The sequence below is a fragment of the Triticum aestivum genome, chromosome 5B, assembly GCF_018294505.1.
Source record: "Triticum aestivum cultivar Chinese Spring chromosome 5B, IWGSC CS RefSeq v2.1, whole genome shotgun sequence".
Lineage (NCBI taxonomy): Eukaryota > Viridiplantae > Streptophyta > Magnoliopsida > Poales > Poaceae > Triticum > Triticum aestivum.
The window spans coordinates 558,253,039-558,325,127 of NC_057807.1; the positions used below are offsets into that span (position 1 = coordinate 558,253,039).

General features: G+C 44.3%; 6 non-coding genes across 6 annotated transcripts; all 6 read left to right on the top strand.

Moving 5' to 3' along the window:
• Positions 1 to 25,377: 25,377 nt before the first annotated feature.
• Positions 25,378 to 25,460, top strand: LOC123118074 (small nucleolar RNA Z195/SNORD33/SNORD32 family). Its single transcript, XR_006457696.1, has one exon. It is a non-coding gene; the product is annotated as a small nucleolar RNA Z195/SNORD33/SNORD32 family (small nucleolar RNA).
• Positions 25,461 to 25,684: 224 nt separating this feature from the next.
• On the top strand, positions 25,685 to 25,770 carry LOC123118076 (small nucleolar RNA Z196/R39/R59 family). The gene has a single exon (XR_006457698.1). It is a non-coding gene; the product is annotated as a small nucleolar RNA Z196/R39/R59 family (small nucleolar RNA).
• Positions 25,771 to 25,860: 90 nt separating this feature from the next.
• LOC123118255 (small nucleolar RNA F1/F2/snoR5a) lies at positions 25,861 to 26,007 on the top strand. The gene has a single exon (XR_006457805.1). It is a non-coding gene; the product is annotated as a small nucleolar RNA F1/F2/snoR5a (small nucleolar RNA).
• Positions 26,008 to 26,037: 30 nt separating this feature from the next.
• On the top strand, positions 26,038 to 26,124 carry LOC123118338 (small nucleolar RNA SNOR75). Its single transcript, XR_006457883.1, has one exon. It is a non-coding gene; the product is annotated as a small nucleolar RNA SNOR75 (small nucleolar RNA).
• A 74-nt stretch (positions 26,125 to 26,198) lies between these two features.
• Positions 26,199 to 26,285, top strand: LOC123118332 (small nucleolar RNA SNOR75). Its single transcript, XR_006457876.1, has one exon. It is a non-coding gene; the product is annotated as a small nucleolar RNA SNOR75 (small nucleolar RNA).
• Positions 26,286 to 26,343: 58 nt separating this feature from the next.
• Positions 26,344 to 26,410, top strand: LOC123118086 (small nucleolar RNA Z105). Its single transcript, XR_006457708.1, has one exon. It is a non-coding gene; the product is annotated as a small nucleolar RNA Z105 (small nucleolar RNA).
• The last annotated feature ends 45,679 nt before the right edge of the window (positions 26,411 to 72,089 follow it).

Genomic DNA, 72,089 nt, shown 5'->3' on the forward strand with positions numbered 1-72,089 from the left:
GGGAACGTGTGGCGGCACGTAAATGGTAGTAAATAGAATGCCCATGGTTTCAATAATACTTGTGTTTCCGATTGTAACATGACATCACTTGTTCCAAAATGACTTTGTTGATTGTTAATGTGTGCACCTTCGCAAATCGGACATGGCACCAAGCCAAGTTTCATTATTTTCATGCGTGTTTTGGATTTACAGGAATTAAAAAACTAAGTTTCTCAATGTTTCCAGCCCAGCCACGACGCCCAGAATTTTGAATTTCATTCCCATTTCTTGCATGGAACCTAGAAATTTACCCGAGGACACATATGTGATTTTTCAACCAACTTTGGTGCACTGGAACATGTGCTTGTATTTCAAATTTGAATTATGCACATAAAGGTGACATGTTCCCTCTCATAACCACGAGCGTTCTTGAGAGAAGCTCTGATTTGCAAGAAGCTTATACCCAAATTTGTTCCTATTCAGACAATTTTTTACCACGGCATGGTACTACCATGACATGATACCATGCCAAGTATCATGCTTTTAAAACCAAGTTTCTCAATGTTCTCGACCGAGCCACGATGCCCAGATGTTTGAATTTTATTCTCATTTTTTGCATGGGACCTAGAAATTCACCCGAGGACACAAATGTGATTTTTCAACCAACTTTGGTGCACGGGAGCATGTGCTTGTAGTCCAAATTTGAATTATGCACATTAAATGACCAAAAACTCAATTAATGTGTAAAAAAGGCCAAATGAAGCCAGAATGATTTCCAAAATTTAACAGGGCACTCATGTAGTTATATGTTGCCTTTGTAAATAAACTCAAGGGGGACAACGTATATCGTTTTGCACTCAAAGGTGGCACATTCCCTCTCAGAACCACGAGCCTTCTTGAGAGAAGCTTTGGTTTGCAAGAAGCTTATACCAAGATCTGTTCCTATTCGGCCAATTCTTTTACCACGGCATGGTAGTACCATGACATGACACCCATGCCAAGTTTCATGATTTTCAGACGTGTTTTGGATTTACAAGAATTTAAAAACCAAGTTTCTCAATGTTCTCGGTCGAGCCACGATGCCCAGATATTTGAATTTTATTCTCATTTCTTGCATGGGACCTAGAAATTCACCCGAGGACACAAATGTGATTTTTCAACCAACTTTGGTGCACGAGAGCATGTGCTTGTAGTTCAAATTTGACTTATGCACATTAATGACCAGAAACTCAATTAATGTATAAAAAAAGACAAACGAACCCGGAATAATTCCAAAATTTAACAGGGCACTCATGTAGTTCTATGTTGCCTTTGTTAAGAAATTCAAGGGTGGGGGCAGCGTATATCGTTTCACACTCAAAGGTGGCACGTTCCCTCTTAGAACCACGAGCTTCCAAATTGGCCCAATTTTTTACCACAACATGTTAGTGCCATGACATGACACCATGCCAAGTTTCTTGATTTCCAGACGAGTTTTGGATTTACATGAATTTAAAATCTAAGTTTCTCGATGTTCTCGGCCGAGTCACGACGCCCAGATGTTTGAATTTCATTCTCATTTCTTCCATGGGACCTAGAAATTCAACCAAGGACACACATATGATTTTTCAACCAACTTTGGTGCACCGGAGCATGTGCATGCAGTTCATATTTAGATTATGCACTTTAAAAGCCGAGAAACTCAATTAATGTATAAAAAGTCCAAACGAACCCAAAATAATTCCAAAGTTTAACAGGGTGCTCATATAGTTCTATGTTGCCTCTGTAAAGAAAATCAGGGGGGAGGCAGCGTATATTGTTTCGCACACAAAGGTGACATGTTCCCTCTCGGAACCACGAGGCTTGTTGAGAGAATCTCCGGTTTTGGAAGAAGCTTATACCAAAACTTGTCCCAATTCAGCCAAAAATTATACATATGAAAACAGGGTTTAGATTATCCCGAACATCTCGCTACCTAGACCAATAATGTACTATGATTTGAATTCAACATAAAATGGATACAAATATTTGAATTGGAGAGCATATGGTACATGTAGTTCATAGTGAAATATGATTACTGCTATATGCATGTTTTTTGTTATCAAGATAATATTTAAATTATTGTATAACTTGACAACAATCGTATTCAAATAAGGAAAATTGATTCAAATTTAGTCCATATGGTAGACGACAATATATATGTTCACATGGTGGAGTAAAATGTTCATATATGATGGAAGATCAAAATGTATGACTACATCAATTATAAACCGCAAGGTCACCTAACGATATATTCGAATTCAACATAACGTGGATTCAAAAATTGAAATTCGAGATCATGGCATCTATAATCATATAAAAAGGGACATTACTATTTCTTTGGTGGGAATTGATTTGTTTTTGTTGTTGTTGAGGGGAGTGGAATCGATTTGGTACTGTGCAGGGTAATCTTGTTCTCTCGATTTTTTTTACATTTTTCTTGTAGTTTTTTCAATGGCATCTATAGCAATATAGTAAAAGGGGACATGACTCTCTTGTGTATTGTATGAATTATTATTTTTTACACGTTAAGTTTGTTCTGCCGAACAAGGAATCCGCACCTTGTTATCCCGAAATTTTCAAGCTCGAGTATGTTTTGTCTCACCTGCTTTGAAACTCCCGCTTCTTCAACCCGCACCGCGCCTTGTTATCCCGAAATTTGGACGCGCGCGAGAACTCCATCCTCATCCGAAATCGCTCCCGCAGCCCAGACACGCGAAATCCCCCTCTACCCCTCAGCCGGAAATGGAGCTCCACATCGCGGTGTCAAACCGGTGGGGGTATGCTGGTAACTTACCCTACATTTCGGACAAGCGCGTCCCTAAGCTTGGCTCCCCCCTCCCCCTTCGCCCCCCATTCATACAGTGAGGCCGCCAAAACCCGCGAAACCCCACGCTCCTCTGTCGGCCTCCCGACCGCCGCCCAGCCGGAGACTCTTCCCCGACTACGTCGTCCCCCGCAACAGCTCGTTGTCCCTCATCCACCACACCAGATGAGGATCCGTTGTCGATCTCGTCGTCCTGCTGGATCAGCCGCCCCGTCCTCCACCTCCAAGGAGCTGCCCCGATGTTTGCCTCGTCTATCGCGCCACCTCAATCCCCACAGCACCGTCTTGACCTGCCCCACCGGAACCGCAGCACCCTCACCAATTCCTCTGATGAAGTCGAGGCCAACTCGGCGCCACCAAGGAGGTTCTGCACTCACCGCTGCATTTTATCTTTTATTCGATCTCACGGGGCTGCCAGTGCTCGATACCGAGCAGACATGGCGGGTCTCCATCCACGGCGCCGTTGCTGGCCACATCATCCACAACATCTCTCCCACATGTCATTGCATCCTCAGCAGCAACTTCCACAACGGCACTAGCTGCAGCTCCTCCGGCTCTCGCTTGCGCTGCGGCTCTGTTCTTGCTGTTGGTCGCGCTGCTGCACTGCTCTTGCTTTCGTCCGTGCTGCTGCTCTGCTCTTGCTCTCGCTTGCGCTGCTGCTGCTGTTGCACGACCTCCGGCAGCTATAGGAGTTGCTGCTTAGCACTTGCTCACAGTGCTACTGCATGACTTGCTCTCTGCTAGTGCGTTCCCTGCTCGAGCGTCCGCTGATTTAGATCACTGCTTCTCTGCTACGAGTGCTCGAACGCCCTAAACATCTATTGCAATGCTCTGTTACTAGTTCAATCAGTTTCGACAGTAAAATTTAGTTTCGACTGTGAAGTTCATTTTCTTCAGTTAAAATCAGAGTGAACGGTATTTACAGCATCTGTCGGAGCGACCGTGGCGCGGCTGATGCGTTTTACATCTAGCACTTTTTGGTGATGTATTTTACATCATCTATTGCAGATGATATTAGGGTCCCACTTCAAATTAATGTTGTCTGTCTTGTCATGCTTCGGTCTCATCACCGCACACCTTAGCGGAGCTGCTCCAACAACGAAACTGTCCATCACAACGGAGCAGTACCCTCGGCGCCATTTCCAGAGGCCTCGGATCTTCTTCCCCGCCTCCGACAGTCACACCAGCATCATCACCAGCCTCCATGTCCAACCCAATGATGTTGAGGTCCACAAGGCTATGCCAAAGAGGTTGTACACTCGTCGCATTACTTTGTTTCTCCATTCCTCTGTTCTTCCAATTCATGTGAGCCAAACACCCAGGTTGACTAAAATCCTATGTTTCCAAATGCTCTGTTTTGCACGTGCATTCCTATCCTATTCCCGTGTTTTTCCTGTCCCTGCGTTTATAGAATCCTCCAATTCTAAGGAGCCCTTACAGATTTACTTCATTTTCAGATAGGCGTCAAAGAAAACTCTGTGTGTTATGTCCTGCTCCTGCCGTGCTTCATCCACCCCACCTGAGGTGCACCATCGACAGAAGCGCTCACTTCAGCAGAGATCCCCCCTGCAGACTTTCTTTCGCCGCCTCAGATCATCTTCCCCATTGCCGGCAGCCACACCAACTACATTACCATCATCGACTAAGCAGATGAACCTAAGGACTACACAGTTCCGGAAGAGAGGTCGTAGTCTTTCGTGTTTGCTTACATTATACATCGGTTCTTATTACCTGCTACTTTATCGATCAATCTTGAGTTTTGAATTGCCCATGGGTCTCATATCGAGCCAGCATCGAATAGTATCTGTCGACTATCTGGTTCATCTGGGGTCTTCTATGTGGTTCATGTTGGGTGGGCAACAAACAATAGATGATCCATTGTCTATCTTTTTAAACCGAAGCTATAATCTACCTACTATCATTAGTTTTGGATCCATCCACTCGTTTGCTACCATCAGTCTTGATTTTTGCATGCACCCCTTAGGCCTTACAAAATCTAACTATTTTTTTATTATGTATGTCAGATATTGTACACAATCGTACTGAACATGTAGAGAAAAAGAGAAGACCATTGCGTGCGAATATAATGTCATGCAGACGCCGCTCCATGGTGGGCGAAGTGCCCCCCCCCCTCCTGCATTTCCAGATTGTATTCTAGAGGAAGATAACTGTTCAGATGGAGATTCAGAAGGAGCCGGCCATGCCTGTTTACCACCTGAGGTCATATCATGCATATGGCGCCTTGCATTGCTTACATTATACATCTTGTATGTCATCAGCTTAGTTTAGATTTTCTTTGTGTGGATGCCACCTTTTTAGTTTCTATATCATACTCCCACCATTCCTAAATATTTGTCTTTTTAGAGATTTCAACAAGTGACTACATACGGAACAAAATGAGTGAATCTACACTCTAAAATATGTCTATATACATCTGTATGTGGTAGTCCATTTGAAATCTCTAAAAAGACAAATATTTAGGAACGGAGGGAGTATATGGGAATTATGCAATGCCATCTTCTTTAGCTAGGCATCATATATGGGAATCATGCAATGCCATCATGTTTAGCAAGTCATCGTATATGTGAATTGTATCGTGCCATATTTTTTCCATAATGTATTACATTTGTCAACAATGATTATACATTCATCTACTCTTCCTGTGCATCAGCCATTTGAGTCGGTCATGGGAAAATCTGGAGTGAAAACAAGGTCTTCTGAGCAGTCAGTGCTACCTGTCGATGCAGATTTCTTGCTGGTTACAGATAGCTCCTCAGAGGAGGATTCTGAGAGAGATGACCAGTCATATCCCCCCCCCCCCGAGGTGCATGCTCTAACTTGGCTGGGTTATATTGCTCATATCATGCATATGGTGTCTTGCATTGCCATGCCATCTGCTTAGATTAGACATGCTTTGTGTGAATGCCTCCTGTTTGCTTTCTATATCAGATATGTGAATTATGCAATGCCATGTTTTTCAGCCAGTTATCATATATGTGAATTATGCACCGCCATGGAGCCAGGCATCATATATGTGAATTATCTCATGCCATTTTTTTTCATTACGTATTCCATTTGTCGACAATCTGTGTATATTGAACTACTCTTCATGTGTATCAGCCATTTGAGCCGGTTATGGAAAAATCTGGAGTGAAAACAAGGTCTTCAGAGCAGGTAATGGTACCTGTTGAAGCATATATCTCGATGGTTACAGGGAGCTCCTCAGAGGAGGATTCAGAGACAGATGACTAGTCCTATATCCCACCTGAGGTGTATGCTCTAAGTTGCAATGTTTATATTTCTCATATGATGCATATGGTGTCTTGCATTGCTTAGTTTAGACATCATATGCACAGTATTGAATTCTATATGCTTAGTTTAGAGATCATACATGCGAGTGCCAGCTTCTTAGTATATGAATCAATTATGTCAATTATATCATGCCATCCTGTATACTTAGACAACATGTATGTGAATTATTTCATCCCAACTTATTTTAGAAAGACATCATATAATTTTGTCATGTCATCATGTTTAGGTACTCATCATATGTTGAATTATGCCATTATATCCTGTTAAGTTATCCATCATATATCTGAAACTGTGTCATGCTATCTTGTTTAGTTAGGCATCATATATGTGAAATTGTGTCATGTTGTCCTTTTTGGTTAGACAACATATATGTGAATTACCACATCTGTCTATCATACAATGTCTGTACGTTCAATTTCTTTTCTTGTTTATCAGCCATTTGAATTGGAGGGGGTGATGGCAGTATCTAAGGGAGCAAAAACACGTTCTTCACAAAAGACAGTGCTACCCGTCGATGCAGATAGAACCATGGTTGTACTGGCCCACAAACTAGCCCCACCACACATAATCGAGACTCTTCCAGATTGCACACTTACACCGTTGGGCAGAGAACCAGCTACAACCCATCTAACCGCAACCCCAGCGGATAGTAACCCACTTATAGTTGACAAAGCACCATGTCCACCATAGAGTAAACCCACACGAGCAGTTTGTAAAGCTACTGCAGCGCCCAAAGCATGAAGACCACCACAGCTAACCCAAACTCCACGTTTAAAGCAGAAGAGCAACTGTTCTCAGGTCAGATTCCGAAGCTATGGTCCATACTCCTTTGCTGTTGCATCACTATATTTACTCATACTAATTACTTTCGAATTTGAAGGATCCAATTGAAACTCCAATGGCGCAACAGGTATGTTTTAAAACTATTTCTTTAACTGGATTGTTGTTCTAACTTCTTGCTCTATGTTGATTTCAGTTTAAGTTGTATAAACAGTTATGTTCTCATGTGATGCACATTACAAGTGCTGCCAATGCTGTGTAGTTTCTCACACTTATATTTTGTCTATGCTGCTATGTCTTAAAAATATATGAGTTGAACTGTGTCTCTATCTTGATTAGGGAACATAAACTAGAATGATATGGACAATACAGTGACCATAGTACATAGATATATGTTTGTTTCATGCTGTTATCCTGTCCACCTTACTACTGAACCGGTTTACCAAAATGAGTTTCGTATACTACAAGCTAAACTTGTGATGTGTCTGCTTGTTTCTCTTGTAGTATGCAAACAGAATTTTGGAGAAGAGCACCCCACTATGCAATGGTAGAGAAAGTAATGCAGATAAGGTTCAAGATAGTGAGACAACCCTGTTGGTCTCCAAGAAAGGTGATAAAAACGATCTTGTAGATAGTGAGAAAACCCCACAGTCCTGCGTTGATGTAGTGTTCGAGTTACTGGCCAGTACCGCGGGCACAAGCTCTTCGAACTCGCTGCCTGAATCACTTCGGCTTCTTCAGCCTCAGCTACAAGCTGAAAGGCATCAGTCAGCTGTGCTGCAGCAAGAAGCCGAAGGACTGAGGAAGTCCCTACAGAATTCAGATGCGTACTTTCTTGTGCAACAGCAAGCACTGGAGGATTTAAGCGCCAAACAAGAGAAAGTTAATAAGCTTGCTAAGCATCTTGGCAGCATTATGGGTACCCAGGATATTGATTCTTGAACTCTTCTGAAGTGGTTTTAGTTCTGGACTTGTTTTGCTGCGACGTTTATATGCTGCTTTGTTCCCTATATTTGCACTGGTGGCGAACTTTGATGCCCAGTGGATGTAATATGTGTAATAGCCGTGATAGCCTAGCATAAGTTGCTTGCTTATTTATTTCCTTATTGTCTTGTTTATTTGTTTGCTTGTAGTCAGTGCAGTTCTTTTTCCGCGGTTTGCTAGTGGCTGCAATAACCTATTTTTTAAAACTAGGCCACAATAACCATGGACTAATATTTACTGTAGTGACACCGGGCCTCCTACGGGTCGTAGAAACAGTGGGCCTTCTGTTGGGGAACGTAGCAGAAATTCAAAATTTTCTACGCTTCACCAAGATCAATCTATGGAGAGACTAGCAACGAGAGAGAGAGGGAGTGCATCTTCATACCCTTGAAGATCGCTAAGCGGAAGCGTTCAAGAGAACGCGGTTGAGGGAGTCGCACTCGTCGTGATCCAAAACACCGAAGATCCTAGTGCCGAACGGACGGCACCTCCGCGTTCAACACACGTGCAGCCCGGTGACGTCAACCACGCCTTGATCCAGCAAGGGGATAGGGAGAGGTTGGGGAAGACTCCGTCCAGCGGCAGCACAACGGCGTGGTGGTGGTGGAGGAGCGTGGCACTCCAGCAGGGCTTCGCCAAGCACTGCAAGAGACAAGGAGGGAGAGGGGTAGGGCTGCGCCAGGGAGGGGAAAATCATGTCCTTGGTAGCCCCAAAAACCCCACTATATATAGGGGAAGGGGAGATTGGGCTGGCCCCTCCAGATCCCATCTAGAGGGGAGGGGCGGCGGCCAGCAGGGGGAGACTTGCCCCCCAAGCAAGGTGGAGGCGCCCCCTCCCCTAGGGTTTTCAACCCTAGGCGCCTTGGGTCCTGGTGGGGGGCGCACCAGCCCACCTGGGGCTGGTCCCCTCCCACACTTGGCCCACACAGCCCTCTGGGGCCAGTGGCCCCACCTGGTGGACCCCCGGGACCCTCCCGGTGGTCCCGGTACGTTACCGATAGCACTCGAAACCTTTCTGGTGACCAAAATAGGACTTCCCATATATAAATCTTTACCTCCGGACCATTCTGGAACTCCTCATGATGTCTGAGATCTCATCCGGGACTCCGAACAACATTTGGTAACCACATATATCTATTCCCTATAACCCTAGCGTCATTAAACCTTAAGTCGGTAGACCCTATGGGTTTGGGAACCATGCAGACATGACCGAGACAACTCTCCGGACAATAACCAACAGCGGGATCTGGATACCCATGTTGGCTCCCGCATGTTCCACGATGATCTCATCGGATGAACCATGATGTCAAGGATTCAATCAATCCCGTATACAATTCCCTTTGTCTAGCGGTATAGTACTTACCCGAGATTCGATCATCGGTATCCCGATACCTTGTTCAATCTCGTTACTAGCAAGTCTCTTTACTCGTTCCGTAACACATCATCCCGTGATCAACTCCTTGATCACATTGTGCACATTATGGTGATGTCCTACCAAGTGGGCCCAGAGATACCTCTCAGTCATACGGAGTGACAAATCCCAGTTTCGATTCATGCCAACCCAATAGACACTTTCAGAGATACCTGTAGTGTACCTTTATAGCCACCCAGTTACATTGTGACGTTTGGTACACCCAAAGCACTCCTATGGTATCCGGGAGTTACACAATCTCATGGTCTAAGGAAATGATACTTAACATTAGAAAAGCTTTAGCAAACGAACTACACGATCTTGTGCTATGCTTAGGATTGGGTCTTGTCCATCACATCATTCTCCTAGTGATGTGATCCCGTTATCAATGACATCCAATGTCCATGGTCAGGAAACCATGACCATCTGTTGATCAACGAGCTAGTTAACTAGAGGCTCACTAGGGACATGTTGTGGTCTATGTATTCACACATGTATTGCGGTTTCCGGTCAATACAATTATAGCATGAATAATAGACAATTATCATGAACAAGGAAATACAATAATAACCATTTTATTATTGCCTCTAGGGGCATATTTCCAACAGTCTCCCACTTGCACTAGAGTCAATAATCTAGTTCACATCACTATGTGATTGTAATGAATCGACACCCATGGGGTTTGATCATATATCACTTGTGAGAGAGGTTATTAGTCAACGGATCTGAACCTTTCAGATCCATGTGTGCTTTTGCAAATCTCTATGTCGTCTCCTAGATGCAGCTACCACGCTCTATTTGGAGCTATTCCAAATAACTGTTCTACTATACGAATCCGGTTTACTACTTAGAATAATCCGGATTAGTGTCAAAGTTTGCATCGGCGTAACCCTTTACGACGAACTCTTTTACCACCTCCATAATCGAGAAAATTCCTTAGTCCACTAGTTACTAAGGATAAGTTTGACCGCTGTCCTGTGATCCATTCCTGGATCGCTCTTGTACCCCTTGACTGACTCATGGCAAGGCACACTTCCGGTGTGGTACATAGCATAGCATACTATAGAGCCTACGTCTGAAGCATAGGGGACGACCTTCGTCCTTTCTCTCTCTTCTGTCGTGGTCATGTCTTGAGTCTTACTCAATACTCACACCATATAACACAGCCAAGAACTCCTTCTTTGCTGATCTATTTTGAACTCCTTCAAAATCTTGTCACGGTATGTATTCATTTGAAAGTACTATTAAGCGTTTTGATCTATCCTTATAGATCTTGATGCTCAATGTTCAAGTAGCTTAATCCAGATTTTCCATTGAAAAACACTTTTCAAATAACCCTATATGCTTTCTAGAAATTCTACATCATTTCTGATCAACAATATGTCAACAACATATACTCATCAGAAATAATATAGTGCTCCCACTCACTTCTTTGGAAATACAAGTTTCTCATAAACTTTGTATAAACCCAAAATCTTTGATCCAGGGCCGGGCCGGCAAAATTCGGGGCCCTGTGCGAAACCAAAAAATGGGCCCTATCTAACTAAAAAAAGAACTAACGAGCAATTATAATGCATATGATATAATGTCTTACATAACAATTGGTTATATAAAAAATCATACCTATTCAACTCCTGGTTGTATAATATTTATTTGAACATCATTCTTTTAGTATTCCTTGAAGTGAAATCTTTAATGATATTCTTGTAATCAATCTTCTCCCCATGATGACTCAAATCTCCTTTGTTGAAAAAACAAGATACAAAAGATGAATACATTATGCGTCAATGTTTATCAATTAGACGAACCATCTAACTCACCTAGTCTCCTGTCCTGTCCGAATGAACTGCTATACTATGATCTTTAATCAAGGGGGCAAGAACTGATCTCCAACGAAGTAACCGTCCCTGCCAAAAGTTAATTAGGATCCAAAGTTAATCAGGAGGGCGAGCTAGATGCAGCCGGCAGGAGTAGTTAAACAACTTAAACTAGGGCCTGTACCATGCAAGTATTGATGAATTCTCTAACTCTTGCCGATATCAAATCAAGACGGGGAACCCTCCACGACCGATCCTACACATGCTGACACAAGCGAGAGTAGAGGAACATGTTTTGTTGATCTACCTATTTTGGCGATGGCGAGAGGAACATCTTCATCAGAGTTCAGACGAAGTTAATCGAAACTCGGAAGGCTCGTTGGCTCGCCTGTCGTCGTGTCACCCACCGCCTCCTCTGGATGCGATGCGATCAATTTTGATTTGGTCTAGATGCACCCTCTCGTCTGCCAATTTCCTCTGGATGGGATCGATCCCCTTCTGTTTTTTCTTTTGAGGGGGATCCTGTTCTGTTTCTGATCTTTTTTTTCTTTTTGAAGGAACCGCTGTTTCTGATCGAGGAATCGCATCGAGCAGCACGGAAGCGCCAGGCGCTAGCGGCCCAGTGCCAAGAGCGGCCCAGCACCCAGGAGAAAATATACATAGGCCTATATAAAAATTTTGGGGGCCCTAACAATTATGGGCCCTGTGCGGGCCGCACACTCTGTACACCTATGGGCCCGGCCCTGCTTTAATCATCTCATCAAAGCGTATATTCCAACTCCGAGATGCTTACTCCAGTCCCTAGAAGGATCGCTAGAGCTTTGCACACTTGTTAGCATCTTTCAGGATTGACAAAAACCTTCTGGTTGTATCATATACAACTTTTCCTCAAGAATATCATCGAGGAAACAATGTTTTTGACATCCTATCTGCAAGATTTCATAAATCATGCAGTAATTGCTAATATAATTCCAACAGACTCTTAGCATCGCTACGAATGAGAAAGTCTCGTCGCAGTCAACTCCTTGAACTTGTCGGAAAACATCTTGACGACAAGTCGAGCTTTCTTAATGGTGATACTTACCATCATTGTCCGTCTTTCTTTGAAAATCCATCTGTACCCAATAGCCTTACGACCATCAAGTAGTTCTTCCAAAGTCTACACTTTGTTTTCATACATGGATCCTCTCTCGGATTTTATGGCCTCGAGCCATTCATCGGAATCCGGGCCCACCACCGCTTCTCCATAGCTCGTAGGTTCATTGTTGTCTAGCAACATGACCTCCAAGACAGGATTACGTACCACTCTGAAGTAGTATGCATCCTTATCGACCTACGAGGTTTGGTAGTGACTTGATCCGAAGTTCCATGATCACTATCATAAGCTTCTACTTCAATTGGTGTAGGTGCCACAGGAACAACTTCCTATGCCCTGCTACACACTAGTTGAAGTGATGGTTCAACAACCTCATCAAGTCTCCACCATCCTCCCACTCAATTCTTTCGAGAGAAACTTTTCCTCGAGAAAGGACCCGCTTCTAGAAACAATCACTTTTGCTTCCGGGTCTGAATTAGGAGGTATACCCAACTGTTTTGGGTGTCCTATGAAGATGCATTTATCCGCTTGGGGATCGAGCTTATCAGCATGAAACTTTTTCACATAAGCATTGCAACCCCAAACTTTTAAGAAATGACAACTTAGGTTTCTCTACACCATAGTTCATACGCTGTCATCTCAACGGAATTACGTGGTGCCCTATTTAAAGTGAATGCGGTTGTCTCTAATGCCTAACCCATGAACGATAGTGGTAATTTGATGAGAGACATCATGGTATGCCCCATATCCAATAGGGTGCATCTATGATGTTCGGACACACCATCACACTATGGTGTTCCAGGCGGTGTTAGTTGTGAAACAATTTCCACAATGTCTTAATTGTGTACCAAACTCGCAACTCAGATATTCATTTCTATGATCATATCATAGACATTTTATCCTCTTGTCACGAAGATCTTCAACTTCACTATGAAATTACTTGAACCTTTCAATAATTCAGACTTGTGTTTCATCAAGTAAATATCCTCAGCATCTACTCAAATTATCTGTGAAGTAAGAACACAACGATATCCACTGCGTGCCTCGACACTCATTGGACAACACACATCAAAATGTATTACTTCCAACAAGTTTCTCTCTTGTTCCATCTTACTGAAAACGAGGCTTTTCAGTCATCTTGCCCATGTGGTATGATTTGCATGTCTCAAGTGATTCAAAATCAAGTGAGTCTAAAGGATCCATCTGCATGGAGTTTCTTCATGCGTACATACCAATAGACATGGTTCGCATGTCTCAAACTTTTCAAAAAACGAGTGAGTCCAAAGATCCATCAACATGGAGCTTCTTCATGCGTTTTATACCAATATGACTTACATGGCAGTGCCACAAGTAGGTGGTACTATCATTACTATCTTATATCTTTTGGCATGAAAATGTGTATCACTACGATCGAGATTCAATAAACCATTCATTTTAGGTGCAAGACCATTGAAGGTATTATTCAAATAAACAGAGTAACCATTATTCTCCTTAAATGAATAATCGTATTGCGATAGACATAATCCACTCATGTCTATGCTCAACACAAACACCAAATGACAATTATTTAGGTTTAACACCGATCCCGATGGTAGAGGGAGCGTGCGATGTTTTATCACATCAACCTTGGAAATACTTCCAACACATATCGTCACCTCGCTTTTAGCTAGTCTCCGTTTATTCCGTAGCCTTTTATTTCGAGTTACTAACACTTAGCAACCGAACCGGTATCTATTACCATGGTGCTACTAGGAGTACTAGTAGAGTACACATTAATATAATGTATATCCAATATACTTCTATCGACCTTGCCTGCCTTCTTATCTACCAAGTATCTAGGGTAATTCTGCTCCAGTGACTGTTCCCCTTATTACAGAAGCACTCAGTCTCGGGTTTGGGTTCAACCTTGGGTTTCTTCACTAGAGCAGCAACTGATTTGTCGTTTCATGAAGTATCCCTTCTTGCCCTTGCCCTCTTTGAAACTAGTGGTTTCCCTAACCATCAACAATTGATGCTCCTTCTTGATTTCTACTTTCGCGGTGTCAAACATCACGAATAGCTCAAGGATCATCATATCTATCCCTGATATGTTATAGTTCATCACGAAGCTCTAGTAGCTTGGTGGCAATGACTTTGGAGAAACATCACTATCTCATCTGGAAGATTAACTCCCACTCGATTCAAGTGATTGTAGTACCCAGGCAATCTGAGCACATGCTAAATGATTGAGCTTTTCTCCCTTAGTTTGTAGGCTAAGAAACTCGTCGGAGGTCTCATACCTCTTGACGTGGGCACGAGCCTGAAATCCCAATTTCAGCCATTGGAACATCTCATATGTTCCGCGACATTTCAAAAACGTCTTCGGCGCCACAATGCTAAACCGTTTAACATTACTGAACTATCATGTAGTCATCAAAACGTGTATGTCAGATGTTCGCAACATCCACAGACGACGTTCGAGGTTAAGCACACCGAGCGGTGCATTAAGGACATAAGGCTTCTACGCAGTAATGAGGACAATCCTCAGATTACGGACCCACTCCGCATAATTGCTACTATCAACTTTCAACTAAATTTTCTCTAGGAACATAAGTAAAATAGTAGAACTAAAGCGCGAGCTACGACATAATTTGCAAAAACCTTTTTGACTATGTTCAGGATAATTAAGTTCATCTAATGAACTCCCACTCAGATAGGCATCCCTCTGGTCATCTTAAGTGATACATGATCCGAGTCAACTAAGCCGTGTCCGATCATCACATGAGACGGACTAGTCATCATCGGTGAACATCTTCATGTTGATCGTATCTACTATACGACTCATGTTCGACCTTTCGGTCTCTCGTGTTCCGAGGCCATGTCTGTACATGCTAGGCTCGTCAAGTCAACCTAAGTGTTTTGCATGTGTAAATCTGTCTTACACCCGTTGTATGTGAACGTTAGAATCTATCACACCCGATCATCACGTGGTGCTTCGAAACAACGAACTTTCGCAACGGTGCACAGTTAGGGGGAACACTTTCTTGAAATTATTATTAGGGATCATCTTATTTACTACCATCGTTCTAAGCAAATAAGATGCATAAACATGATAAACATCACATGCAATCAAATAGTGACATGATATGGCCAATATCATTTTGCTCCTTTTGATCTCCATCTTCGGGGCTCCATGATCATCATCGTCACCGGCATGACACCATGATCTCCATCATCGTGTCTCCATGAAGTTGTCTCGCTATCTTATTACTTCTACTACTATGGCTAACGGTTTAGCAATGAAGTAAAGTAATTATATGGCGTTATTCAGTGACACGCAGGTCATACAATAAATAAAGACAACTCCTATGGCTCCTGCCGGTTGTCATACTCATCGACATGCAAGTCGTGATTCCTATTACAAGAATATGATCAATCTCATACATCACATATATTTCATTCATCACATCCTTCTTGGCCATATCACATCACATAGCATACCCTGCAAAAACAAGTTAGATGTCCTCTATTGTTGTTTGCATGTTTTACGTGGCTGCTATGGGTTTCTAGCAAGAACTTTTCTTACCTACGCAAAAGCCACAACGTGATATGCCAATTGATATTTACCCTTCATAAGGACCCTTTTCGTCGAATCCGATCCAACTAATGTGGGAGAGACTGGCACCCGCTAGCCACCTTATGCAACAAGTGCATGTCAGTCGGTGGAACCTGTCTCACGTAAGTGTACGTGTAAGGTCGGTCCAGGCTGCTTCATCCCACAATACCGTCGAAACAAGATAGGACTAGTAACGGTAAGCATATTGAACAAAATCAACGCCCACAACAACTTGTGTTCTACTCGTGCATAGAATCTACGCAATAGACCTAGCTCATGATGCCACTGTTGGGGAACGTAGCAAAAATTCAAATTTTTCTATGCATCACCAAGATCAATCTATGGAGAGACTAGCAACGAGAGAGAGAGGGAGTGCATCTTCATACCCTTGAAGATCGCTAAGCGGAAGCGTTCAAGAGAACGGGGTTGAGGGAGTCGCACTCATCATGATCCGAATCACCGAAGATCCTAGTGCCGAACGGACGACACCTCCGCGTTCAACACACGTGCAGCCCGGTGAAGTCTCCCACGCCTTGATCCAGCAAGGGGATAGGGAGAGGTTGGGGAAGACTCCGTCCAGCAGCAGCACAACGGCGTGGTGGTGGAGGAGGAGCATGGCACTCCAGCAGGGCTTCGCCAAGCACTGCGAGAGACAAGGAGGGAGAGGGGTAAGGCTACGCCAGGGAGAGGAAAACTCATGTCCTTGGCAGCCCCAAAAACCCCACTATATATAGGGGAAGGGGAGAGGGGGGCGGCCCCCTCTAGATCCCATCTAGTGGGGAGGGGCGGCGGCCAGGAGGGGGAGACTTGCCCCCCAAGCAAGGTGGAGGCGCCCCCTCCCCTAGGGTTTTCAACCCTAGGCGCCTTGGGCCCTAGTGGGGGGGGGGGGCGCACTGAAGGAAATATGCCCTAGAGGCAATAATAAAGTTATTATTTATTTCCTTATATCATGATAAATGTTTATTATTCATGCTAGAATTGTATTAACCGGAAACATAATACATGTGTGAATACATAGACAAACATAGTGTCACTAGTATGCCTCTACTTGACTAGCTCGTTTATCAAAGATGGTTATGTTTCCTAACCATGGACAAAAGAGTTGTCATTTGATTAACGGGATCACATCATTAGGAGAATGATGTGATTGACTTGACCCATTCCGTTAGCTTAGCACCTGATCGTTTAGTATGTTGTTGTTGCTTTCTTCATGACTTATACATGTTCCTGTAACTATGAGATTATGCAACTCCCGTTTACCGGAGGAACACTTTGGGTGCTACCAAACGTCACAAAGTAACTGGGTGATTATAAAAGAGTACTACAGGTGTCTCCAAAGGTACATGTTGGGTTGGCGTATTTCGAGATTAGGTTTTGTCACTCCGATTGTCGGAGAGGTATCTCTGGGCCCTCTGGGTAATGCACATCACTATAAGCCTTGCAAGCAATGTAACTAATGAGTTAGTTACGGAATGATGCATTACGTAACAAGTAAAGAGACTTGCCAGTAACGAGATTGAACTAGGTATTGGATACCGATGATCGAATCTCAGGCAAGTAACATACCGATGACAAAGGGAACAACGTATGTTGTTATGCGGTTTGACCGATAAAGATCTTCGTAGAATATGTAGGAACCAATATGGACATCCAGGTTCCGCTATTGGTTATTGACCGAGAATAGTTCTAGGTCATGTCTACATAGTTCTCGAACCCATAGGGTCCGCACGCTCAATGTTACGATGACAGTTATATTATGAGTTTATGAGTTTTGATGTACCAAAGGAGTTTGGAGTCCCGGATGAGATCGGGGACATGACGAGGAGTCTCGAAATGGTCGAGACGTAAAGATCGATATATTGGACGACTATATTCGGAGTTCGGAAAGGTTCCGAGTGATTCGGGTATTTTTCAGAGTACCGGGTAGTTACGGGAATACGGGGAAGAGTATTGGGCCTTAGTGGGAAGGAGCCAGGAGGTGGCACGCGCCCCTCCCAAGCCCAGTCCGAATTGGACAAAGGGTTTGGGGCGCGGCCCCCCTCTCCCTTCCTTCTCCACTCCCCTCCTTTCTCCCCTTCTCCTAGTTGGACTAGGAAAGAAGGAGTCCTACTCCTGGTGGGAGTAGGACTCCCCTTGGCGCGCCCTCCTTGGCCGGCCATCCCCTCCCCCTTGGCTCCTTTATATACGGGGGCAGGGGGGCATCCCATGACACACAAGTTGATCTATGGATTGTTCCTTAGCCGTGTGCGGTGCCCCCCTCCACCATATTCCACCTCGGTCATATTGTCGCGGAGTTTACGCGAAGCCCTGCGCCGGTAGAACATCATCATTGTCAACACGCCGTCGTGCTGACAGAACTCATCCCCGACGCTTTGCTGGATTCGAGCACAAGGAACGTCATCGAGCTGAACGTGTGCTGAACACGGAGGTGCCGTACGTTCGGTGCTTGGATCGGTCGGATCGTGAAGACGTACGACTACATCAACCGCGTTGTCATAACGCTTCCGCTTACGGTCTACGAGGGTACGTGGACAACACTCTCCCATCTCGTTGCTATGCCATCACCATGATCTTGCGTGTGCGTAGGAATTTTTTTGAAATTACTACGTTCCCCAACACGCACCAGCCCACCTGGGGCTGGTCCCCTCCCACACTTGGCCCACGCAGCCCTTTGGGGCCAGTGGCCCCACCTGGCGGACCCCCGAGACCCTCCCGATGGTCCCGGTACGTTACCGATAGCACCCGAAACCTTTCCGGTGACCAAAACAGGACTTCCCATATATAAATCTTTACCTCCGGACCATTCCCGAACTCCTCGTGACGTTCGGGATCTCATCCGGGACTCCGAACAACATTCGGTAACCACATATATCTATTCCCTATAACCCTAGCGTCATCGAACCTTAAGTGTGTAGACCCTACGGGTTCGGGAACCATGCAGACATGACCGAGACAACTCTCCGGCCAATAACCAACAACGTGATCTGGATACCCATGTTGGCTCCCACATGTTCCACGATGATCTCATCGGATGAACCACGATGTCAAGGATTCAATCAATCCCGTATACAATTCCCTTTGTCTAGCGGTATAGTACTTGCCCGAGATTCGGTCGTCGGTATCCTGATACCTTGTTCAATCTCGCTACTGGCAAGTCTCTTTACTCGTTCCATAACACATCATCCCGTGATCAACTCCTTGATCACATTGTGCACATTATGATGATGTCCTACCGAGTGAGCCTAGAGATACCTCTCCGTCATACGGAGTGACAAATCCCAATCTCGATTCATGCCAACCCAACATACACTTTCAGAGATACCTGTAGTGTACCTTTATAGCCACCCAGTTACGTTGTGACGTTTGGTACACCCAAAGCACTCCTACGGTATCCGGGAGTTACATAATTTCATGGTCTAAGGAAATGATACTTAACATTAGAAAACCTTTAGCAAAAGAACTACACGATCTTGTGCTATGCTTAGGATTGAGTCTTGTCCATCACATCATTCTCCTAATGATGTGATCCCGTTATCAATGGCATCCAATGTCCATGGTCAGGAAACCATGACCATCTGTTGATCAACGAGCTAGTCAACTAGAGGCTCACTAGGGACATGTTGTGGTCTATGTATTCACACATGTATTGCGGTTTCCGGTCAATACAATTATAGCATGAATAATAGACAATTATCATGAACAAGGAAATACAATAATAACCATTTTATTATTGCCTCTAGGGCATATTTCCAACACCTTCTACGGGTCGTAGAAATAGTAGGCCTTCTACGGGCCGTAGAAACAATGGGCCTTCTACGGGTCATAGAAACAATGGGCCTTCTACGGGTCGTATCATCAATGGGCCTTATACGGGTCGTATGATCGATTGGCCAAATATGGGCCAATAACAGGCCGCATTATGGGTGTAAATGGGCTAGAGTTGGAATCGTCCGTTCATGGGCCGACCATAACGGGCCATCGTTAATAGGCTGTATTTGATGATGCTATGAAAATGGCCCAACGTATTAACGGAGCACAAATGGGCCGACTGTAACCACGGGCTGAATTTGGCCCACAAGTAGAAAATGACAGTAACGGGCCGTAAGTAAATGAATGCTGGAAATGAGCCCAAGAATAAATGGGCTCTGAGAAGGCCGAAAGATAACATGGGCTGGAAACGGCCCAACGGAATAACGGGCCGTTAATGGGTGTAAAGTGATACACTATTCATTACGGGCCAGTTTCACCACGGGCCGTTAATGGGTGTAAAGTGATACACTGTTCATTACGGGCCAGTTTCACCACGGGTCGTTAATAGGCCAAGAGTTACATAGGGCCTCATATGGGCCGAAAGACGTCATGGGCCATACATGGGCCAGAAGTGAAAACGGTCTGGAATCATATTGGATGGCCTAGATGACGCTACTGGGCCTAATTCAGATAGGGCATAACGGGCCTTGGGTTAGCGGGTTGTAAATGGGCTATATGCCAACAGACCGTTAACAGGCTTTCCATGGGCCGGCCCGCCACCTTTTGACCAAGTCAAACGGGTCGGCCTTTTCACAGGAATGGGCCTCTGTTGGGTCGTGCCACGTGTCAACGTATCATAGGCGCCTTCTGTCCAATGAGTGGATGACATCTGTCCCAACGATGAGCCGACACGTGTTTCCTCCAGCCAATGATGATTTTACACGTGGAAAATCCCCTTGGTCGGGTCTGTTAACGGGTTATCGGATCCAAAATCCGACCCGATAGCTTAACGACATTCCATTACGGTGGATGCCACGTGTCGGTCATCCTTGAAGAAAGCATTTCTATGATGCGCGATTTATCGTCATGGAAGTGGACACTTCCGTGATGATAATTTTGGTAATGTCATGGAACACTCCTACGACAGCACAGCTATGACTATCTTGATTCTGTCATAATTTTGTCATGGATGTACATGCATGACAAAAAACGTGACCTACTGTGACAAACACGTATCATCACGGAAGTGTATTTTTTTGTAGTGACGCTCCCTTACCAGTAGCGCTTCCTGCTAAAAAGCGCTGCAAATATTAGCAGCAAAGCTCTGCACTAAAGCACGCTACTGCTAGCCATGTATAGCAGTAGCGTGGGATGACAGGCGCTACTGCTACACGTTAGCTGTAGCGCCTTATTAGTAGTGCGTCGTCCCGCGCTACTAATAGGCAAAATACCCGCGCTACTGCTAGGGTTTTCCCTAGTAGTGGGCAATTCTGTTTCTTAAGTCAAATTTCTCCATGATGTATTGCCTAATCTTGTCTAGAGGTCAACTATGTGAAGACTCTTGTATTTCCTGATTCTTGAGTTGAATGATTCAACAAGGTTGCTGTTCACATAGTCAACCTCGCACATCTCATTGAAATCAGCTCTTGCCCAAATATTCCTTCACTTTGGGTTTGCTTTTGAGCAGGTTTAGATGATAATTATGATTCTTGATACTGTAGGTTAGTGAACAGGCCATAAGTTATCATCAAAGAACTTCCCCTTAAATTTCTTACTGAAATTCTGAGCCAAGTGTCTCATACACTCTCTATGTTCCACTCCAGGGTACACATCATCAACAGCAGTTTCCAACCCCTTGCAAGCATTAGTATGTATCACTAAACCTTCTGGATGTCCTAGCATTTCCTTCAGGTTTGTGAAAAAACATGTCCAACTCTCAGTACTCTCCACTTCTAGAACACCATAAGCAACTGGAAACAACTAGTTGTGTCCATCCAGTGAACAAGCTGCTACAAGCTACCCTCTAAACCTACCATTCAATGTTGTAGCATCTACAACTAGGTATGGCCCGCACCCCTACAGAAAACCTTTCCGACAAGCTTTGAAGCAAACACACACCCTTCTAAAACACTCCTTGTAATACTTCTTGCCTTTAATCTGATACTCAACTGTGTGCCTGTCAATTTCAACAAGACTGTCTGTTGATGCCCTCTCCACTTCTTCTTTGAAAGAATAAATAAGTTGGAAACTTTCACTGTTATTGCCATATATTTTGTCAAGTGCCATCTCGTTACCATTGTAGCACCTGTCATATGGCACCTCCACACCATACTTCTCTAACAACTTCGTTTGAATTTCCTTAGGACCAATAGATGGATTTTGTCTAATCCAATGCATAGAAGCATCTGCAATCCACCTTCCTTTTGCAGCTCTCAATCTCTAAGATCTGTTGACACTATGACAAGTATGTTAGTGTTGGTTCACTTTAATCTGAAACAAGACAACACAACAAACAATAAGACAAATTGTAAGTACATATATCAGCAATCATAAGAACATTTGATTGCAAAAAATATAACAAACATTTAAGATATCACAACATTTAATACCTGAAACATTGTGCTCCTCCTTATTAAAGAGGCATGTAGCCTCCATTTGCACCTATCATAAGAACATTTGACAGTAAACCTAGTTGGATCACTTTTTAGCATAGAGAACTCAGTTTCAGCTTTGATTGAGTAGGTTGCAACTGCATTTCTGCAATCAACTGCAGAAGGGAAGACCACACCTTCCTCAATAGATGGATTTTCCCTGTCATACATCATGACAGGTCTGTCCTTGTCTGCATCTTCAAAAGCTCCCATTTCATGATCCTCTTGCATCTCATCAGCATCTGTATCAAAAAACTCTGCAAGGATATAGTCCTTGTCTGCTTTTTCTTTTTCATTATTGTATTGAACATATCCAGGATAAAGTATCTGATCCTCCAGACCTGGTGCATCAGGAAATGCCTCCTCCACAACTGGATCACCTGTTTTGTTTGGTTGTTCTTGACTTTCATTAACACATGGAGTTCCAAAAGCAGTAAAGGTGTCACTTGTTGCCCTACTTCTACTGCTAGCCCTAGTTCTAGCCCTTGTCCCTCCAGCGGTAGGATTAAAACTAGAGGGCCTAGATGCAGAGGGCCTAGAAGTAGATGGGTTTTGAAACCTTTGTGCTCTAGTTCTCTGTATCACTGTGATTTCGAAGTTGCATGACATAATTTGTGCATTTCTTGCAAACATCAAACCTAACTCTGAATCACACTGTACAGGGACCCAACAAAGGGTGTTACTATCCCAATGTCTCATCTCAACAGCATCAAACAATCCCCATGGATACTTAGCACAAATGGCAGCCCTGAAATCCTGGTACGAAGTAGTGTTGTCCACAAACAATGGAAAAGTGAAGCCACAATCTTTTCCTTTAGTACACGTAGAAACTAGAACAGTGGTCTCCATTCTAGTAGAAAGATGGAATGCGGTTGCTGGATTCATCCTACGATAAAAAATATGCCATCTCCTGTTAAAAAACGAACAAAACCGAGCCTAAATCATCGTTGAATCAATCCTACGGTAATAAACACGAGCAGATCTAAGTCTGATACTTACCCCGCAGGAATTTCCCGTGCAGATCCGCTGCCCTTGTTGCCGTGGGCGCCGCCACCGTCGCCTTGTATGCGCCCCCGTGCAGATCTGTTACCCTTGTCATCATGGGCGCCGCCACCGTCGCCTTGTACGCGCTCCCGTGCAGATCCGCTGCCCTCTCGCCGTGGGCGCCACCACCTTCGCCTTGTACGCGCTCCCCTGCAGATCCGCTGCCCTTGTCGCCATTGGCTCCACCAGCACCGCCGCCTTCTCCACGCTCAAGTGAAGATGTGGTGTCCCTGCGGCGACGGCCGCGGCCGCCGACGCTTTCTCCGGTCTCCCCCATCGCCTGGCAATGAATTTGGCGGTCCGGGTTTCGCCGCCGCCGAGCGAGCTAGGGTTGGTGAGAGAGAATGGGAGACAGTGGGGAACGAGAGAGTGTGAGCTGGTTAGGTCGACCGGGGGGCAAGGCTTGTCCAAAATCTAGCGCCGCTTACGGTCAAACAACGCTGACTGAACGGAGCCGTGCCGGAAGGGCAAAAGCACAAGCCAAGCTAGCTGAGTTGGGCAAGACCGCGTGTTATACAAAACTAGGGGTATTCCTGTCGAGGGTGACACAACTAAGGACACATATACAATTATCCCTATTAGATATTGTGGCATGGAGTATTTTTTGGCGTTATTTAAGTAAGTAATAACAGAAAAACAAGTGCATATGAAGGTGTCTTGGATAATTAATTATGGAGGGATCAGATGGGTGTTCATATGTTGACTAATAACATCTCTAAATCTATCATGAAAGCGGTGACACACGAATATAAGAATAAGCGCACTTCGGCCCAGAGCACAGCATCTTATATATATATGTAGTACATCCATAAATCCATTAGATTGTCACACACCAAACCTAGTGGCTCATATTCCATCCAAGGACTCGTAAGCACCATAAGCAATATTTTTAAACATAACATTACAACATATAATTTGAAAGCCATATTACTCTACCCGCAAAAAGTAAATATATTACTCTCACATCCCGTGTTACAGTGATAAAAGGTTAATAAAGAATTTTTTTTATAATAGTGAGGCAAACCCGTCAAATGTTTCTTTTCCTACTATCGCATGGGAAAACTTAAAAAACAAGGAACTATTCCATGTAATACACACCACTTTCATCGTTATTGTTTCACGTAGACATGCCAATAATTAGATTAATGAAACATGAGCAATATATATCTATCAATATCCATCCACCCATGATAATACGGATACAGATTAATCATTCATCACATGGTAAAAGATCCACCGCATGAATTACATATGGACGAACACAATCATGTAGGGTAGCTTGTGAGATCTTGGTACTACTACCCGTTCGTTCGTTTGGATGGAGTCAGATGAGCTCCTGCATGGATTCATGCGGTCTCCTTGAGGCGTGAGATTAGGGTTTCTTATCGTGCGTGCGTGATGACACTTCATATTGATTCAAGAGTTCAAAGGCGTCGGTCCTTAAGGGCAAGTGCACGAAGACTTTAGAAGGTTATCGACAAGGTTAGCCCGACTTTGGCAGGCAGCGATGAGAACGGCGCCTTGATAATTCGTTCTGGTAGCGGTAGTGATCTTCATTGTTCGAGGGACATTTGTGTAGTTTGGATTATGTTTGAGGCTTAGAAATTTAATAATATACCTTTTTTAGAAGACAAAAAAATGTTGGTCACTTGGCCATACAGCTAGGAGAATGAACCAGTAGATTCTTTTGTTAAAGAACAAAATGTTCATAGTTTTTTTTTCGAGTTCTGCAAAATGCACCAGTAGAGATTCTTTCTTAGGACACCAGTAGGTTTTTTGAGGGGTAAGACACCAGTAGATTTTTTTGAGGGGTAACCAAGTAGGCTGGTCATGGGGTAAGAAGACACCAGTAGATATTTAATCTTTGCAATGCACAACGCACTTCGGCCCATAGCACGGCATCTTAGCCCGGCCCAGTGTTGTACCCGTTCGGCGAGTCCTCCGTGCAAACCGAGCGAACCCTAGCCGCCACCGCCTATAAATGGAATCCTCCTGCACCTGCGATTGACACCCAAGCCAAGCCGCCTCTCTCCTGCAGCAGTCGATTCTTCTCCCCATTTCCTGTCCGTCTCTTTGTTGCTTTTTTCTTCCTCTTGGATGCATTTCTCCCGGGTTGAAATGAGGAAAATCAATCCATAACCAAATTTCTGCATCTACAGATGATGAGAAACAACATGCACTACCATCTGATCTCACCTGGGATTCTTCTCCCCATTTTCCTTCGCTCTTTTTTGCTGCTCTGTCTTTCTGTTTCGATGCAGTTCTCCGGGGGATTGAAATGAGGATAAACCAATCCATAACCAAATCTCTGCATCTACAGATGATGAGAAACAACATGCACTACCATCTGATCTCACCCCCTCCGCCTCCTCTGTTTTTTTGATTTCCTTTTGGTTCTTTTCTCATGTTTTTCGATTGGTTGCAATCGGTGATGTAATCGTTTAAGTATGCTGAGTTCCTCTGTGATTATCTCAACAACAATCACCATCTTTCGACTGAGATTGCACTGATTTTTTCCCTCAGATCTAGTTTTGGAAAACGCCCCATCTTTCGTTGATTGCTTATAGGATATGTGATTTGATTTGTACGGTGGGACGAATGCCATGAGGTATCTGATGCTTGGTCTATTTCAATGGCCTTGTTTCTCGTTAGATTGGCAGAGAGCGAGAAGGAAACGGGTTTTTTGCGACACTGGCTGCTCCCATACCAGGAGCTTCCTGTTACTATACCCCCGTTTACATTCACTCATTTTTGTAAATTGTTTGTCGTTTGTTCTCGGTGATGATCAACACTGATTAGATGTCCGATACAATCCATTCCTTAAACCATGGGGACAATACGAGGCATTTGTCTGAGAGAACATCCCTTGTTCATCGCTTTTTCTGTGAAGCTGACGTGTTTTTGCATCTTCCCCTGTTTTCCGTAGCTCTTGGTTCTCTGTGATGATGAAAACAGATGACGAGTCTGATGTAATCCATTCTATTAAACCGTGTGGACAATCGAGGCATTTGTCTGAGGGAACATTTGCTTAGTCAAATTCTTTGCTTGCGTTAAAGTTATTTTGGTAGGATTTGTGTTGCTGGCATGATGAGGAATACAATTGTTGTCGGATCTATTTGATGATAAAATCCTCCTACTCATTCTGAATGTCAAGTCGCAGCAAATATCGTTTTCTTTTATCAAACCATGCAAATATGGTTTTCTAATGAAACTCTTATCTTACACCTGTGGTTCTCTCTTTGTTGCACATGTGCTGAAGGTTTTGTGCCAACACATACGAAAGACATGGCGTGATCATAATTTTTGACTACTGAAGTAAAATGTTTAGTAAAATTTGCAGATATTATGTAACCTAAATGAACCAACGAAAGTGAAACCAAAACGCAGTTCTTGGTACCTTCCGCCCAGAAGTTGCAAGGAATGCAACGAAGACTCCACAGAGCAAAACACTAGTGGCCAGATTGTTGTAAAAAACAACATGACAGGCTTCTCCATGAATCAAGTTCTGAACATTTTGTTAATTTTTTTTGTTAACACCGAATTGGACTGTGAGGACCCGCGTTTATGCACATTGATGCTGGAGAAGGACCTTCTACCAGGCCTGGCAATCTTCATCAAACATGATGGAATTTAGCAAAGTTCAGCAAGCACAATTACAACAATTGTATCAGCTCAATTCTTCCATAAATGGCATGTCCAAATTTAATGAGATGGTCGAATATTACAACAATTGTTCAATATTTGCTTGCGTTCAAATATCTTTAATACTACAACAATTGTTCAAATTTAATAAGAACTGTAGGGCCTTGGGGTCCGAATGTGGCTGCAAATGAAGGGCGAGAGCCATTCGAAGCGTGGAGCCAAAGCCATCTGACACGGAGAGAGATACCTGTGCGATGCAAGTGATAGCGCCATGGCCAACAGGATGTGTACGGGCATGGCTGTCAGGACTTGCCTGACCAGAGCAAGGCGTTTGCCGCGCGGGAGGAGTGCGACCTTCCAGGTTGCGAACTTGCACAACAGCTTGTCGAGGAGTGGTTGGAGGTGGGAGGGAGGCTGGCACCTTGCGCAGGGAAAGGGGAGGCCAAGGAAGAGCCAGTGATGTCGGAAGCCTCGCGAGTGCACTGGATCGGTGCTGCAAGGCACTTGGCAAAGTTCGTGTGAAGGCCTGAAGCAGCCCCAAAGAAATCAAGTAAGCCGTTGATAATGGCGAGTTCCTGGGGGTCGGAGTAAAGAGAGAGACGCTGGACGTACCCAGATGCGCTGTGAGCCGCCTAATGATGCCCTTAGCGACCGTGCACTGAAGGAGCGAGTTTAGTGCATCAATGATGAGAGTGAAGAGCATGGGCGGAACCGTGTCTCCCTGTCGAAGGCCCTGGTGGTGAGGAATGGGAGGGCCCGGAGTGCCATTGGTCATCATGCGCGTGAAGGTAGTGAAGATGAGAATAGAAACCCACTCGTGCCATCTCGGCCCGAAGCCAAGGTGCTCCAGGATCTGAAGTAGGAAAGGCCAAGAAATTGAATCGAAGGCGCGAGCTATGTCCAGCTTGAGGAGGACTCGAGGGAGACGGAGTTGGACATGTCCAGCTATGTCCAGCCTGGTCGTTTGCTGGATGAGGATGAAGTTGTCATGCACAATCTTGCCCGTGATGAATGCACTTTGGTTGGAGGAGACCATCTCGGCGAGTCGGGGGGCAGCCTCGATGAGAGAACCTTGGCGAAGAGTTTTGTGATGATGTGAATGAGACTGATAGGACAGTAATCGAACAGGTTGGCCGTATCCGGTTTCTTGGGAATCCAGGTGATAAGGGCCTTGTTGAGCTGCTGGAAAGCACACTCGTTGAGCACATAGAGCTTGTTAAAGACGGCACATATGTCATACTTGATGATATCCCAGCAAGAGCGTAGGAATTCTGCCGGCGATTTGTCGGATGGGAGTTGTTTGATTGCATCCCAAATCTCCTCGAAAGTGAATGGGGCCTCAAGCGTCGAGGTCGTTTGTGAGGCTTCGACATATGAACTGCATGTTGCCATGGGTAATGGCCACATTGGCCCTGCTTGTTTAACTGCGTCACAAAACTATGGAGTTTGTGGATGATGTGCTTGTAGTCCGCAAAATGCTTTAGCTAAAAGGGAAATCTCCCGTTGCCCAATGGCCAAGTAGTTGCATCGCACCGCGCATGTGTCCTGGCAACCGACGCATCTCTCTAGAACCGGTGCCTCCTCTGGATCGTCGTGTCTCTCCAGGGATATATAAGCATCCTGTAACCATCGTCAACGAGAATCGATCATTTTGATTTCGAACACGTCATCACGCACGTAGAACAACCAGCGAGAGTAAGAGAAACAACAGAGAAAGGAGAAGAGAGGGAGCGCTTGCTGCCAATGAGATGCCTAGCCTCGTTTCCTTCTTCCTTCGCACGATTCGCGAGGATGTTCGTCGATACCGTCGTCGCTACCATGGAGTGGGTGGACTTCGGTGTTTTCGTTGCAGGATGCAAGCCATCCGTTGGTTCAGCCGCAGCGCCGCTGGACGTGGCGCTCTTGGCCGCCACTGCGCCATTGGATGTGGCACTCCTGGCTGCCATCGCGTCGCTGGATGCGCCCCCCGCGGTGCTCCCCTCGCCCATGGACGCGCCCACGACGGTGCTTCCTGCGCCCGTGGCCAGGCGCCCATGGGGTCCGACCCCTGGCTAGTGGCTGGCCCGAGCGCCTCCATGGTGAATGGGGCTGCAGCTGTGCCTGCACCGTCCCCTGGGTGTCCGCATCCACCACCTCCTCTGTCGGTCGTGTGGCTTGCGTCGTCGACGCCAACGCCCGCCGTCGAGACCGCCGGCTCGCCCGGATACATACCTGTGCTGATGCGCGCCATCGTGAACGAGGAGGAGGCGCTCACCTTCGTCTCCGCGCCGACCGGCGCCTCCGGAGTCTTCTGCCTTGGAGCCGGCATGGAGGGTGTCAACGCCAACACCCCGATTTAGCAAGAGACAGCAGCGGGCTCGAGCAGCCGCGCGACGCGGCGCTTTGGGCGTCTCTTCGGGCGCACCGTTGCCGCCATTGACTGCCGTCCCAATCGTCGCCACGGTTCATGTGCTTCGGCGAGCCTCGGCCTCGCTTGCGTCGCGCCAGAGGGTGCTCGCCCAGACCCCGTCGTCATCGCGTCTTCTTCGAACGAGAAAGACTCGTCGGTGTTGCGCCGGTGACCTCCGGCGCCACGAGGGGCTGCGACGGCCACTCCAGTCGCCGGCGCCGTGCAGAGAAGGGGATTGAGCGAGTGGTGCGGCTTCAGGTTGTAAGTGCATCTAGTGCCCCATAGTGATTTTGGTATATTGAAGACTTATAGGTTAAGGTTCTAATGTGTTTATGAGTGTACACAGGTCTATAAGTCTATGAGGAGTTTGATATTTACAGAGAAAGTTGACCCCTAAAAATGAATATCTTCGACTGAAGATTTTGGTATTTCTAAAGACTTTCATGGAGACTTTGAAAGTGAAGAAATTGGTGTGTCCGTAAAGACTCGATATTCATGCAAGGAATATGAAGCTTGAAGACTTTCGTTTTCATAGTTTTGTTTTTCTCTTTTTTGAGTCATAGGAAACATCGTATTGTTAAAGGGGGTTGAGGAAATACTAAGGAAAAATTTCAATGTGATGCTCAACTCAAAATCCTGCACCTACCAATCCCTTCGAGTGAAGCCATTGGAAATCTCATACAGTTCAGTCAATTTCTTCAGAGACAGAGACGAAATTCTTCTGGTCGCTGAGGAATTTGATCTGACTGAGGAGTTAGGAATTTGTTCCTGCGTGGAACCCAAACCCAAACATCCACAAACCCAAAGTGATTGAGCATCACTGAAGAGATTGATCCTGCGTGGATCTGATGCTTGTTACCTTTGAAGACTGTGCTTCTTCCAGATGGTTAGGCGTCATGGTCTAGAGCATCCAAGAGGAATTGTGGATCGCCGAGTGATCGAAGTCTGTGAATGTTTGGAAGTCGCCTGAAGACTTGCCATGAGTGATTGGACGAGGTCTGTGTGACCTTAGTTCAAGGAGAATACGGTGAGGACTTGGTGTCTTGAGCTGCGTGCTCAGTGACTGGGTGTTCGGGACTGTGTGTCCTTGAGTTTAAATACTCAGCCGCTCCAACCAGATGTACAACTGAGACAGCAGTTGGAACTGGTCTACCAAATCATTGTCTTCACCAACCTTACTGGTTCTATTTCCTCAACTCTTTCATTTCCTCATTACTGTGTTGAGTGTTTGTTTATATCTGTGTTTGAAGACTTTGACTGAAGACTTTCTCAATTTCCTCAGTTAAATTTTTCAGTCTGTTTGTCTTCATCTTGTGTTATCCTGTGTTTACGCTTTCTGTACTCTGTGTTTGTCTTCATTTCATCATGATGACCATGTGTGTATTCTGTCATGCTTACTTCTGAGTACTTATTCCGTTGCAAGTAGTTCTTCGCTAAGGAATTTCGTCACCGCCAAATTCCTCAGTGAAGAATTCATAAAAATCGCCTATTCACCCCCCTCTAGTTGATATAACGCACTTTCAATTGGTATCAGAGCAAGGTACTCCCTTGTTCTGTGTGATTTTGGTTTAACCGCCTGAAGTTTTAGTTATGTCGACCGCATGTATGAAGAAAGTGACATGCCCTATCTTTGACGGTCATGATTATCCCAAGTGGAAGGCCATGATGAGGAAGCGCCTCATGGCAATGAACAGCGAGCTGTGGACCGTCACTGAGATTGGTCTTAGTGATCTATGCAAGATGGCGGATGCTGATGATATTCGCAAGTACACTTGACTTGACATCTTGGCGAAGGATATCATCTGTTCCTGCCTATCCAGAGATGAATTCAGGCGCATTATGCATTTTTGCAATGCAAAGCTTATCTGGGACCGAATCTCTGAAGTCTATGAAGGTCATCGAACTCGTCATGATCCCTGGTTTGAGGATTTCAAGGAATCACTCAACACGATGACTTTCGAACCGGAATCATCGTCTTATGCATCATGTCTCATGGCAAAGGGTGACAAGGTAACTGAATGTTCCTCGTCCGAGTCTAGTGACGATGAATCTGATGATGATGGATCTGATGATGATATTGAACTTATTTATACCAAACTTGTTTGCATTGCCACTAAACAACAAATGGCCTTGGAAAAGGTTCAAAACATGCTAAATAAAAGCTATGATATGTTGGGTGAAGAAATGGATCAGTCAAAAGCCTTGGCTGAAAGTCTTCAGGGACTCCATTCCAAGTTTGACGACCTTCAAGGTCATCATAACGCTCTCTTATCAGATCAGGAGAAGCTTTCTCTTGAACTTCTTCAAAGAAAGCAAGATCTTGAGAAGCTAAGAGTGAGTTATGAAGATCTTCAGAAGGAGCGCGACTCATTAGTTGCTCAACAAATCAGCGCTACTCAGGAAGAATTTGACCCTCCATGCTTAAAGTGCATTGAACGCGAATATGCTAATTCTTCACCTGAATGTTCAAATGCTTCAAATGTTACAAATTTTTCACCTGCCTCTGCTATCACTAATTCCTCATCTGAGGACATTGCTAGTATCACTAACGATGCAGGGCTGAAGGAATTGTATATGACAGGCATGTACAAAAGTCTCAAAGGGCATCAGACTCTTTGTGATGTGCTTAAAAAGCAGATCCTCAACAGAAACCCTAGGAAAGAGGGTATTGCCTTTGAGAGGAAACTCAATGCTGATGGAACATATTGGAAGCCTGAGCAGTACCCCAAAACCTCATGGGTTGCTGCAAAGGGACCTCCAGTTGATCCATCTAACTTATTTGGCTTTACATGTGAATCTCCTCATTCTTCTGATGAGTCGTTTGACTCCAATTATAAACTGTTCAAAAATCAGAATGGTGAAGTATTTGCTAGATATGTTGGCACTAACTGCAGGAATGGTTCCCCTATGAAGAAAATCTGGGTTCCCAAAAGTTATGTTGAAAGTCTTCAGGTGAATGTCCTCATGACACCACAAGTGAAGAATAGGAACCCCAGATCAAACTCTTCATATGGACCAAATTCTTCATATGGATCCAAGTCCTCATACAGACCAAATTCCTCACATGGATCAAATTCCTCAAAAGGATCAAAATCCTCATATGAACATCATCGTGCTAACAACTCTGTTTCGCAGGGTAGAGCTAAGGGCTACGAATATGTGCATTATTCTTCAAATCATTATGTTCACAAGTCCTCGAAGAATTTCTCTGCTTATTCATATGCTTACCCTAACCCCTCTTATGTGAAACGAAGTGGACTGGCGTCCATGCCACCTTTCTCATATGGTGCTCACAGAGTGATGAATTTTTTGCCACCCCTCCAGATGTGGGTGGTGAAGAAAAAGAACTAATCTCTTATGGAGGGTCAGGTCTCCAGTCGTGCTCAAAACGACTGAAAAATTTGCTGGAGACCTGAACATTGCCTGAAAGGACGCAGGCGAATCATGATGAAATGAACTTTCATTTCACCCGTCCTCATACTGATTATCTGATCAAATTACTTGATGAAATTGAACTGATGATACTGATGTCATATTCTTCACTGATGAAGTATATGAGTTTGTAAGCTGCACTAATTCATCTGCAGGATGATCAACCCAAAGCAAATGAGTGGGTCCTCGATAGTGGATGTACAAATCACATGACTGGTGACAAGAATCTATTGATGGATGCTCCCTTAACTCCGTCACATCTGAAGCATATCATCTTCGCTGACAAAGGCAAAAGTCAGGTATTGGGTCTAGGTAAGGTTGCGATCTTTAAGGATCGACACATGGACAAAGTCATGCTTGTCGAGTCCTTAGGATACAACCTCATGTCTGTCTCAATGCTTTGTGATCTTGATATGGTTGTTGTCTTTGGCAAGTATCGTTGTGTTGTGATCATGGAAGCTGACAATTCCAAAGTCTTCGAAGGCTTTAGGAGAGGAGACTTGTACATTGTTGATTTCTCTACAAGACCACAACTTGCCGTGTGCTTACTTGCAAAAGCTTCAGAAGGCTGGCTATGGCATCGACGACTTGGTCACGCAGGCATGAGGAATTTGCACACTTTTGCGAAGAAGAAGCATGTCATTGGCATTGAGAATGTCAAATTCCTCAAGGATCACTTGTGTGGTGCCTGTGAAGCTGGGAAGATGACTAAGGCCAAGCATCCAGCGAAGACTATCATGACCACCACTCGACCATTTGAATTGCTTCACATGGATCTCTTCAGTCCTAATCATTATTCTGCTATGACTAATGATGCATCTCTATATGGCTTTGTTATTGTTGATGATTACTCTCGTTACACATGGGTACAAATTGTTACTTACAAACATGAAGTGCAGGAAGTCTTCAAACGATTTTCCTCGAGGGCTTCAACCAACTTCGGTGTGAAGATCAAGCACATCAGGAGTGACAATGGAACTGAGTTCAAGAATTCCGGTCTTAATGACTATCTTGATGAACTTGGTATTACTCATGAGTTATCTGCTCCTTATACTCCTCAACAAAATGGCGTCGTGGAGCGCAAGAACAGAACTCTTATTGAGATGGCTTGCACTATGCTTGATGAATACAAAACGCCTCATCGTTTTTGGATTGATGCAATTGATACCGCGTGCCACATCATCAACAGAGTATATCTTCATAAATTCTTCAAGAAGACTGCCTATGAACTCCTCACTGACAAGAAACCCAATGTGAGTTATTTCAAAGTCTTCGGTGCTAAATGTTGGATTAGAGATCCTCGTCACAATGCTAAATTTGCACCGAAAGCACATGAAGGTTTTATGCTTGGTTATGGAAAGGACTCGCACACCTACAGAGTCTTCAACATCACTCTTCACAAGATTGTTGAAACTGTAGATGTGCGATTCGATGAAACTAATGGCTCGCAAAGAGAGCACCTACCTTCTGTGATAGATGAACCAGCACCTGAGGATTCTATCAAGTTCAAGGCTACCGAGGATGTCATTCCTACCGAAGAATCTACTGAGGAATTCATTCTAGAACGCGAAGATCGTCGAGCTGATGTACCTGAGGAAAATGCTGAAGAAAATGTTGATCAAATTCCTCAACGACAACCAGCTCATCCTCGCGTTGCAAAAGAAGTGCAAGTTGAAAAGATCATCGATGACATTGAAGCACCAGGTCCTCTCACACTCTCAAAAGCTTCACATTTATCTAACTTTTGTGGGCACTATGCTTTTGTCTCTATCACAGAGCCCACTAAGGTAGATGAAGCATTTCTGGAGCCCGAGTGGATTCAGGCCATGCAAGAAGAATTACATCAGTTCGAGCTTAATAATGTCTGGGAACTGGTCAAACGTCCAGATCCTCGCAAGCATAATATCATCGGCACAAAGTGGATCTACCGCAACAAGCAAGATGAAAACGGCCTTGTGGTGAAGAATAAGGCACGACTTGTAGCTCAAGGCTACACACAGGTTGAAGGAATTGATTTCGATGAAACTTTTGCACCTGTTGCTAGACTTGAGGCTATTCGCATATTACTTGCTTATGCTAACCATCATGATATTATCTTACAACAAATGGATGTGAAAAGTGCATTCCTCAATGGTAAGCTTGAGGAAGAAGTATATGTTGCTCAACCCCCAGGTTTTGAAGATCCAAAGAATCTTGACAAAGTCTTCAGACTCAACAAGGCCCTCTATGGCCTCAAGCAGGCCCCTCGGGCGTGGTATGATACTTTGAAGAAATTCTTCGTGAAGAATGGCTTCACACCCGGTTCACTCGACCCTACTCTCTTTACTAAATCTTATGATGGTGAACTGTTTGTGTGCCAAATATACGTTGATGATATTATCTTTGGCTGTACTGACCAACGTTATAGTGATGAATTTGCCTATATGATGAGTGAAGAATATCAAATGTCTATGATGGGAGAGTTGAAATTCTTTTTAGGTCTTCAAATTCGTCAACAGCACAATGACATATTCATATCTCAGGAGAAATACCTCAAGGAAGTTCTGAGGAAATTCGGCATGCAAGATTGCAAAGGAGTCAAAATTCCTATGCCCACAAATGACCATCTATGCACTGATGAAAATGGTATTGACTTCGATCACAAGGTATACCGCTCCATGATTGGTTCTTTATTGTACTTATGTGCATCTAGGCCAGATATAATGCTTAGTGTTTGCATGTGTGCCCGATTTCAAGCAACACCGAAGGAATCACACCATAAGGCTGTGAAACATATTCTTCGATATCTAGCTCACACACCAACACTAGGATTATGGTACCCCAAGGGCTCTACTTTTGATCTCATTGGATATTCTGACTCTGACTATGCTGGTGCTCGTGTGGACCGCAAGTCAACATCTGGCACTTGTCATTTCCTCGGACGATCTTTGGTCTGTTGGTCCTCAAAGAAACAGAACTGCGTATCACTGTCTACTTCTGAAGCTGAGTACATTGCTGCTGGTTCTTGCTGTGCTCAATTACTGTGGATGAAGCAAACTCTCAAGGACTACAACATCAACATGAAGAATGTGCCTCTCTACTGTGACAATGAGAGTGCCATCAAGATTGCTCACAACCCAGTTCAGCACTCGAAGACAAAGCACATTCAGATTCGTCATCATTTTCTTCGTGATCATGTGTTGAAAGGCGACATTTCTATTGAGCATGTGAAGACTGAAGAACAGCTAGCCGATATGTTCACAAAGCCCTTGGATGGGAAGAGATTTAGCAAGTTGCGGTGTGAGCTAAATATCTTAGAGTCTTCAAATGTTCTTTGAAAAGGACACACATCCTAACACTTATGCAAAATTGATGACTTAGATGTGCAACACATGAAGAAACGTTTTTCTTCAATCAATGAAGAATAACACTCTAAGTGTGAAGAAATTAATGAAGAATTTGATTCTCAGAACCCTACGACAATTGTACGCGGTGTCTGAAATCATCATTCTTATACGGTGGGTCACGCCACCACAAAAGTTGAAAATCTTCAATTTGAGTTTTTCCTCAGTTTTTCAAATTCTTCAACTTTGCAAAATCTTCACTGTTTTCGTCGGTTTTCTTCATTGGCTATATATATATATGGGTTTATGTCCTCTACAGCATTCACTTATGGCTATTTCTTCAAGTTGCATTTTCTGCTAAGTGAATGTGATCGGACCCTCCCCCCTCTATGCTATACTCAACCCAATCTATTCACAAATTCTTCATGTGCGTTCTATTTGAAACTCGTTCAAAATCTTCACTGTGTCCTGTCAGCTGAAGAAATTGCGAACGGAACTTTAAAACTAATCTTATCCAAATTTTCGGTTTTGCCGCTCAAACCGTCCCGTATCCCACGATAGACTTATCTATTCACCCACGATCTAACACGATCTCCACCTTCAGTACGTGGGTGACACATGTCAAGCGAAGGAGAAGGGCCAGGGGCACGTTCGTCCTAAATCTTCGGGCAAACAGTTTTTCACTGTAACTATAAATACCCCCTCACCCTTCCTCACTTCCTTTACTCCGCTTGACCTCTCTCTCTCTCTCTCGAGCTTCTCAAACCCTAGCGCCGCCACTACTCCATTGTCGCTGGTGAGGAAGAGCTTCACTGCCTCGACCTCTTCACCGTCGTACTCGCGCCGGCTACGGAAATCTTCACTCCTCCGCCGCCGTAGCTGTCTTCCTCTGCCAAGTTAGGGCGTGGAAGATTTGAACTGACGACCTTCAAATCTACACTTCTCAGTTCGTCGTGTTTGTCATCAAGGGTAATTAAAAGTTACTTTTACTGCCCTCTTTGATTCAAAATTTCTCTACAAAATCTTCAAAGGTGTTTTATTCTTCAAATCCTCACACACAAAACACCTCACTAGTCATCTGTTCTTGATTCGTTTCTCTAAGCATCATTTATCTTCAAGATTCCTCAATTGTGTGGATCCTCAATCTATACAACTCTGGAACCTAAGACAAAGAATGCTTAGTGAAATTCTTCAAGACTCATCTGGTCAAATTCCTCAAACTTGTTCATTTTCAAAATCTTTTGAGAATGCATATGACCTCTTCAAATTCCTCGCAACTATACTCTGTTCAGAGGTACTCATGTCCGCTGCTAAATCACTAGGTTCTCATCAACTTAACTCATTTGCAGCGTTCCTCGAAGAAAAGTTGCATACTTCTTCAGAGAATTCGATTGTTCAAATTCCTGATCTGAAGAATATGGCAGATGGTAAGAAACCACAGAAAGGAGGAAAGAAGCCTGAGGTCATGACTGCATTTGAAATTCCTGAGGACATCTATGTTGACTATTGCACACTTGATGAAGCCAAGTTTGGAAAAGAGAACAAAAATTAGCGCAAGGTGCGCATACAAAGGATTTTCCTGAAGAATGGGCCAAACGCCAAGCCAAGTTGGCAAGACAAGCCAAAGAAGCAGTGACGAAATTTAATGAAGACTCTGCTGCTGTTGCTGCCACAAAGGCCTCTGACAAGCCTAGAAAATCAATGGCAAAGAAGCCTGATCACAAGCCAAGTGCTTCATCAACTATGCCCTCACGTCCAAGTTCCTCAGCAATGCCCTCTCGGCCAGAATATTCAAAGCCCTCACGGCCAATGCCTCACACTGCTCCTGCTCCTCCAAAGTCCTCAGTTGCTCCGGCAAAGTCCTCAACACCTGTACATATGGCCACATGCCAAAGGACTGCAGGCATCTCCATTGCCTCTGGTGTTTCAGCGAGTTCCTCAGCTGCACCAAATTCTTCATCAGGCCCCACTCTGCTGAAGACCAAGGCCACTGCTGGACGAGGTCCTCGGCCTAGTCCGAAGAAGAAACAAGTTGCCTTCCAAGTGCCATCTGACGATGAAGCTGATGATGATGAACTTGCAGAAATCATCAGAGATAGGCAAGAAAGGGACGCTAGAGCCAAAGGGACAACAATGCCACTGCTTTTGGATCCAAAGGCGATCCTCGACTACATTGATCTCTGGACAAGGACCCAAACACTCCTATGCCTGATTTTCATTTGACTCCTGGCCAAAGTCACATGCTGACCCATTTCATCTCTGAAGAGAAATGGAAATTTGAGAAGGCCAGACAAATCAAGAAGGCTCAGTTCAGGAAAGAGAAGTTCCTGAAGAACAACATTGTCAAAATGACACCTGATGAACTCCTCACGATCCAGTCTGAAATCAAAGCCCTCAGCGATGATTTCAATGCTTATTATGCTGATTGGCAAGGAGCCAAAGTCAGGTTCGTTAAACTGACTGAGAAGTTCACCAATGTTGCAGCACCACCGCAACAAGAAATTCCTCAAGCTGAAGCCTCTGCTCAGCAAACTAAAGAACATGCCAGCACCGCTGATGATTTTCAGACTGCTGAAGAAAATGCTAGTTCCAGGGCTGATGACTCCATTCCAGCATCTGAAGAAACTGCCAGGGCATCCACTAGTGGTGTGCCTGAAGAAAATGAAGAAGTCAGGGCAACTGCATCAGTTGCGCCTGAGGAAATACAGACAGATTCCTCAGCTCCTCATGCGCCTACTGTTGGAAATATGCCCTAGAGGCAATAATAAATTAGTTATTATTATATTTCCTTGTTCATGATAATCGTTTATTATCCATGCTATAATTGTATTGATAGGAAACTCAGATACATGTGTGGGTACATAGACAACACCATGTCCCTAGTAAGCCTCTAGTTGACTAGCTCGTTGATCAATAGATGGTTACGGTTTCCTGACCATGGACATTGGATGTCATTGATAACGGGATCACATCATTAGGAGAATGATGTGATGGACAAGACCCAATCCTAAGCCTAGCACAAAGATCGTGTAGTTCGTATGCTAAAGCTTTTCTAATGTCAAGTATCTTTTCCTTAGACCATGAGATTGTGCAACTCCCGAATACCGTAGGAATGCTTTGGGTGTACCAAACGTCACAACGTAACTGGGTGGCTATAAAGGTGCACTACAAGTATCTCTGAAAGTGTCTGTTGGGTTGGCACGAATCGAGACTGGGATTTGTCACTCCGTGTAAACGGAGAGGTATCTCTGGGCCCACTCGGTAGGACATCATCATAATGTGCACAATGTGACCAAGGGGTTGATCATGGGATGATGTGTTACGGAACGAGTAAAGAGACTTGCCGGTAACGAGATTGAACAAGGTATCGGCATACCGACGATCGAATCTCGGGCAAGTACAATACCGCTAGACAAAGGGAATTGTATACGGGATCGATTGAGTCCTTGACATCATGGTTCATCCGATGAGATCATCGTGGAACATGTGGGAGCCAACATGGGTATCCATATCCCGCTGCTGGTTATTGACCGGAGAACGTCTCGGTCATGTCTACATGTCTCCCGAACCCGTAGGGTCTACACACTTAAGGTTCGATGACGCTAGAGTTATAAAGGAAGTTTGTATGTGGTTACCGAATGTTGTTCGGAGTCTCGGATGAGATCCCGGACGCCCCGAGGAGTTCCGGAATGGTCCGGAGGTAAAGAATTATATATGGGAAGTCCTGTTTTGGTCACCGGAAAAGTTTCGCACTTTATCGGTATTGTACCGGGAGTGCCGAAAGGGGTCCGGGGGTCCACCGGGGGGTCCACCTGCCACAGGGGGGCCACATGGGCTGTAGGGGGTGCGCCTTGGCCTATATGGGCCAAGGGCACCAGCCCCAAGAGGCCCATGCGCCAAGAAGACTTGGGGAGGGGAGAGTCCTAAAAGGGGAAGGCACCTCCGAGGTGCCTTGGGGAGGATGGACTCCTCCCCCCCTCTTGGCCGCACCCCTTCCTTGGAGGAAGGGGCAAGGCTGCGCCTCCCCCCTCTCCCTTGCCCATATATATAGTGGAGGGGAGGGAGGGCAGCCATACCTGAAGCCCTGACGCCTCCCTCCCTCCCGTGACACCTCCTCCTCTCCCGCAGGTGCTTGGCGAAGCCCTGCAGGATTGCCACGCTCCTCCACCACCACCACGCTGTTGTGCTGCTGCTGGATGGAGTCTTCCTCAACCTCTCCCTCTCTCCTTGCTGGATCAAGGCGTGGGAGACGTCACCGGGCTGTACGTGTGTTAAATGCGGAGGTGCCGTCCGTTCGGCACTAGGATCTCCGGTGATTTGGATCACGACGAGTACGACTCCTTCAACCCCGTTCTCTTGAACGCTTCCGCTTAGAGATCTACAAGGGTATTTAGATGCACTCTGCTTCCCCTCGTTGCTGGTTTCTCCATAGATAGATCTTGGTGACACGTAGGAAAATTTTGAATTTCTGCTACGTTCCCCAACAGTGGCATCATGAGCTAGGTCTATTGCGTAGATTCTTTGCACGAGTAGAACACAAAGTAGTTGTGGGCGTTGATTTTGTTCAATATGCTTACCGTTACTAGTCCAATCTTGTTTCGACGGTATTGTGGGATGAAGCGGCCCGGACCGACCTTACACGTACTCTTACGTGAGACAGGTTCCACCGACTGACATGCACTTGGTGCATAAGGTGGCTAGCGGGTGCCAGTCTCTCCCACTTTAGTCGGAACGGATTCGATGAAAAGGGTCCTTATGAAGGGTAAATAGCAATTGGCATATCACGTTGTGGTTTTGCGTAGGTAAGAAACGTTCTTGCTAGAAACCCATAGCAGCCACGTAAAACATGCAAACAACAATTAGAGGACGTCTAACTTGTTTTTGTAGGGTATGCTTTGTGATGTGATATGGCCAAGAAGAATGTGATGAATGATATGTGATGTATGAGATTGATCATGTTCTTGTAATAGGATTCACGACTTGCATGTCAATGAGTATGACAACCGGCAGGAGCCATATGAGTTGTCTTAAATTTATTGTATGACCTGCGTGTCATTAAACAACGCCATGTAATTACTTTACTTTATTGCTAACCGGTAGCCATAGTAGTAGAAGTAATAAGTTGGCGAGACAACTTCATGGAGACACGATGATGGAGATCATGATGATGGAGATCATGGTGTCATGCCGGTGACGATGATGATCATGGAGCCCCGAAGATGGAGATCAATGGAGCTATATGATATTGGCCATATCATGTCACTACTATATAATTGCATGTGATGTTTATTATGTTTATGCATCTTGTTTACTTAGAACGACGGTAGTAAATAAGACGATCCCTTACAACAATTTCAAGAAGTGTTCTCCCCTAACCGTGCACCGTTGCTACAGTTCGTCGTTTCGAAGCACCACGTGATGATCGGGTGTGATAGATCCTTACGTTCACATACAACGGGTGTAAGACAGTTTTACACATGCAAAACACTTAGGGTTAACTTGACGAGCCTAGCATGTACAGACATGGCCTCGGAACACGGAGACCGAAAGGTCGAGCATGAGTCGTATAGTAGATACGATCAACATGAAGATGTTCACTGATGATGACTAGTCCGTCTCACGTGATGATCGGACACGGCCTAGTTGAGTCGGATCATGTAATCACTTAGATGACCAGAGGGATGTCTATCTGAGTGGGAGTTCATAAGATGAACTTAATTATCCTGAACATAGTCAAAAGATTTTTGCAAATTATGTCGTAAGCTCGCGCTTTAGTTCCACTATTTAGATATGTTCCTAGAGAAAATATAGTTGAAAGTTGAAAGTAGCGATTATGCAGACAGTAGAAAGCTTATGTCCTTAATGCACCGCTCAGTGTGCTGAACCCCAAACGTCGTTTGTGGATGTTGCGAACATCGGACATACATGTTTTGATAACTACGTGATAGTTCAGTTCAACGGTTTAGAGATTAGGCACCAAAGACGTTTTTCGAAACATCGCGGAACATATGAGATGTTTCGAGGGATGAAATTGGGATTTCAGGCTCGTGCCCACGTCAAGAGGTATAAGACCTCCGACGATTTTCTTAACCTGCAAACTAAGGGAGAAAAGCTCAATCGTTGAGCTTGTGCTCAGATTGTCTGAGTGCAACAATCACTTGAATCAAGTGGGAGTTGATCTTCCAGATGAGATAGTGATGTTTCTCCAAAGTCATTACCACCAAGCTGCTAGAGCTTTGTGATGAACTATAACAAATCAGGGATAGATATGATGATTCTTGAGATATTCGTGATGTTTGACACCGCGAAAGTAGAAATCAAGAAGGAGCATCGATTGTTGATGGTTGGTGAAACCACTAGTTTCAAGAAGGGCAAGGGCAAGAAGGGATACTTCATGAAACGGCAAATCAGCTGCTGCACCAGTGAAGAAACCCAAGGTTGAACCCAAACCCGAGACTAAGTGCTTCTGTAATAAGGGGAACAACCACTGGAGCTGAATTACCCTAGATACTTGGTAGATGAGAAGGTTGGCAAGGTCGATAGAAGTATATTGGATATACATTATGTTAATGTGTACTTTACTAGTACTCCTAGTAGCGCCAGGGTATTAGATACCAGTTCGGTTGCTAAGTGTTAGTAACTCGAAATAAAAGCTACGAGATAAAAGGAGACTAGCTAAAGGTGAGCTGACGATACGTGTTGGAAGTGTTTCCAAGTTTGATGTGATCAAACATCGCACGCTCCCTCTACCATCAAGATTAGTATTAAACCTGAATAATTGTCATTTGGTGTTTGCGTTGAGCATAGACATGATTGGATTATGTCTGTTGCAATACGGTTATTCATTTAAGGAGAATAATGGTTACTCTATTTTATTTGAATAATACCTTCAATGGTCTTGCACCTAAAGGAATGGTTTATTGAATCTCGATCGTAGTGATACACATTTTCATGCCAAAAGATATAAGATAGTAATGATAGTACCACTTACTTGTGGCACTGCCATGTAAGTCATATTGGTATAAAATGCATGAAGAAGCTCCATGTTGATGGATCTTTGGACTCACTCGTTTTTGAGAAGTTTGAGACATGCGAGCCATGTCTATTGGTGTATATGCATGAAGAAACTCCATGCAGATGGATTGTTTGGACTCACTTGATTTTGAATCACTTGAGATATGCAAATCATACCACATGGGCAAGATGACTGAAAAGCCTCGTTTTCAGTAAGATGGAACAAGATAGCAACTTATTGGAAGTAATACAATTTGATGTGTGCTGTCCAATAAGTGCTGAGGCATGCAGCAAATATCGTTATGTTCTTACTTCACAGATGATTCGAGTAGATGTTGAGTATATTTACTTGATAAAACACAAGTCTGAATTATTGAATGGTTCAAGTAATTTCAGAGTGAAGTAGAAGATCATTGTGACAAGAGGATAAAATGTCTATGATATGATCATAGAGATGAATATCTGAGTTACGAGCTTTGGCACGCAATTAAGACATTGTGGAAATTGTTTCACAATTAATACCGCCTGGAACACCATAGTGTGATGATGTGTCCGAACATCATAATTGCACCCTATTGGATATGGTGCGTACCATGATGTCTCTTATCAAATTACCACTATCATTCATGGGTTAGGCATTAGAGACAACCGCACTCACTTTAATAGGGCACCACGTAATTCCGTTGAGACGACACCGTTTGGAGAAACCTAAGTTGTCGTTTCTTAAAAGTTTGGGGCTGCAACGCTTATGTGAAAAAGTTCCAGGTTGATAAGCTTGAACCCAAAGCGGATAAAATGCATCTTCATAGGACACCCAAAAACAGTTGGGTATACCTCCTAATTCAGATCCTAAAGCAATAGGGATTGTTTCTTGAATCGGGTCCTTTCTCGAGTAAAGGTTTCTCTCGAAAGAATTGAGTGGGAGGATGGTGGAGACTTGATGAGGTTATTGAACCGCCACTTCAACTAGTGTGTGGCAGGGCACACGAAGTTGTTCCCATGGCACCTACACCAATTGAAGTGGAAGCTTATGATAGTGATCATGAAGCTTCGGATCAAGTCACTACCGAACCTCGTAGGACGACAAGGACGCGTACTACTTCGGAGTGGTACGGTGATCCTGTCTTGAAGGTCATGTTGCTAGACAACAATGAACCTACGAGCTATGGAGAAGCGATGGTGGGCCCAAATTCCGACAAATGGTTAGAAGCCATGAAATCCGAGATAGGATCCATGTATCAGAACAAAGCATGGACTTTGGTGGACTTGCCCGATGATCGGCAAGCCATTGAGATAAATGGATCTTTAAGAAGAAGACAGACGTGGACGGTAATGTCACCATCTATGAAGCTCGACTTGTGGCGAAGAGTTTTTCACAAGTTCAAGGAGTTGACTACGATGAGATTTTCTCATCCGTAGCGATGCTTAAGTCCGTCGGATTCATGTTAGCATTAGCTGCATTTATGAAATCTGGCAGATGGATGTCAAGACAAGTTTCCTTACCAGTTTTCGTAAGGAAAGGTTGTATGTGATACAATCAGAAAAGTTTTGTCGATCCTAAGGATGCTAAAAGGTATGCTGGCTCCAGTGATCCTTCTAAGGACCGGAGTAAGCATCTCGGAGTTGGAATGTACGCTTTGATAAGATGATCAAAGATTTTGGGTCTATACAAAGTTTATGAGAAACTTGTATTTCCAAAGAAGTGAGTGGGAGCACTATAGAATTTCTGATGAGTATATGTTGTTGACATATTGTTGATTAGAAATGATGTAGAATTTCTGGAAAGCATATAGGGTTTTTTTAAAGGTGTTTTTCAATAGAAAACCTGGATTAAGCTACTTAAACATTGAGCATCAAGACCTATGAGGATAGATCAAAATGCTTAATAATACTTTCAAATGAGCATATACCTTGACATGATCTTGAAGGTGTTCAATATGGATCATTCAAAGAAGGAGTTCTTGCCTGAGATGTAAGGTATGAAGTTAAGACTTAAAGCTCGACCACGACAGAAGAGAGAGAAAGGACGAAGGTCGTCCCCTATGCTTCAGACATAGGCTCTACAGTATGCTATGCTAAGTACCGCACCTGATGTGTGCCTTGCCACATGTCTGGCAAGAGGGTACAAAGGTGATCAAGGAGTGGATCACCAGATAGCGGTCAAAATTATCCTTAGAGGAATAAGGATATGTTTCTCGATTATGGAGGTGATAAAGAGTTCGGTGTAAAGGGTTACGTCGATGCAAGCTTTAACACCTATCCGAGTGACTCTGAGTAGAAAACCGGATACGTATAGTGGAGCAACCATTTGGAATAACTCCAAGTGGAGTGTGGAAGCAGCATTTACAATATGACATAGAGAATTGCGAAGTACATACGGATCTAAATATTGCAGACCCGTTGACTAAAACCTCTCTCACAAGCAAAACATGATCAAACCCCAGAACTCATTGAGTCTTAATCACATGATGATGTGAACTAGTTTAATGACACTAGTAAACTCTTTGGATGTTGGTCACATGGCGATGTGACCTGTCAGTGTTAATCACATGGCGATGTGAACTAGATTATTGACTCTAGTGCAAGTGGGAGACTGTTGGAAATATGCCCTAGAGGCAATAATAAATTAGTTATTATTATATTTCCTTGTTCATGATAATCGTTTATTATCCATGCTATAATTGTATTGATAGGAAACTCAGATACATGTGTGGGTACATAGACAACACCATGTCCCTAGTAAGCCTCTAGTTGACTAGCACAAAGATCGTGTAGTTCGTATGCTAAAGCTTTTCTAATGTCAAGTATCTTTTCCTTAGACCATGAGATTGTGCAACTCCCGGATACCATAGGAATGCTTTGGGTGTACCAAACGTCACAACGTAACTGGGTGGCTATAAAGGTGCACTACAGGTATCTCTGAAAGTGTCTGTTGGGTTGGCACGAGTCGAGACTGGTATTTGTCACTCCGTGTAAACGGAGAGGTATCTCTGGGCCCACTCGGTAGGACATCATCATAATGTGCACAATGTGACCAAGGGGTTGATCACGGGATGATGTGTTATGGAACGAGTAAAGAGACTTGCCGGTAACGAGATTGAACAAGGTATCGGCATACCGACGATCGAATCTCGGGCAAGTACAATACCGCTAGACAAAGGGAATTGTATACGGGATCGATTGAGTCCTTGACATCGTGGTTCATCCGATGAGATCATCGTGGAACATGTGGGAGCCAACATGGGTATCCAGATCCCGCTGCTGGTTATTGACCGGAGAACGTCTCGGTCATGTCTACATGTCTCCCGAACCCGTAGGGTCTACACACTTAAGGTTCGATGACGCTAGGGTTATAAAGGAAGTTTGTATGTGGTTACCAAATGTTGTTCGGAGTCCCGGATGAGATCCCGGACGTCACGAGGAGTTCCGGAATGGTCCGGAGGTAAATAATTATATATGGGAAGTCCTGTTTTGGTCGCCGGAAAAGTTTCGCACTTTATCGGTATTGTACCGGGAGTGCCGAAAGGGGTCTGGGGGTCCACCGGGGGGTCCACCTGCCCCGGGGGGGCCACATGGGCTGTAGGGGGTGCGCCTTGGCCTATATGGGCCAAGGGCACCAGCCCCAAGAGGCCCATGCGCCAAGAAGACTTGGGGAGGGGAGAGTCCTAAAAGGGGAAGGCACCTCCGAGGTGCCTTGGGGAGGATGGACTCCTCCCCCCCTCTTGGCCGCACCCCTTCCTTGGAGGAAGGGGCAAGGCTGCGCCTCCCCCCTCTCCCTTTCCCCTATATATAGTGGAGGGGAGGGAGGGCAGCCATACCTGAAGCCCTGGCGCCTCCCTCCCTCCCGTGACACCTCCTCCTCTCCCGCAGGTGCTTGGCGAAGCCCTGCAGGATTGCCACGCTCCTCCACCACCACCACGCCATTGTGCTGCTGCTGGATGGAGTCTTCCTCAACCTCTCCCTCTCTCCTTGCTGGATCAAGGCGTGGGAGACGTCACCGGGCTGTACGTGTGTTGAACGCGGAGGTGCCGTCCGTTCGGCACTAGGATCTCCGGTGATTTGGATCACGACGAGTACGACTCCTTCAACCCCGTTCTCTTGAACGCTTCCGCTTAGCGATCTACAAGGGTATGTAGATGCACTCTCCTTCCCCTCGTTGCTGGTTTCTCCATAGATAGATCTTGGTGACACGTAGGAAAATTTTGAATTTCTGCTACGTTCCCCAACACCTACCCCAACTCCTACCCTACCATCTGCATCAGATGTGAGGAAGACCAAGGCTGCAGAAAAGGCTGCAGTGAAGAAAAGGAAAGCATCATCTGCTTCAGATTCTTCAGCTCTGAAGAAAATGAAGCCTATGACCAACTCACTTGAGAATCCCATTGATGATGTTCCGATTTCCACCATGCCATCTAAGGACCTTGTTCCTTATGGTGAAGAATATGTGATCCCTAGCGGATCTGATGAAGAAAATCATTCTGCTGCTTCTTTAGAACAGATTGATGAAGAAATTGAAGTGGATGCGATCCCTTCAACACATGTTGCTTCCTCACCAATGCCTCAGTTCACAGCTGAAGAGGCCGGCGTTGAAGAAATTGAAAATGAAGATGTGGATATTGGATGCACCACGCCTGTGATGAATGATGACTTTTGGGAGAGTGAGCATCCCAATTCTCCACACTTCACCCCACTACAGCAGATACCTCAGTCCCCCGCACCAAAAGTTCAACTGGGCTCTGAAGAAACTCATCCCACCTTGTCTGTGCATGAAGAAATTCCAGCCACTAGTGCTGAAGAAACTGCGGCTGCTGATACATTGAACATGCAGGCTGCCACTGAAGAGGAACCAGAAATTCCTCAGCCTGAAGAACCGGAGATTGTGATTCCTGAGGTTGTGATGCAACTCACTGACACTCCTGTGCCCAAGCCAAAGGATCCATTCTCAAAGAAGCAAAAGTTCAAGGCTGCTGATTTCTTCAACGAGCATGTGTTCTTCACTGCCTATAATCCCTATGATTCTGCTCGCATAAGGAAGAGGTGTTTCTGGACTGCTAGTCAAGCAAATTTCTATTCCTCTGTACTATTCGACAAAGACAAAGTCTTCGATCATGCACACATTCCTCACATGGATATGGAATCTTTGCCGTGCTTCAAGCCAGTCTTCAGTGTTCTTCACGAAGCTGGATTACTTAATTTCTGCACTGACATCTGTGATTGGAATGAAGAACTCATTCTTCAATTCTATGCGACGCTGCACATCACAGGAAATTCTAAAGATGTGAACTCATGGGTGCTGGACTGGATGTCAGAAAATACTCACTACAAGGCACCAACAACTGAATTGCTTCGTGTCCTCCCACTCAGTCCTCCCCTTGATGGTGCACGTTGCATCTACAATGAACCTGAGCTTACAAATCATTACATGCAAGTGCTGATGAAGCCTTTGAAGCCAGGGCAAGCTCCTCGAACCAAATTCCTCGTCAAGGAATTACTGTATGTGCCACGGACTGTCTATCGCATTCTGACGAAGACAATGAGTCCTATCAAAGGCCACAACTCAAATGATGAAGAAGTCATTGGCATCATGAAGAATATGCTTTTCAATATCGTTCATGGCGTTCCCGTCAACTTCCATGATTTCTTCATGAGGACTCTGGCAATATTGCTATGTCACCATTTGAGCTGAAGCCTTATGCGCCATGGATTATGAAATTCATCAGGACAAGGTCTTCACTCAACTACAAGGCTGATACTCTAAACCATGGCAGTTTCTTGCCTCCAATTGAAGTCCTCAAACGGACATTTTCCTCAGCTAATGACAAAGGGAAGGCAACTGCTGTGATAGATGAAGGCATTCGTCCATTGTATGGTCAATTTCGCAAGGCTGCATCCTACTCCACCAATGATGACTCTGCCACACATGACTCTACCGCCAACACCTCTGCCAAGCAAATTCCTCAAGCCACAACACCCAGGGTGATGACTGATCGTGAGTTACTCCTCAGTCTTCATCAGAAAGTTGATCGCAATCATAAATGGGTCAAGCGTCAGTTTGGTTCCATTCTTTACAACATGACCTCAACCCACAATGCTGTGAAGAAAAACCAATACTACCTCCATGAAACCTTCAACTGTACCTGGGCTGTTCTATCTCATATCTACATCGCCGAAGATCTGAAGAACATGGGTCTCAAGGAAGAATTTGACTGGTCTGCACCTCCACCGAAGAAATTTAAGAAGGTCAAGGTTCCTTCCTTGGTGGCCAGCTCCTATTCTTCATCGCGCGACACTGATGAAAATGAAGACTTGGATGACACTGCGGCATGCCCTACTACGACAACCGACCCTGGCAACGCTGGCGCTCCTCCATCAACTTGATATTCTTCAGGGGTGTTAGTCCTCAGTTTCGATCCTTTTGGTCATTCGATGACAAAGGGGGAGAAATCCGAGTTAATCTTCAAGCGGGTCTATTATATGGGCATTTTTTTGCTAAGTTACAACTCTCGTTCTTCTAAAACTTTTATTGGATCGAGTTGTAATCTTAAACCCGATGGTACTCTGATACTTTTGATGCACTATGCTCTGATTCTGCATGCTTGTTCCTCGTTAATATTATTTCACGCATGCTGAATCTCCTCAGGCACCATATTTCATCTTGCATTTCAAATTCTTCATATTATATGTCAAATGCATGTATAAAGTACAAGATATAGGGGGAGATCTTCGTGATTCAACTCTTCAAGTGTGCATTGCTTCAAAAGCAAATTCCTCTCTATGCACATCTTTAGGGGGAGTTCTTCTATATCTTGCAATCAAATTCCTCAATATCAGTACTTACACTTCATATGTTTATCCCCGTTGAAAACTTAACCTATATTGTCATCAATCACCAAAAAGGGGGAGATTGTAAGTGCATCTAGTGCCCCTTAGTGATTTTGGTGTATTGAAGACTTATAGGTTAAGGGTCTAATGTGTTTATGAGTGTACACATGTCTATAAGTCTATGAGGAGTTTGATATTTACAGAGAAAGTCGACCCCTAAAAATGAATATCTTCGACTGAAGATTTTGGTATTTCTGAAGACTTTGAAAGTGAACAAGTTGACTCGATATTCATGCAAGGAATATGAAGCTTGAAGACTTTCGTTTTCATAGTTTTGTTTTTCTCTTTCTTGAGTCATAGGAAACACCGTACTGTTAAAGGGGGTCGAGGAAATACTAAGGAAAAACTTCCATGTGATGCTCAACTCAAAATCCTACACCTACCAATCCTTTCGAGTGAAGCCATTGGAAATCTCATACAGTTCAGTCAATTTCTTCAGAGACAGAGACGAAGTTCTTCTGGTCGCTGAGGAATTTGTTCTGACTGAGGAGTTGGGAATTCGCCAGTGCGGATTGCCTACACAGTGAGGAACATGATAGCCCTGAGGAATTTGAGAGTCAAATTTCTGACCGTTGCTGTGCTACGCGCCAACTCTTCCAAAATATCTTATCCACATAACGGTCATATCATTGAAGGGCATTTATGTCTTATCATGTCGGTCTGCTCCCTAGGCTATAAATAGCCGCCCCTACAACCACTAGCTGGTTGGCTGCTCCAAGAGAAACTGCCACTTGTCATTTGAGAGCAACCCATCCTCCGAGGACTTTGAGCGAAAATCATCGAGTGAGGAAAATCCAAACCCAAACACCCACAAACCCAAAGTGATTGAGCATCACTAAAGAGATTGATCCTGCGTGGATCCAACTCTTGTTACCTTTGAAGACTGTGCTTCTTCTAGACGGTTAGGCGTCATGGTCTAGAGCATCCAAGAGGAATTGTGGATCGCCGAGTGACCGAAGTCTGTGAAGGTTTGGAAGTCGCCTGAAGACTTACCACGAGTGATTGGACGAGGTCTGTGTGACCTTAGTTCAAGGAGAATACGGTGAGGACTTGGTGTCCTGAGTTGCGTGCTCAGTGACTGGGTGTCCGGGACTGTGTGTCCTCGAGTTTAAATACTCAGCCGCTCCAACCAGATGTACAACTGAGACAGCAGTTGGAACTGGTCTACCAAATCATTGTCTTCACCAACCTCACTGGTTCTATTTCCTCAACTCTTTCATTTACTCATTACTGTGTTGAGTGTCTGTTCATATTTGTGTTTGAAGACTTTGACTGAAGACTTTCTCAATTTCCTCAGTTCAATTTCTTCAGTCTGTTTGTCTTCATCTTGTGTTATCCTGTGTTTATGCTTTCTGTACTCTGTGTTTGTCTTCATTTCATCATGATGACCATGTGTGTATCCTGTCATGCTTACTTCTGAGTACTTATTCCGCTGCAAGTAGTTCTTCGCTAAGGAATTTCCTCACCGGCAAATTCCTCAGTGAAGAATTCATAAAAATTGCCTATTCACCCCCCCTCTAGTCGATATAACGCACTTTCACAGGTCTCAGACCCTTATCCGTAACCACCGCTTCCTCCCTCTCTTATGCGGTGGGGCTGCGGGTGGTGATCTTCAATGTGTTATGTTTACACAATTGAGGTTGAGAATTTTACAAGTTTTACACTTGAGCATCAAATTTTTGCGTTCTTATTACAAAACCATGATGGTTTTAATTTACCACCCATAAATTAATTATCTCTGGTTCCTCTTGTAGGCAAAGATGACTGCCAAAGAGTTTGAGGAGCTTGCCCTCAATGGCCACAATTACCCTACATGGGCTATGGACATCAAGATCAGTCTTGCGCCCCGTGGGATAGCGCGTGCAATACAACCCCCGGAGACTCCTCTCCCGGATGGGGCCACGCCACTGACAGAACAACAGAACTATGCTGCATTATTCATCATTAGGCACCATATTCATCCAGATCTCAAGTCTGAGTATTTATAGGAGGAATCTCCTAGTACCCTATTTCTGGCCCTCAAAACGAAGTATGAACAGCAGAACGCACTAGTCCTGCCAGAAGCACTCCATGATTGGACTCATCTCCGTCTTCAGGATTTCAAGTCCATTGGTGAGTACAATCATGTTGTTCATAAGATATGTTCCAAACTGTGCTTTTGTGAGAAGGAACCTACTGAGGGGGAGAAGATAGAGAAAACTTTGTCTACTATGCTCCGTTCAGATAGGATCCTCCAACAACAATACTGTGCTCGTAACTACACTGTCTATTTCGAGCTCATTCACATGTTACTTCAGGCTGAAAAGCATGATGAGCTACTCGCTAAGAATGGCTCTCAGCGCCCAGTTGGGGCACAACCTTTACCTGAAGTCCATCTGAATGTTGCAAATAGACAACAGTTTAATGGTACCTTTCGGGGTAAACATTCCAATTTCGAGCATAAGCGAAAGCGCAATGGGAACAGGAGATCTAGATACCCAAGAAACGGAGAAGGCACTTCAAAGCACATGGTTAATAAGTCTAAGCTTTGCAACAAGTTTGGATGCTACACGCATTCTACTGAAAAGTGCACAATGCCCAAGCATCTAGTTATGCTGTACCAGCAATCTCAGGGACACAAAGCACCTCAAGGGAAAAGGTTTGAAGCCAACTTCAACCTTCATCCAGATAGCACAAAAGGAGCTGGTGGTTTGCACGATGTTCCTCCTGGACCGAGCAACGCCGTGGTTCCTTATATGCTTGCGGATATTGCTAAAATGGAGAACACGTTGATTGAGTACACCGCAAACAACGTGTTTGGCGACTTCGACTAGTCCCTCAATCTCCTTAGTGATCTACTTAATTATGTCCATTTGTGATGATTGTAATAAGAACATAAGTTTGTTGTCGTCTTTATATTGTATTGTATCAGCACATTTGATATAATAAAGATTGTATTCTATGTATTAACATGAGGTTTCCTTATTGAGAATTCTTTTGTTTTATATAGTTTTCTATGGGGACAATCCGATGGAAGAGGAATTATGCCTTGTGGACAGTGGTACCACAAACTCCATACCGAGGGAGATGAAATATTTCCAAACTCTCAAAAAGATGAATGGAGACATTCTAACTATCGCTGGACGCAATACAGTGATTGTTGGTACTGGACGTGCCATATTCACCCTCCCAAGCGGTACACAAGTGACGATTGAGGATGCTTTATTGTATCCCGACTCATCATGTTCCCTGATCAGTTATCGAGATATCCGTAAGAATGGTTTTCACATTGAGACCCATGAAGACAACAAAGAGGAGTATCTACTCTTTACTAAAGATCATGGATATGGCAAAAAGGTACATGAGAAAATTCCTTCTCTATCGTCTGGTTTGTACTATACGTACATCAAACCCGTGGAACATGTTGCATACAAAGTAATTTTTCAGAATGTTAACGCATTCCAAACCTGGCATGATCGCATAGGCCATCCGGGAATAGGGATGATGAGAAAAATTACTAGCAATTCCATTGGTCATAATTTGCTTGAGTCAAAATTTCCTCAATCTTCTGATTTTGTGTGCACATCTTGTGCCATGGGAAAGCTGATTTTGAGGCCATTGCACCTCGAAATACAAGCTGAACCACTTTAGTCCCGTGAACGTATTCATGGAGACATTTGTGGTCCCATTCAGCCATTATCTAGACCTTTCCGGTATTTCATGGTTCTGATTGATGCATCTACTCGATGGTCACATGTGTGTATTCTATCCACACGAAACCATGCATTTGCCAAGATAATGAGGCAAGTCATTAAGTTGCAAGCCCATTATTCAGAAAGTCGAATCAAGTCATTTCGAATGGACAATGCTGCAGAATTCTCCTCACAGCTTTCAATGATCATTGCATGGCTTTGGGGATTGAAGTTCAGCACTCTGTTCCATATGTCCATACACAAAATGGTTTGGCTGAAGCATTGATTAAGAGGATCAAACTCATTGCACGACCTTTATTGTTGAATTGCAACTTGCCAACCTCTTGCTGGGGTCACGCTGTTTTACACGCTGCTGACTTGATACAATTGAGGCCAACTGCATATCACAGTTCTTCCCCTCTGGAATTGGTACGTGGAAATCCTCCTAGCATTACCCATCTGCGTAAGTTCGGATGTGCTGCATACATCCCGATCTCACCACCACAGCGGACATCTATGGGCCCACACAGGAAGTTGGGGATCTATGTGGGGTACAAATCGCCGTCGATTATCAAGTACGTGGAACCCCTGACCGGGGATCTGTTCACAACCCGTCACGCTGATTGCATATTTAATGAGGAACATTTTTCGGCATTAGGGGGAGATTTCAAGTACCAGAAAGAATGCCCGAAAATCGATTGGAATGCTCATGCCATTTCATCCTCTAATCCACGTACTCATGAGACCGAACTTCAAGTTCGGAAGATCATTAATTTGCAACATCTTGCAAATAATCTGCCAGATTCATTTACTGATCTGAAAGGTGTTACAAAATCCTTAAATCCGTCCAGAAACGTGCCAGAAAGAGTGGAGGTACCAATAAAAACCACTCAACTCCCTATTCCCGAAAAGAGGGGGAGTAGTACGGACTCAGATCTGGAGCATGCTTCTAGAAAGCAGCAAAGGAAAGCGAGGAGAAAAACCTTGGAGTCAGTAAATGCATGTCAACTCAACATTGAAAAACACCTGATGGGTAGTATACACCCAATGGAAGGGCAACCTCCACAACCCAGTTCCAGTGTGCACAAACTGACTGGGACATCAGAACACCCAGACTCGATCGTATTAGGAAATCACAAAGAGTCACTTGGGTGCAGGAAATTTCCATTAACTATGTTGATTCTGGAGAATCATTTGACCGTAAGACTATGACTGTCGACATATGTTTTGCTGAAAAGATTGCAGATACCCTTCTCACTGGTCATGATCCAAGGTCTATCGTTGAGTGCCAAAAGCGCTCCGACTGGCCTAAATGGAAGGATGCAATCCAAGCAGAAATTGCCTCGCTTAACAAAAGAAAGGTATTCACTGAAGCAATACCGACACCTCCCAGTGTTTTCCTTGTGGGATTCAAATGACTTTTCTCCAAAAACATAATGAGAACAATGAGGTTTTGATATATAAAGCAAGGCTCATAGCACAAGGTTTCACGCAGAAACCCGACATTGATTTCACCGAGACATATTCTCCAGTAACGAGTGCAACCACTTTTCGATATCTTATATCCTTGGCAGTGCAAAATCGTCTATCTATGCAGTTGATGGACGTCGTGACCGCATATCTTTACGGGTTGTAGGACCTTCATAAGAGGTGCCTAGAGGGGGGGGGGGTGATTAGACACTAAGAGCCAAAGTTGCAGTTTTTAAGTTTCTTTGAAGTTTGAGTGGAGTTTAGGCACAAGTTTAACATTCAAAACATATAGCAAGCAAGCATGCAAAGAGTATATGAGCAGCGGAAAATAAAGCATGCAACTTGCAAGAATGTAAAGGGAAGGGTTTGGAGGATTCAAACGCAATTGGAGACACATATGTTTTTGGCGTGGTTCCGATAGGTGGTGCTATCGTACATCCACGTTGATGGAGACTTCAACCCACGAAGGGTAATGGTTGCGCGAGTCCACGGAGGACTCCACCCACGAAGGGTCCACGAAGAAGCAACCTTGTCTATCCCACCATGGCCGTCGCCCACGAAGGACTTGCCTCACTAGCGGTAGATCTTCACGAAGTAGGCGATCTCCTTGCCCTTACAAACTCCTTAGTTCAACTCTACAATCTTGTCGGAGGCTCCCAAGTGACACCTAGCCAATCTAGGAGACACCACTCTCCAAGAAGTAACAAAAGGTGCATTGATGATGAACTCCTTGCTCTTGTGCTTCAAATGATAGTCTCCCCAACACTCAACTCTCTCTCATAGGATTTGGATCTGGTGGAAAAAGGGTTTGAGTGGAAAGCAACTTGGGGAAGGCTAGAGATCAAGATTCATATGGTAGGAATGTAATATCTTGGCCTCAACACATGAGTAGGTAGTTCTCTCTCAGAAATAGGATGCTGGAAGTGTAGGTTCAGTCTGATGGCTCTCTCCACGAATGAAGAAGAGGTGGAGGGGTATATATAGCCTCCACACAAAATCTAACCGTTACACACAATCTACCAAACTCGGTGGGACCGAATTGTTAAACTCGGTCAGACCGATTTAGCAAATAATGTGACCGTTAGGGTTTTCGGTGGGACCGAAATGCAACTCGGTGAGACCGATTCGGTTAGGGTTAGGGCATAACGTAATCTTGGTAAGACCGATTACACAAACTCGGTGAGACCGATTTTGGTAATTAGCTTTCCAGAGAGTTGGTCAGGCAAACTCAGTTGGACCGATTATCAAACTCGGTGGGACCGATTTTGATAATAAGTCAACCAGAAAGTTTGCATTGTAATCTCGGTAGTACCGATTGTTCAAACTCGGTGAGACCGATTTTGATAATGGACATACACAGAGAGATTACAATCCCATCTCGGCGAGACCGAGATCCCTATCGGTTACACCGATTTGCCTAGGGTTTGTGGCAGTGGCTAAGACATCAAAACTCAGTGGCGCCGAATAGGAAGAATCAGTGGGGCCGAGTTCGACTTTAGGTTTTAGGACATATGTGTGGAAGTGGGAAAGTAGTTGAAGGTTTTGGAGCATATCACTAAGCACTTTGAAGCAAGAGGCTCATTAAGCAACACCTCATCCCTCCTTGATAGTATTGGCTTTTCCTATAGACTCAATGTGATCTTGGACCACTAAAATGTAAAATGAAGAGTCTTGAGCTTGAAGCTTGAGCTAATCCTTTGTCCTTAGCATCTTGAAGGAGTTCCCACATCCTTTAGTCCATGCCACTCCATTGTTGAACTTGTCTGAAATGTACTAGGTAAAAGTGTTAGTCCAACAAGAGATATGTTGACATTAATTACCAAAACCACCTAGGGAGCACTTGTGCTTTCAATCTCCCCCTTTTTCGTAATTGATGGCAACATACATCAAAGCTTTAGATAAAGATATAAAGAATAGCAAGTAAAGCTTTGAAAAGACATGTAACAAGCATAGGCTCCCCCTAGATGTATGCAATCATGTGAATATGGAACATAGAAGCATGTGAGGGCATAAACATAATAGAGCAGGCGATGTGTTACATGTATCTTGGCCATATGCATCAGAGCAAAGGATGTTGAAGAGAATACCTTCATGCTCATGAGTCCTTCTTGCAAACAATATGTACATCAGCATTAATTCCTCATACACATGATTGTCATGCATATACTTACCTTGTAGTCTTGAGTTGGCTTAGGATTGAATGAACCTGCGTAAACAAGGTTAGATAACATAGATGCATCTACTAGCCATAACAAACAAAAGAAACCACAAGAATACCAAGACTGGGATGACATGTAGAGAGTGAGTACTGAGTACCACATTGAATTAGACATGTCCCCAAGAGTAAAGATATGCAATGAATTTAAATGATCTCTTTCCCTTAGATGTCTTGCTCCCCCTGAATCTAACATGGGATACTGGGAGAAGATAGGGAACAGAAAATCAGAGCCGAAGGAAAACAGAGCTGAAAGATATGAATGATGATCAGAGCTAAAGTTCAGAGCTAATGTATGCTAATGCAAAATGAGCACAATAGATCATATGAACATGTCTCTCCCCTCAAGAAGACATGTGGACATCTCTCCTCTTGAACACCAAGCATCTGGGATCCTTGAGAAATACTTTCTACTTAAGTATCCTCTCCCCCTGGAGATCTCTCTCTTCTTTTGAGGGTCTCTCCCCCTAGAAGGTCTCTCTCTCCCTTAAGAAGGAAGGTGATAAGTTTTGATGCTCTCTCTCTCTATCTCCAAATGATAAGCTTTGATGTTCTCTCTCTCCCCCTTTGACATCAATTTCCAAGAAGGATCTTCTGGAATCTGTCAAATGGGTTTGTTCCTTGAGACACAGAACAAAGCAATGATAAAAATGTGATGCTTGTAGAGGACAAGATTCATTGAGTGGAGCTGGATCAGAAGAAACACAGAATATGTGGCAAAGAGTTTTTCCTATTATGAAATTGGTGGCACCGAGTGGTATGCTTCAGTCGTACCGAAAAGATTCGGTTGGACCAAAAATAACAAATCGGTGTAACCGAGTTCATCGAAGAGAAAACAATTGTCACCTCAGGTCACTAGACTAGTAAGATCTCACAAAGATTTGCAAGGAATTATCTGAAGGATGTGCAAGGAATTTGATGCAGAAATTGCAGAGCAAACAGAAAGAAATCTAGATGAAGGTTTTTTTAAAGAAAGAGGGAAACAGATATGCATGAGACAAATGCAAAAACACAGAAAAGAACACAAGAGAACTTCATCTAGAGATGGTCGGCGACTAAGTCACCTATGTTAGAGTATATTGACTTAGGAGTCAAGTGAGATCACTTGATCATAGGTCATACTCATCGTTTAAGCTCAAAATGGGGTTGCCATTTTTCGTTTAAGCATCTTGATGTATTCACATCTTGTCGAGTTGCTTTAGCTCATGTCTTGGAGTAAAGCTTCTCTAAGATGGAATAACATACCTTGGTTGGTGGTGATGTCCATGTAGTTGAACTTGTGTGGCTTGCTCAAGGTTGATGTAGCTCATCAAGAATTTGGAGCACCACTTGGAATTTTGAGTCCATCTACCTACATGGGTTAGTTCTTGCAAGGAAGAGCACTTGTGTATCCAAAAATGACAATCATGAAGCTCAACATAGAATTTGTCAAAGGATATGTTTGAATGGTTTTGTGCTTCCTTGTCTTCAACCACCTTGTGTAGAGACTTGGTGATGTAGAGATTGCTCAAGATATGAGTAGCTTTCAACCTCATGGAATTTGATTCCACCAAGTACCTACATGGGTTAGATGACATGCAAGATACAAATATATCCAAGACATAAGATTTTCATCATAAGAGAAATATCAAGGATTAGTCATAAGCTCATGTCTTGCATGTACCCAATGGAGTTTCTACTCCAAGTTTGAAGCATCAATGATGTTCAATTCTCCTCTTAGCCTGCAAAACACTTTCTCATAAAGAGGTTTAGTGAATATATCCGCTAATTGCTTTTCGGTGTGAACATGCTTAAGATCAATGTCACCCTTAGCAACATGATCTCGAATGAAATGATGACGAACTTCTATATGCTTAGTTCGAGAATGTTGCACATGATTATGACCAATTTCGATAGCACTTTCATTGTCACAAAGCAATGGAACATGTCTCACATATATCCCATAATCTTTAAGAGTTTGGGTCATCCAAAGTAATTGAGCACAACATGAACCAGCGGCAATATATTCAACTTCGGTGGTGGATAAGGATACCGAGTTTTGTTTCTTGGAGGACCAAGACACAAGAGATCTACCAAGAAATTGACAAGTACCCGAAGTGGACTTTCTATCAACCTTGTCTCCGGCATAGTCCGAGTCGGAATAGCCAACAAGATCAAAAGAGGCCCTCTTAGGATACCAAATGCCAAAATTTGGTGTATGGATTAAGTATCTCACTGTCCTTTTCACGGCCTTAAGATGACATTCTTTAGGAGCAGCTTGATATCATGCACACATGCACACACTTAGCATAATATCGGACGTGAAGCACATAGATATAACAATGAACCAATCATAGAGCGATAAACCTTTTGATCAACCGGTTCACCATCTTTGGTCAAGTCAAGATGTCCACTAGTAGGCATGGGTGTAGTCATACCTTTGCATTCTTGCATATTGAACTTCTTGAATAAGTCCTTGGTGTACTTTGTTTGAGAGACAAAAGTACCTTCCTTAGTTTGCTTGATTTGCAAACCAAGAAAGAATTTGAGTTCACTCATCATAAACATCTCAAACTTCTCCGACATTAGCTTCCCAAACTTTTCACTAAAATGAGGATTACACTACAGGAATCAGCTACTTTGCCATCAGCCACGGCGGACGGCAAAGGCACGTATGGCGGACGGCAAAGGTCTTTGCCGTCCGCCGCTGACGGCAAAAGTGGACGGCAACGTACGGGACGGCAAAGAGCTACATTGCCGTCCGCTTCGGGCGGCTGACGGCAAAGGGTCCTTTGCCATCAGCTGTCGGCGGCAAAGAATACTGACGGCAATAATTGCACTGTTACTCCGTTAGGTGGTTAACGGCAAGCCTTTGCCGTCGACCGCTGACGGCAAACATCGGAAGGCCTTTGCCGTCCGCCGCTGTAGGCAAAGTTTTTTTTTCTCTTTGCCGTCAGCCACTGTTGGCAAACTGACCAAATAGGTCAGCCTCCCAGGAAACATAGTTGCCTGCCACGTGGCCTCTTTGCCGTCCGCTGCTGATGGCAAAGAGACCTTTGCCGTCGGTGGCTGACAGCAAAGAGCCTGCATATTGGCTCTTTTTTTTCTGTTTTTTTAAATCCAACAATTTTCACAGCAAATATATATGACATATATAGATATATTTCACAGAGCTATTTAACAGCACATAAGTTTCATCGTACATACATATATAGTTCCATCCACTCATACATAGCAAGTTCCATCAAGATAGCAAAGTTGCACATACATATTACAATGCAAAGTTTCATCAAGATAGCAAGTTCCATCGTAGCAAGCTAGAAGAATACTAGAAGAGAATGAAATTAAAAACAAGCACTCCATCATAGCAAGCTAGCTTCCGAGAAGTGAATGAAATCTGCAAAATGGCAAATAAGAAAGTTAGGAAAAGGTGACTAGAAGAAGAAGACTAGAAGAAGAAGCACGCCATCGTTTGTGAGGTAACTTAGGTGAAATGGATCGTTTATGAGCTAACTTAGGTAAAATGCATCATTTTAGAGCTAATGTAGGTAAAATGGATCGTTTATGAGCTAACTAAGCTAATTATGCCGTTTTTTACATAAGTAAGGTAAGTACATGTCATTATTGAGCAAACCTAGTTAACTAAGCATATTATAACTAACTTAGGTCATTTTGGAGGAAACAAAGCTAAGTATAGATCGTTTTAGAGCTAACTTAGGTAAAATGGCTGGTTTTGGAGGTCAGTAAGCTTATTAAGTCATTTTGCAGGAAAAGAAGCTACGTCTAGGTCATTAAGGTAAGCATATTGGATGAAATAAAGCTAAGTCTAGGTCTTTATGCATTTGTTAAGCAAAAAACTAGAGAAACTTACCTTGATCATGGAGGTGTGGGAGCGGGCTGGCTCAGGCCAGTAGCTGGAGAAGGATCGTGTGATGCTTGTGTGGAGTAACGCTGCACCAAAGATCATTTCCAATGTTTCGTTAGCATGATGACACTCAAATGTTAAGACTAGCAAGTAACGTCCATTCAAATTAAACTCACCGTGGTCTCAGGAGCAATCTCTGGATCAATGGCTATGGAGCCACGGGACCTCCCGCCACTAGATATCATCACCTGCTCTGGATTGTAGGGGATCTGGCTCGGGTTAAACTCCTCCCCTTTCCTCGCCTTCCCCTTGACTTGCTTGTAAGAGGCAGTGTGGGCCATGGCATACAGGTCGTACCCCTCTGGCACCTTATCCGTCTTATTGTAGCATGCCTGAAAGAGAGAAACAAAGTAAATTAGTAATTAAAGGGCTCAAGCTAGCATGATGAATGAATTGCATTAATAATGAAGCAAACCACATTACCCAATTCCGCCCGAACTGATATAAGCTGGAGCTACCTTGATGGTGTGGCACACCTTCAATTTGGGCACGTTTGTCCTTGGCCTCAGTCGGCTCCCCTTCCATCTTTCAACACCTGCCATGACAAAGAGTAAACGAAATTAGTACAACATAAAAAAATACCGACATGAATAATAATATGTATATCACTTAAGTGTATCATCATCAAGTACAACATAAAAAATTGAATACCTGACACTACTAATAATCTCGATCAGTATCATCAATAAATGCATAATCATCATCATCACTATAATCAATGACGGGCTCATAGGGTTCAGTGGCATCAACATGTGGAAGGCCACCTTTACGTAATCGGTCAAGCATTGAGAGGTCGTCCGCAGCAGTAACCTCTTCTTGTTCCGGCTCTTCTTGTTCCTCCTCTGGGGTGATGTGGGATTCACTGTCGCTGTCTACTTCAATGTTTTGGGGTGAAGTATACCGGTTCTTGAAACGCTTTTTGGAAAGACGTGTCTCTTGGAAGAATTCTCCTTCATATGTGTCTGGGTTAATGTGAGGTTCATAATCCTCTTCCTTTGGGGGAGATAGTCTAGCACGTGGCGGCACTTCATAAACGACATCCCAACCTTTCAGATTTGGATTAGTTTGGCAGGCCCAGGGTAGATAGAATACTTGGGTCGCCTGTTGAGCCATAATATAGACATCAGGAACATCTAAATGGGTGCTTTGGTTGATTTCAACTAGCCCTATATGTTCATGAGTCCTTCTAGTCTCCTTCGGCTGAAACCAATAACATTTGAAGACTACGACATTCGGTGGGTTTTCACCATAGAATAGAAGTTCATAAATTGCTTCAACTCTCCCATAATACTCGGTACCTCCTTCGCCGATAGCAGATACACAACAATTTGTAGACTTTCGGTCGGCCATAGATAGCTCTTTGCCATAGGTACGAAAACGATACCCGTTGATGTCGTATTTGTCAAATGAACGGACCTTATAGTCAAAACCATTAGCGACTTGTCTCAATTCGGCGTCCATAGACTCTGAATTAGCCTACAAGTTTAATATGAAAGGATTGTTGCATTACGCACAAATTAGCGAATGAAATGAAATTGTCTAATAGAATTTACCGTTTGTTTGAACCAAGAGATGAAACCGGGATAGCCGCCTCCTTGCTTTGCGAGAAGCTCATACTCTTCGACGGAATCCTTTTGGATCACCGCTCCATACGAGAATAGGGCGACGTATCGACTGTATGAAATATCCAGGAATAAGAGCAGTTCAAAGGAAATAGAAGTTGCGAAACAATGTACCGAGAACTTACTCGATGTACGGCCGCACTTCTATCAGGTTGTTGAAGATATACAACGAAATGGTCCGCCATTCTTCGTTATCCAAAGATACTGGATTTGAAACACTGGCTGGTGCGAGATTGCCTTTGAATAGGCTGAGGTTGGATCCACCCTTTTTAGGCTCGTCAGCATTGTACCGAGGCTTCGGATTATGCAAATGACGATTTTTGGTTTCGTAGTGTGCTGTCACGAAGTTTGCCGCCTCCTCAGTGATGAATGCCTCAGCCATAGACGCTTCAATTCTACGTTTATTTTTACATTTTTCTCGAAGCGTCTTCTGCATCCTCTCAGTTGGGTAGCACCAACGATTTTGCACGGGCCCCCCCCAATCTTGCCTCGGTCGGGAGATGCAAAATCAAATGCTGCATTGGATTAAAGAAGCCCGGTGGAAAGATCTTCTCTAACTTGCAGATCAACTCTGGCGCCAACTCTTCCATTTCTTCTAGCACGCCAGGCGATAGTTCTTTCGCACAAAGAACACGGAAGAAATAGCTGAGTTCTGCCAGTATTAGCCATTCATCCTCAGGGATGAAGCCACGCAACATCACCGGCATTACCCGCTCAATCCATATGTGCCAATCATGACTCTTGAGACCAAATATCTTCAATTTATCAAGACTCGCTCCCCTCTTTAGATTCGCTGCATACCCATCGGGGAACATCAACTGCATTTTCACCCACAAGATAATTTCCCTCATAGCTGGCCTTCCAAGATTGAACCATGCCTTTGGCTTCGTCCAGTTCTGCTTTCCTTTCGGTTCTTTCATGTTTTGTAACGGCCTATCACATAGCGCCTCCAGATCGACTCTAGCCTTAGTATTATCCTTTGACTTCCCATCTATGCCGAACAATGTACCAAAAAGTGCCTCGGCGATATTCTTCTCAGTGTGCATCACGTCGATGTTGTGTGGGCAAAGGAGGTCTTTGAAGTAAGGCAGATCCCATAAGCATGTTTTGTGAGTCCAGGCGTGCTCAGAATTATACCCCTTGAAGTACCCTGGACACTCTGGATCTGGCTCGAGAGCGTTTAACTGATCCAGGGTCTGTTGGTCTGTCAACGCAGGTGGTACAGAGTTTTTTACAACTCTACCTCTGATGAAGTTCTTCTTGTCTTTCCTGAACTTATGGCGAGGATCCAGGAACTGTCTATGCATGTCGAAGCAAGAAAACTTGCGACCGGCCTGAAGCCAACGAAACTCAAGAGCTCCCTTGTATGTGGGGCACGGGAACCTTCCATGCACACACCAGCCAACGAATAGCGCATACGCCGGCAAGTCATGCGTCGAGTACATGTACCAGACACGCATTATGAAGTTTCGTTTGCTATAGGCGTCGTATGTCTTGAACCCATTATCCCAGGCTTCTTGCAATTCATCCTTAAGCGGCTGCATGTACACATTCATATTTTTCCCCGGATAGTTGGGCCCTGGAATTATCAATGTCAGGAAAATGTTCTTTCTTTGCATAATCTGTCCGGGGGGGGGAGATTGAGTGGAAAGACAAATACGGGCCAACAACTGTATTGGGCTGCCGTCATACCAAACACACTGAACCCATCGGTGCTGATGCCGACTCGAGGATGCCTCGGATCTGCCGCTTTGTCAGCATGTAATTCATCAAACTTTTCCACGCAACACCATCCGATGTGTGTACCATCATCAGATTCCCATCTGCATCTAGTTCGGTTCTTTTTCCTGTTTTGTGCCATGTCATTTGTCTGGCCGTCTCTTTGACCATGAAAAGACGTTGAAGTCTTGGTACGATTGGCATATACCGAAGAACACTAACAGGGATTTTGGTTTGTGTCTTCTCACCCATACCGTTGTCTACCACAATATACCTGGAACACTTGCAAATGGGACAATAGTTCAAGTCCGCATAGTCAAGCCTAAATAAGGCACATCCTTTCTCACAGGCATGTATCTTCTCATAGGGCATCTTCAGTGCACGGAGGATTTTGTCCGACTGGTACAGGTTTGCAGGCATTACATGGCCTTTGGGTAGAAAGCGTCCAAATACTGTCATAATTGCGTCATAGCATTCTCTGCCCAAGTTGAACTGAGCCTTCAAAGCCATTACTTGTGAGATGGCATCCAACTGACAAAGCTCAGTGTGCTCGTGGAGCGGACGTTTTGAAGACTCCAACATTTCATTGAAGGCCTTTGCAGATTCCTCCATCTCCTCGTCCGAATCCCGAGCATCATCATAGTCTTGCACCATGTTTTCCATCCCGGTACCATGCTCGTCGGTGCGACGATGATCCACCTCAGCTCGGTCACGTTGGGCAGACTCACCATGAAATGTCCACACCGTATAATCGGGCGTAAAACCATTCTTCTGCAGGTGTTTACCCATTTCAGCCTCTGTCCTCTTTTCCCAATTGCCGCATCGGAAACAGGGGCACCAAGTTTTCCTCTGGCCATTTGCAAATGCGGTTTGCACAAACCCCTTGGTTTTTGTGAACCATTCAGCGCTCCATTTGTTCTGACCAGTGTGACCGGTATACATCCACGCACGATCACTCATCTTGACTTTCAGAGCTACTGGACACACAACAATTATATATATAATTCACCATGTATATATTCATCAGTTGATCTACTTTGTCAATTTTATTACGTCCATGCAACCTACACTCTAATAGGTAATGATAGGTCCTAATCCCACCCGAGTATGTGTAGATTAGGTTCATTTTCCCAAGCTATGCTCCAGATCCGACGCAAAATTTCGGCAGCACCTCCCTGCTGTTCTCCTAATACACGTCTCTACAATAAACAGAGAGGATGTGTACCCGGAGAACAACAGGGGAGGCACTGACGAAATTTATGCGTCGGATCCGGAGCAAGGCATATGGGAAAATGAACCCAATCTACACATACTCGGGCTGTCCATGGATAGCGTTGGACAATTCGAAAGAATCAAGGTTATAAATATGCAAATGCATGCATATTTATAACTATGATGCTTTCGAACAGGAGACACATATTGGTTACGCATACTGATGATTCAAGACACATATATAGCTAGCTACCAAATTTCATGTCATTTGTGCAAATAATTAATGGGGAGAAGGACATGTCATTTGTGCTCACCCACGAACGAAGGGGCAGAGCTCGTCAAACGCACGACGAGGTCGTCGAACACCAAACCTCGCAGCAATGAAACAACTGCACATTTAAATCTACCCGATCAACACAATTATATATGATGTTTTTCATAACAAAATCGAAAAATATATGACCTAACTAATAATTCACAAATATATAACCCCGTCGGCCTCTAGAAGGCCAAAGAGCACCTTTTCGGGAGGTTTAGGGGGTCGGGGTGTCATGTCGGTGTCGGGGTGCTGTTTCGGGGTTAGGGTGTCGTGTCGGGGTCGGGGTGTCGGGGTGTGGTGTCGTGGTCTGTGTGTCGGGGTGTGGTGTCGGGGTCGGGGTGTCGGGGTCAGGGTGTCGGGGTCAGGTGTCGAGGTGTGGTGTCGGGGTCGGGGTGTCGGGGTCAGTGGTCGGGGTGTTTCCTTCTATCCTTCTTCTTCTTTCCTTCTCTTCTTCTTCTTTTTTCTTCTTCTTTCCTTTCTTCTTCTTCTTCTATCCTTCTTCTTCTTTCCTTTCTTCTTCTTCTTCTTCTTTCCTTTCTTCTTCTTTCCTTTCTTCTTCTTCTTCTTCCTTTTTCATCTTTTTTCTACTTCTTTTACTTCTTTTCTTTTCTTCTATTCTTCTTCTTCTACTTCTTCTACTTCTTCTACTTCTTTTCTTCTTCTTCTTTTTCATCTTTTTTCTACTTCTTTTCTTTTCTTCTTTTTCATCTTTTTTCTACTTCTTCTTCTTTTCTTCTACATATTCTTTTTTCTACTTCTTTTCTTTTCTTCTTTTTCACCTTTTTTCCACTTCTTCTTCTTTTCTTCTACATATTCTTTTTTCTAACACTAACACTAAATTTTCTTCTTTTCTAACACTAAATCTAACACTAACACTAACACTAACAATTAAACAAGAATTAAACAGCAAAAAAAAAAAGAAAAACAGAAAAGAAAACTCACCGGAGCAGGGTGCGACGCTGGCGCCGGGGTGGTGGGTGGGTGGGGGGGGGGGCGGCGGGGCTCCGGGCAGTGGGATGGCCGGGCGGCGGGGGCGGGGGCGGCGCCTGGCGGGAGGGGCGGGGGCGGGGGCGGGAGGTGCGGGGGCAGCGCCGGGCGGCGGGACGGTGGGGGCGGTGGCGGGTGGGGGAGGGGGTGGGAGCGGCAGCGGCGCCGGGCGGCGGGGGGCGGTGGCGGGTGCAGCGAGGGCGGGGGCGGCGCCGGGCGACGGGGGTGGGGGCGGCGGGGGCGGGGGAGGAGGAGGTCGAGGGAGAGAGATGAGTAACGGGCGGGGGAGGGGGCTCGGCCGTTAGTTAGGTTAGTTAGGGTAGCCTTTGCCGTCGGCCCTCCTTTGCCGTCCGCTTTTGTTCATATTTGCCGTCTGCGGCCGACGGCAAAGCGGGGGGACATTAAGTATTTTTTAACCAGCTCCTCAGTGCCCCCCCTCCCTCTTTGCCGTCTGCTAGCGGACGGCAAAGATTCTTTGCCGTCAGCTAGCGGACGGCAAAGAGCTGGCTGATGGCAAAGGCTTTCTTTGCCATCAGCCAGTTCTTTGCCGTCTGCTTTCGGGTAGCTGCGGCAAAGAGCTTCTTTGCCGTCCGCTAGCTGACGGCAAAGAGCTGGCAGATGGCAAAGTAGTTGATTCCAGTAGTGTTAGTTGAACCAAATATAATATCATCAACATAGATTTGGCACACAAAGAGTTCTCCATTAACCCTTTTAGTAAAAAGAGTAGAATCAATTTTCCCAATTTCAAAGCCTTTTTCAATAAGGAACTTGGTCAATCATTTATACCAGGCTCTAGGAGCTTGTTTAAGACCATAAAGAGCTTTGTGAAGTTTGTAAACATGATTGGGTTTCTTAGGATTGACAAAGCCGGGAGGTTGCTTAACATAAACTTCCTCCTCTATTTCACCATTTAGAAAAGCACTTTTAATGTCCATTTGGTACAAGGTGATATCATGATGATTAGCATAGGCAAGTAAGATGCGAATGGACTCAAGTCTAGCAACGGGGGCGTAAGTCTCACCATAGTCCATACCTTCGACTTGTGTGTAGCCTTGGGCGACGAGACGTGCTTTGTTGCGAACTACTTGTCCATCTTCATCTTGCTTGTTGCAAAACACTCATTTGGTACCGATGACGTTGTGGTTGTTGTCGGGCTTCTCAACCAATGTCCAAACTTGGTTCCTCTCAAAGTTGTGTAGCTCTTCATGCATAGCATTTATCCAATCCGGATCTTCCAATGCTTCTTCAACCTTCATAGGTTGAATGCTAGAGATGAAAGAATAGTTTTCACAAAAGTTGGCTAAACGAGTTTTAGAGCAAGTGATTCTCCCGGTTTGAATGTCATTGTAGATTTGCTCGACGGCATGATCTTTAGCAATTCTTGCTCGAACTCATGATAGCCTTTGCTTGGGTCTTCGTTGAACATCTTCTTCATCTTGTTCTTCTTCTTCTTGGCCTTCTTCATTGTTGGCGTTGTCGTTCTCTTGTCGTGGTGGAGAAGGAGGTTGTTGGCATTCATCTTGATGCACTTCCTCGTTTTCTTCATCTTGGTGTGTCCCGCTTGTGGATGCTTCCGTATCAACTCTTGGTTCACCTTGTCGTGAAGTAGAATCTCCCACTTGGACGGACGAGGTACTCTCCTTCACCTCCGTTGGACGGACCTTGCCAATAGACAAGTCTTGGATTGCTTCCGAAGGATCTTTGTCTCCTACATCAATTGGCAATTGCTCTACTTGCGAGCGTTAGATTCATCAAACTTCACATCTACCGTTTCTTCAACCTTTTGGGTGAAATTGTTGTAGACACGGTAAGTGTGAGAGTTTGAGCCATAACCTAGTAGGAAACCTTCATGAGACTTAGGAGCAAATTTAGAGCGACGATGCTTATCAAGAATGTAACACTTTGAGCCAAATACTCGAAAGTATCCAACTTGGGGTTTGTTACCGGTGAGGAGCTCGTATGTCTTCTTGCCGAGTAGCTTGTGAAGATACAAGCGATTTGTTGCATGACAAGCTGTCTCAACCGCTTCTGCCCAAAAGTGCTTCGGCGTCTTGTACTCATCAAGCATCGTTCTCGCCATTTTGATGAGCGTCCGGTTCTTCCTCTCAACAACTCCATTTTGTTGAGGTGTGTACATAGCCGAGAACTCGTGTGAAATCCCTTCTTCGTCAAGAAAGGTGTCCACATTTGTGTTCTTGAACTTCGTTCCGTTGTCGCTGCGAACCTTCTTGATCTTCACTTCAAATTGATTTTGAGCCTTCCTTGCGAAGTTTTTGAAGATCTTTTGGACCTGTGATTTATCATCGAGAAAGAACACCCATGTAAATCTGGAAAAATCATCAACTATAACTAGACCAAAAGAATTTCCACCGAGACTCTTGTAAGAGTTGGGGCCAAAAAGATCCATGTGTAGTAGCTCGAGTGGCCTCCTTGTGGTCATGATGTTCTTCATGGGATGCCTTCCTCCAACCTGTTTACCTGCCTGACAGGCGCTGCAAAGTCTATCCTTATCAAATATTACGTCATTAACTCCAAGGATATGATTTCCTTTAATAAGCTTGTCAAGGTTTCGCATACCAACATGGCCTAATCGTCTATGCCATAACCACCCTTTTGAGGATTTAGCAATGAAGCAAGTTTTAGCTTGAGCCTTTTTAGTGAAATCAACAATGTATAGATCACCTCTACGCACACCGGTAAAGACCATTTTATGATTGTCTCGATGAAACACTTGGCAATCTACTTCAGTAAATAGGACATTGAAACCGAAATCAGCAAGTCTAGATACTGAAAGTAAGCTGTACCCAAGAGATTCAACGAGCATGACATTTTGTATGGAGCTATCATGTGATATGGCCACCTTACCGAGGCCAACCACCTTACCCTTTGAGTTGTCACCGAAAGTGACATACTTTCGAGGACTATCGTTGTCGGCAAGCTCACGAAACATGTCTTTATCTCCGGTCATGTGATCGGTACATCCACTATCAAGAACCCATTCCTTTCCTCCTAACATATATCCCCGAAGATTTGCCATAAGACCAAAATGTCTCATTGCATCATCAAGATCGAAGTCACTATCATCATCCTCATCATAGTATCCATGTTCAACATCGTCATGTGGTGGATCAAGTCCTAAAGAGGGTGATTCATTAGAGTGAGTTTGACAATAATCTTGCTTATGAATTTTTATAGCTTCGATGTCACTAATAATACCAACATTTCCTTTGGCACGCATAAGGTTCGTAAGCTCAAATAGACGATCACCAAACATAGGATCACTAGTATTCATGTTACTCAAAGCAATAGACTTATGAAGAATTTCATCTAGATTTTTCAAGGAATAATCAGGAAATTGTTCCTCAAGAAATTTCCATATAGTGTAGGCACACTTGAAAGTAGGCAAACATCCAATCAAGTTTCTAGGTAATCCTCTAATGATAAGTTCGGCAGTTCTAAGATTCCTAATCATGTCAATAGACTCATCATGGGTAGGATGCATAGGATCAACATAAGGTGCACAAGGGCTAGCAATGTACTTGTTAAAATGATATTGATTGAAAATAACAAGCATCTCATTTTTCCACTCATGAAAATACTCTCCATCAAGAATAGGCACTCTATGTTTAAGACTCCCAATAGTAACTCATCCGTCTTCCTCCAATGGTGATTAAACCAAAGCAATGGAGACCAATGCTCTGATACCACTTGTAGTACCTCGAGAAGAGGTGTCTAGAGGGGGGGGGGGTGATTAGACACTAAGAGCCAAAGTTGCAGTTTTTAAGTTTCTTTGAAGTTTGAGTGGAGTTTAGGCACAAGTTTAACATTCACAACATATAGCAAGCAAGCATGCAAAGAGTATATGAGCAGCGGAAAATAAAGCATGCAACTTGCAACAATGTAAAGGGAAGGGTTTAGAGGATTCAAACGCAATTGGAGACACGGATGTTTTTGGCGTGGTTCCGATAGGTGGTGCTATCGTACATCCACATTGATGGAGACTTCAACCCACGAAGGGTAACGGTTGCGCGAGTCCACGAAGGGCTCCACCCACGAAGGGTCCACGAAGAAGCAACCTTGTCTATCCCACCATGGCCGTCGCCCACGAAGGACTTGCCTCACTAGCGGTAGATCTTCATGAAGTAGGCGATCTCCTTGCCCTTACAAACTCCTTGGTTCAACTCCACAATCTTGTCGGAGGCTCCCAAGTGACACCTAGCCAATCTAGGAGACACCACTCTCCAAGAAGTAACAAATGGTGCGTTGATGATGAACTCCTTGCTCTTGTGCTTCAAATGATAGTCTCCCCAACACTCAACTCTCTCTCATAGGATTTGGATCTGGTGGAAAGAGGGTTTGAGTGGAAAGCAACTTGGGGAAGGCTAGAGATCAAGATTCATATGGTAGGAATGGAATATCTTGGCCTCAACACATGAGTAGGTAGTTCTCTCTCAGAAATAGGATGCTGGAAGTGTAGGTTCAGTCTGATGGCTCTCTCCACGAATGAAGAGGAGGTGGAGGGGTATATATAGTCTCCACACAAAATCTAACCGTTACACACAATCTACCAAACTCGGTGGGACCGAATTGTTAAAATCGGTCAGACCGATTTAGCAAATAATGTGACCATTAGGGTTTTCGGTGGGACCGAAATGCAACTCGGTGAGACCAATTCGGTTAGGGTTAGGGCATAACGTAATCTCGGTAAGACCAATTACACAAACTCGGTGAGACCGATTTTGGTAATTAGCTTTCCAGAGAGTTGGTCAGGCAAACTCGGTTGGACCGATTATCAAACTCGGTGGGACCGATTTTGATAATAAGTCAACCAGAAAGTTTGCATTGTAATCTTGGTAGTACCGATTGCTCAAACTCGGTGAGACCGATTTTGATAATGGACATACACAGAGAGATTACAATCCCATCTCGGTGAGACCGAGATCCCTATCGGTTACACCGATTTGCCTAGTGTTTGTGGCAATGGCTAAGACATCAAAATTCGGGTGGCGCTGGATAGGAAGAAT